Source organism: Trichosurus vulpecula, chromosome 1 (assembly GCF_011100635.1).
Source record: "Trichosurus vulpecula isolate mTriVul1 chromosome 1, mTriVul1.pri, whole genome shotgun sequence".
NCBI classification, from domain to species: Eukaryota; Metazoa; Chordata; class Mammalia; order Diprotodontia; family Phalangeridae; genus Trichosurus; species Trichosurus vulpecula.
The window spans coordinates 455,104,271-455,176,359 of record NC_050573.1 but is presented as its reverse complement, the minus strand read 5'-3'; positions in this window follow the sequence as shown (position 1 = coordinate 455,176,359).

The following is a 72,089-nucleotide window of genomic DNA, read 5'->3' as shown; positions in this document are numbered from 1 at the left end:
ACACCATTTGTCCCGGTTTTGAATGTTTCCGTCTGCTGAAAGAGAGCCACATACAACAGTATTTCGGCAAACATTTATCTGTCATTTTACTACAGATAACCCTGATGCAGAAAGATTGATTGACTGTGTCAGAAGTGTCTGTTCACAGACCCTGACGTTCCTGACCAAGTCAGATCAGGAAAAGAAAAAAAATTAATGACTACACTAGAAGTGTCATTGCCTGTAATGTGATTTCATTTTTGGGATGTAGGTTTGGCTTATGATGATTTTGCACTAGGAGACCCATTTTTTTTTTTTTTCATTTAGAGATTTTTATTTTGAATTCCAGATTTTCTCCCCACCCCTGCCTCCCTCCCCAAGACGGCATAGAATCTGATATATCTTCTACATAGAACTTCACATTGAAATTATTTACACACTAGTCAAGTTTTGAAGAATTATGACCAATGGAATGAATCACCATAAAGAAGAAATAGAACCAAAAAAAACCCCAAAAACAAAGAGAGAAAAAAAAGGCAAGCATAAAGTGTGCCTCAATCTGCATTCATACTTCATTGTTCTTTCTCTGGATCTAGATAGCGTTCTCCATGGTCAGTCCTTTGGAGTTGTCCTTGTACCTTGTGTTGCTAAGAAGAGCAAAGTCTATCAGGGTTAGTCATCACAGAATCCATATATCTGTGGTTGTGTATAATGTTCTCCTGATTCTGCTCTGCTCACTCAGCATTATATCATGTAGGTGTTTCCAGGTTATTACGAAGTCCCTATCATCCCCATTTATTATAGCACAATAGTATTCCATGACCTTCATATACCACAGCTTGTCCAGCCACTCACCAATTAATAGGCATCCCTTTGATTTCCAATTCTTAGCTACTACAAAAAGAGCCACTACAAACATTTTTGTATATATGGGTCCTTTTCCCACTTGTGTGATCTCTGTGGGATACAACCCTAGAAGTGGTATTGCTGGATCAAAGCGTATGAACATTTTTATAGCCATTTGGGCATAGTTCCAAATTGCTCTCCAGAATGGCTGGATCAGTTCATAACTCCACCAGCAATATAACAATGGTCCAATTTTCTCACATCCTCTCCAGCATTTATCATTTTCCTGTTGTCATTTTAGCCAATATGACAGGAGAGATGTGGTACCTAAGGATTGTTTTGATTTGCATTTCTCTAATCAGTAGTGATTTAGAGCATTTTTTCATATAGATGTCTTTAATTTCTTCCTCTGAAAACTGCCTGTTCATATACTTTGACTATTTCTCAATTGGGGAATACTTGTATTCCTATAAATTTGGCTTAGTTCCCTGTATATTTTAGAGATGAGGCCTTTATCAGAGACACTAGTTGTAAAACCTTTCTCCCAGTTTTCTGCTTACCTCCTAATCTTTGTTGCATTGCCTTTTTTATACAAAAACTTTTCAATTTAACATAATCAAAATTATCCATTTTGCATTTTGTAGTGCTTTCTATCTCTTGTTGTGTCATGAATTCTTTGCTTTTTCCTATTTATTTGATATCTTTTTGGTTTATGCTTTCTCACTCTGGAACATGCATCTACCCAGTGGCTCATTCCTTTGAATAGCCAGTTCTCACAACTTTGATTTTAAGAAAGTGTCTTCACATTCCAGCAGGCTTCACTCTTTTGGACTTCTCCATCCTTCCTCAGGGAACTTCATAATCAGAAACTTAGTAATACTTCAAAATCAATGAACCTGTTGCTCACACTTCATCAGTACTGTGAGGCAAGAGCTGCTCCACCAACCTCTATTTAAGGATGGTGCCCAAACCATCCTTCTCTTTTCTTCATTTCCAAACATGCTTTACATCTTTCTATATCTCTTTCATGCCCCCAGGAACATTATCATCAAGAATGTCATCATTCCGAAGGATCGCATCAACCTTGATACTCATACCTCATCAGAAACCCTCTGCCCTAGGAACTCCCTGATTGGAAGGCAGAGCAAAGAGCGCCTTTTGAACAGTATGCTTTCATAAAGCAGAAAGAAGTGGGGAGTAAAACCAGGTTAAAGAAAGTACAGCAAGAAATCATACTAAATAATACCATCTCAGGAGCAATGGTGGATGAAAATAGGAGGAATATATGTAGAAGAAAAATGGACAATATCTGCAGATATTATTTTGATACTTTTCCCCCTTAATCATGGTAGCATGTTTGGTAAAAATTATTTGTGAATCTATCTGGCCCTAGGTTTTTTGTTTGGTTGGTTTTGGTTTTTGTTGTTGTTGTTGTTGTTATTTTTACCTAGGGAGTTCTTTAATGGATTGTTCAACTTCTTTTTCTAAGATGGGGTTATTTAGGCATTCTATTTCCTGATCTGATAATCTAGATAATTAAAATTTTTGGGAATATTCATCCATTTTACTAAGATTGTCAGATTTATTGGGATATAATTGGACAAAATATTTCCTAATGATTCCTTAAATTCCTTCTTCATTGGTGATGATTTCACTCTTTTCATTTTTACTTACTGGATATTTGGTTCTCTTCAGTCCTTTCTTTTTAAAGCAAATTAACCAAAGGCCTGTGTATCTTTTTTCATAAAACCAGCTCCTAGATTTATTTTTTAGCTCAATTTTTTTAATCTTTCTAATCTCACATTTGATTTTCAGGGTTTCCAACTGGGTGCTCAATTGGGCATTTTAAATTTGTTCTTTTTCTAGGTTTTTTTTTCTTTTAGTTGCATGCCCAATCCAGTGATCTGATCTTTTTTCCATTTTGATGATGTAAAAATTTATCAAAATACAATTTGCCCTAAGTACTGCTTTTGCTGCATCCTATAAATTTTGGTGTGTTGTTTTATTGTTGTCATGCCCTGTAATAAGCCACTGGGTAGATTGTGTCTGTAATTTGTTCTTTGACTTACTTATTGTTTAGAATTAGGTTATTTGGTTTCCAGATAATTTTTAATCTAAAGTCCCACTTCCTGTTGTTGAATATATATTTTTATTTCATTATGATATGAAAAGAACACATTTACTATTTTTGCCTTTTTATATTTGATTTTGATACTTTTATGCGCTATCATGTGGTTAATATTTGTGTAAGTGCCATGTGGTGCTAGACATAAAAGGTATATTCCTTTCTGTTCCTATTCAGTTTTCTCCAAAGGTCTGTCATATCTAAGTTTTCTAATATTTTTTATCAGCCTTAGTTTCATTTTTTGTTTATTTTTGGTTGGATTTATTGAGTTCTAAGAAGGAACAGTTGAAGTCTCGCACTGGTATAGTTTTTTTTGTCTATTTCTTCCTGTAAGTCACTTAACTCCTCCTTTAAGAATTTGGATGCTAAATCAAAACATCTCTTAGGTACCACATCACACCTGTCAGATTGGCTAACATAACAAAACAGGAAAATTATAAATGTTGCAGAATATGTGGGAAACTGGAACAGTAATGCATTATTGGTGGAGTTGTAAACTGATCCAAGCATTTTAGGGTACAAAAGTGTGCTTACTCTTAGATCCACCAATACCACTTCTAGGTCTGTATCCAAAAGAGACCATACAAATGAGAAAAGGACCCACATGTTCAAAAATATTTATAGCAGGACTTTTGTGGTGGCCAACAATTGGAAATTGAGGGGATGCCCATCAACTAAGGAATAGCATAACAAGTTGTGGTATGTGAATGCAATGGAATACTACTGTGCTATAAGAAATAATGAGTAGATGGACTTCAGAGAAACCTGGAAAGACTTCTATGAACTGATGCTGACTGAGGGGAGAAGGACCAGGAGAACATTGTACACAATTATAGCCACATTGTGCAATAACTAACTTTGATAGACTTCTCTCTTCCCAGCAATGCAAGGTTCTAAGACAACTTCAAAATCTCATGATGTAAAATGCTAACCACATCCAGAGAAAGAATAATAGTCTGAACACAGATTGAAGCATACAATTTTCTCTCTCCAATTTTTGTTTTCTGTTGTTTTGTTTCATCTTTCTTGTGATTCATTTCTTTGGTTGTAATTCTTTACAACACGACTAATGTGATAATAGCTTTAATATGAATGTATATTTAGAGCCTATATCAGATTGCATGCTGTCTTGGGGAGGGGGAATGGGAGAGAGGAGGAGAAAATTTAAAATTCAAAAGTTTCTGGAACGGAATGTTCTAAACTAAAAAGAAATTAATTAATTAAAATTAATTTTAAAAATTGGATGCCATACCATTTGGTGCATATATGTTTAGTATTGATTTTGCTTCATTTTTTATGGTACCTTAAAAGGTAGTTGTAGTTTCTTTCCTTATCTCTTTTAATTAGATCTATTTTTGATTTTACTCTGATATCAGGATTGGTATCTCTGCTTTTTTTTCTCTCCAACTGAAGCATAAACCATTATCTTTCCTCTGTTTGTGTTTCTGTACTTCTAGTGTGTTTTTTATAAACAACAGATTGTATGATCCACTCTGCTACCCATTTCCATTTTATGGGAGACTTTATCCCATTCATATTCAGTTATGATTGGTAACTGTATTTTCCTCCATCCTATTCTTCCTCCTGTGTGTCCTCCCTCTACTTTCACCCTTTCCCTCCTCACTAGTGATTTGTTTCTATCCATCACCTCACCTGCTGTTAACTCCCCCTGCCCTTTGCTTGATCTTCTCCTTTCCTACTTCCCTGTCAGGTAACATAGATTTCTACATTCAACTGATTGTGTGTATTATTCCCTCTTTGAGTCAATACTAACTGGAATAAGGTTCAAGCAAGGCTCATCACCCACTCTCCCATTTTCTGCTCCACTGTAACAGGTCCTTAGGACATCATCAGTTGAAATAATTTACCCCATTCTTCCTCTCCCTTCCTTCTGCCCCATTGCACTCTTTCTCAGCCCTTAAGTTTTTTTTTTTTATATCATTCCCTTCAATTCACCTTATACCTGTATCCTCTGTTTATGTAAATTCCTTTCAGCTGTACTATCAGAGATAAACTTTTCAAGGATCAGAAGTCATGTAGGGCTACAAATAGTCCAGCTCCATTTGATTCCATTCAGTTTTCCCCCCATTTACCTTTTTATGCTTCTCTTGGATCTTGATTTTGAAGGTCATATTTTTTATTTATCTCCTTATGAAAGCTTGGGATCTCTCTATTTCATTGAATAACCATTTCCACCCCCCACCTTGATATATTATGTTTAATTTTTCTGGTTAAGTGATTCTTGATTGTAGGCCTAGCTCCTTTGCCTTCTGGAATGTCATGTTCCATGACCTCCAATCTTTTAACGTTGCATCTGGCAAGTTCAGTGTATTCCTGATTGTGACTTCTGGATTGCTTCTTTCTGGTCATTTGTAGCAGTTTTTCCTTGACCTTATCATTCTGAAATTTGGCTATAATATACTTTGGAGTTTTTATTTTGGAATATCTTTCCTGAAGTGATTGGTGACCTCTTTCAATGCATATTTTGCCCTCTGGTTCAAAGACATCAGGACAGTTTTCACTGATAATTTCTTGAAAGGCGATGTCCAGGTCACCCTTTTAAGTATGACTTTCAAGTAGTCCAATGATTCTGATATTATCTTTCCTAGATCTATTTTCCAGGTCAGATGTTTTTCCCATGAAGTAGATTACATTTTCTTCCATTTTTTTCATTCTCTTGATTTTGTTTGATTGACTCTTATTGTCTCATAGATTCATTAGCTTCCACTTGCCAAATTCTAAATTTTACAGTTGGTTTTCCTCGGTTAGCTTTTGTACTTTCTTTTCCATTTATGCAATTGTACTTTTTAAGAAGTTGTTTTCTACAGTGGATTTTTGTATCTCCTTTTCCATTTGGCCAGTTCTACTTTTTAAGTATTTCTTTTCCAAACTGTTAACAATGTTTTTTTTTCATAGTTTTCTTTCACCACTCCCATTTCTTTTCCCTACTTTTCTTCTGCCTCTCTTATATGATTTTTAAACTTTTTCGAGCTCTTCTATGTGTTCATTCTGGGATTGGAAACATTTCACATTTTTCTTTGGCGTTTGGCCCATAGGTGTTTTGACATTGTTGTCCTCTTCTGAGTTTGTGTCTTGGTCTTCCCTGTCACCATAATAACTTTCTCTAGTCAGATTCTTTTTTGTTGTTTTTTGCTCATCTTTTTAGGGGACTTTTTACTCTCTTTTAAATTTGATCTCTGTTCCCAGGGTGGAAGTAGCTCTGTCTCAAGCTTCTCCTGTCAGTGGCTACAGACCCTGGCTGTTCACCTGGTGCTATACTAATGTTGACCTGAGGCCCATGGGAGACCTTCATGCCTGTTGCTGTTTTGAGGGAGTCAGCTGGGGGATAGCTGTTGCTTCTGAAGGTATAGGGGTCTGGCAGCTTACCTGGTGCTAAGCTTGAGTCCTAGTGGTCATGTGTCATGTGTACTGAGGCCCAGCAGTGTTTTTCTGGTTTTCCCAGGCTACATTGAAGCCTGTGAAGGCCTGGCCACCAGAGGAAGCCTGTTTTCCCTGAGCTATGCTAAAGCACATGTAGGTTTGGCCTAGTTTCTCTGCACTGGAGGATGCTTGTTGGCCTAGGGCTATGCTGAAGCACATGATGGCTCTCTAAATTGGAGTCTGTGGGTTTCCTGGGCTATGTTGAGTAAGTGGGGGGGGGGTCCTGGTGCCAATATTTGTCTGCTTCGCTGCATTGGGGCTCAGGATCTCCTGCTGATTTGCTGAGGTGGGGCTTACTGGGCTGCTTCTTTTCCTGGAATATGCTTCCATTTTTAAATGAGTGAGATGTACCTTTCTCACTGATCCTCCAAGTCTCCCAAATTAAAACCCTGCTTTACCTTATCTTTCTGCTGGCTCTACCAATTCAGGATTTGTTATGGGATGCTGTTTCAACAATCTGGCTAGCAGCTGCTGTGAGGGTATAAAGCAACAACAACCAGCTCACAGAATGCTGCAAGCCCCACTCCTTTTCATCTGCTTTACTAAGGAAAGCAATGTTAAGGGGTTAACAACCTTACTCTAATCCAGCATACAAATATCTTTTACCTAGTTCAGGGCAAAAAAAGAACCAGCACCCTGAATTACAGACCAAATACAATTCATAGTTATCAACATCTGAGTCTTCAGCCGGGGAGCTCATTACAACAGTGGGCCTAGAGTCACATGCTACTCTTGCTGTGGCACAGAGCTCCACGAGAAAATGTCAACCTCTGTGCTTATATATCTTATTCAGGGCCACTGAGGGCCCTGACCTCACCAGGGCTGGACATGGAAAAGTTCTCCACGCCCAATATCACATCAGATACAAATCAATGACTCCCAATTGTCTCAGTGCTGAGAAATACACAAACATCCCACTTTATCTGCCCCATTCAAAGACCAGAATCATTAAAAGTCAGCAACAAAAGGTTCCACCTTAATTACCATTGCAAGTGGAATCATATGGTTATTTGGAGATGGATATGGGAGAGCTAGAGAGATTTACTGTTTCCTGAGGCATCTTGCTTCCTGGAAGATCCCTCCTCTATAAACATATTAGTAGGGGGAATTTTATAAAAAAAACAGGTTGTCATAAACCATCTTCTAAAATGGAATGCTTTTTAAAACATCTTTATCAACTCAAAATTAAATGAAGGATGATAAAGAATGCCTGATCCCATTGTGCTGATTGTTTATTGATTTTAAAAAAGGGTTTGATTAAACAGAGCAAAATGCAATTCTCTTATCTCTTTTACAAGCAAGTATCTCCCATCTCTATGCTGAGATCACATAGAATTCCCTGAAAGATTTTAAAACAAAATTAGCCCTATTCAAAGATAATAAATATAAACAAATTGTATTTTTTTTTTTTTTTTGCTTTAAAAGACTTATTTTTTTCCTTCATTTTACTTCCGCTCCAATTGGGAAAATATTTTAAAAATAAACATACTTTTTACTAAGACTGTATCCCAAAGAAACTTCCAAAAAATTAAAGTAAAAGGGCCTATTTGTACAAAGATATTTATAGCAGCTCTTTTTGTTGTGGCTGGGGACTTAACAAGTCACTGAACAAGTAATAGATTATTGTGCTATTAGAAAGACCAGCAGGATGCTTTCAGCAAAAGCTTCAGCTAACATGATTTCCAAAGACTCACATGAACTGATGCAAAGTTAAACAAGTAGAACCAGGAAAACATTGTACATTATAACAGCAATATTGTACTAAGGTAAACTGTGAACGACTTATGTATTCTCATCAGTACATTGATTCAAGATCATCTCAAAAGACTCATGTTGCTATCTACCTCCAGAAAAAGGAACTGATGTAGTCTGAATACATATTGAAGCATACTGTTTTTCACTTTCTCACTTTTATGTTTGTTTTTGTTCTGTTTTCTTACATAACATGAATAATATGGAAGTGTTTTGCAAGATTACACTGGTAAAACCAATATCAAATTTTATGCCATCTCAAGGAACAGGGGGAGATAGGGAGGAAGAATATTTTGAACTCAAAATTTAAAAGAATCTTACAAATTTTTTTTTACATGTAATAGGGAAAATAATATATTGTTAAAATATGCATAGTAAAGCCAAACAGATTCCCACATTGGCCATATCCAAAAATGTATATATCATTCTTTGTCTTGAATCCATTTTCTTTCTGTCAGGAGGTAAATAACAATCTTTGTCATCTTTGTTTTTCTGGTGTTGTGGCTGATCATTCCATTGATTGAAATTCTTTAGTCTTTCACAGTATTTTTGATTTAGAATGTTTATTGTAATTTTGTCTCAGTTCTCAGTTTACTATATAAGAACTCATTCAAATCTTTTGAATTTTATCTGCAAGTCTCTCTTTAATAATTACATTTTGCACAACAATATTCTAGTGCATCCATATGTCACAATTTGTTCAGTCATTCCCAATGACTAAGGCATCTTCTTAGTTTCCAGTTATCACTACAGAAAGAGCTAATATATGTCCTTCTATGTCTTTGATCTCTTTAGAATATAGGCCTAGTAGAGATGGTTTCACTGAATCAAAAGGTATGCACAGGTTAGTAATTTTCAGGACATAGTTCCAAAATGCTTACCAGAATAGCTTTACAAATTTTAAAAAGGTGTAATAATATCCTTTTATCTGTAGCCCTTCCAGAACTTTTCATTTCCTATTTTTTTTGCTCTATATTGCCACTTGGGTGAGTGTGAGTTAGAGCTTCAGAAATGCTTTAATTTTTATTTCTAGATTTGTTATTTGAGTGTTATTTTATATGTCTATTGATAGTGTGGATAGAAAACTACTTGTTCATAATTTTTTTAACTATTTTATAGGAATCGGTCAACATTAAAAAATGACAACTATGTTCCAAACACTGTGGTAGGTGCTGGGGATAAAATGAAAAGGATGAAAATGTCTCCGCTCATAAGGATCTTAACAAAGGCAGTTGAGTCTCATAGCAGATGGAGTACTGAGCCTAAAGTTAAGGAGAACTGAGTCCAAATCCAGCCTCAGACACTTACTATCTGTGTGACCGTAAGCAAGTGACTTTCTACAATTTCTTCACTTTTAAATGGGAACAATAATGAATTATACTACTCAGTGTTCTTGTGAGAATCAACTATAAGTAAAGTTCTTACTACCATGCCTGGTATATTGTAAGTGCTATATAAATGTGAGCTACTACTGCTATTATTATAATGGGAGAGACACCAGTACATATATAAGATTATTAAACATAAAATGGATTAATATCAGTGAGTACAAAGTAGTTAAATACATGGCAGGAGGATTATTTTCTTCTTTTTCTGATTTCTTTGGGGTATAATTATAGCAAAGGTAAGAATATCACTGAAGATCCCCTCTGATTGGTGAGATCCTTTAGATGTTCCTATGTATATATCATATTATCCTGGATTCATCAAGGCTCAGGATATTGTAGAGCTTCTTGGAAGAGATCTATAATCATTAAAGGAATTTGACCATACTTAAAAGATCAAAGGGTTGAAGATAAGAATAAGCCCAGATGTCAGCAACAATTTTATAGAGCTTTTCTAATAGTTCGCATAACCAGTATAGGCCAAACAGATGAATATTGAGTGAGGCCAAGTGTTGAAATGGAGGAAGAAAGCAAGAAATTTACAAATTTACAAAGTTTTTTTTACTGACCTCAAGCTTTAAGCAAAGATCCATCTTTCCAAAACTAATATTTTACTGGCGCTATGTCTGGCAATGAGACATGGAATGCTATTGCTTCTGAAAAATGAAGATGTCCATTGTACATAGTACAATAGAGAAATGCCTCGTGGGTATGAATAGGCCTTGTCACATAATCAATGAGAAATAGGAGTAAAGGATGTTATCAAGTAACTATATAATAGGATGAGAAGATGGGCTGGTCATCTTCCAAGAGCTAGAGAATATAGGGTGATAGTCGTAGTTCTCCACTGGTACCCTTTGAATACTGGCAGAAAGTAAGAAAGTAGCCTCTAGCTTGTTGGCTGGACTTACCTAAGAAAAACTTTGGAGAGAACGTGACAAGAGTCACCCGGGATGAACAGGCATAGACATGTTTTAAATTTTATTTTTGGAAGAATCTAACAAATCAGTAAGATCATACATCCATCTCAGTATGTATACAGTTACATATGTGAGATAAACACACATATATAGATACAGATATATATATATATATACATACACACATATATCTGTATGTATACGCATACATGCATGTATACGTATATATGTATGTATAAAGCATACATGAATATAAAAATAACTAACATTTATAGAGTGTTTACTCTGTGCCAGGTAATATGTTAAGTGCTTTGCAATTACTATTTCATTTGATCCTCACAACAACCCTGGAAAATAGGAGCTATTATTATCCCCATTTTACAAATGAGGAAGCTTAGGCAAACAAAGGTAAAGTGACTTGCCCAGAATCACACAGCTATCTGAGACCAGGCTTGAATTCAAGTCTTTCTGACTCCAGGCCCAGCATTGCATTCTATCCATTCCATCACTTATCTACCCAGTTTAAGGGTTATTTTATGTTACTCTTTCCATTTAAACACATCTTATACCCACTGTATAAACACTCACATATGTAAAATTGTAGATTGAGAAATAATATTGCAAAGTGGACAGCGAGGCAAGCTTAGAAAAAGGAAAACCTAGGTTCAGACCTCAAGTCTTCCTTGTTCTGAGGTAGTCCCTGTCCTTTGCATTACTTTGCTTCTCTTTGTGTTAGAAAATTTTAGTAAGTGACCAATAACTATATTTTTTTAAATGAAAGCAAGATAATGGATGAAGGAACTTCATGATTCTCTTTTTTTCTATATTTTTGAATTTTAACCCTTATAAATATCTGCAATATCGATGGTAAGAAGAGTGGAGAAGTATATGATGGCTTATTATATTTCCTCTTTGGACTCCAGAAGAAAAAAATAAAATACTATTTTAGTACTGATCTGATGCTGTGTTAATAAATCCAAGCAGGGAACAGGTTCAATTAATGAATTGAAAAGAAAAATTGCACTTCTATGAGATGATGACAAAGTCCAAACACAGATAGATGATCAAAGAAGAGATTAAAGTTATCAAATTTCAAACAGTTCTTAAAAGAACAACCAAAAGTTGTCATGGAATCACCAAATTCCCTACTAAATTATCTAAGAGACTTGAGGGCCTAATAAATGATAAGTAATAAAGCAGATATCAAAACTTACCAAGAACAAGATATCCCAGTTTGAAAAAAATGCATAATAGGGATGAGTGGCCACATTAATGCATAATGAATGTGTGCTACGAAGCAAGACAAAACAATTAACTAAACTGATCAGCTTGTGATCATTTCTTGTTACGTTTACATAATCAACCAAAGTCGGTATCTTTAGAAATGACTCCAAGAAAATATTTGATTTTTATTTACATGTATGTTGAATAATAATACTCTCACATTTCATGTGTGTATACCTACATACATATACAAACATATACATATATATACATACATATATTACATACATACATTCTCTTACCTCAGGTTGACAATTGTAGAGTGAGGAAGGGAAAAAAAGCGTAACAAGGAAATTCTTGAGAAATAAATACAGGAGATGCAGGAATTTCCACCACAAAGATAATGAGAAGAGACGCTAGTGCAAATCACTCCAAAAAGAGCTGAGAACAAAATAGAGAACACTGAAGCTCTATCTTTAGAGAAGAAAATAATCTGTCCTTAGCAAATAGAAAAGGCTCATAATATGGGTAGAATGGTAGATTTGGAGTTAGAAAGGCCTGAGTTCAAATACCCCCTCTATCACTTCCTAGCTGCATCACCATGTTTTAAGTCACTTACCATCAATATGCCTCCATCTTTGAGTTATAGGAATAGAAACACCAACAGTACCTTCTACCCAAGATTGTTTCAAGGCTCAAAATGAAAACAACAACAACTATTCTTGTGTCCTTAGGTTCCTTACAAAAGCCAGAATTAAGGAAAAGCATATAAGCAAATAAAGGGAAGCGGAAAACTCAAAAACATACCTAAGAGAATTTTATGTATGGGATGAGTGGTCAATGGCCAAAATATTCTACTGGTACTCTCACAATGTTATAATAAAGAAAGGAAGGCCTCCAGAATATGCTGTAAACCACTTATGACAAACGTTATGAATAATTTGGAAAGAAACAGATGGGATGGGTAGTAATGGATAGAGTGTGCAAACTTCATCTTACTGGAACTTCCTTAATTTTTGATGTATGCAACTAGATCCATGTGTGTCTACATACCTATGTCTGTAGACAAAGATTCAAAAATATGTAATAATTGCATGTATATCTAAACACAAACATACACACACAGCACATGCACAGAAACTTCCTTTTGGTCCTATCACAATTTCTACCTAAATCATGTCACATGCCTTTGGGGACATACTAAAATTCAATTCAAAAAAAGGTTATTAAGTGCTCGAGGCAAAATGGGAAAAAGAAAATGAATAAAACATAATCACTACTCTCCAGGAGCTCTAAGTTACATATAGGAAATAGCACATGTACAAAAATAAGAATGCTTTCAGTCAGAATGTGACAAGTGCCACAAGAAAACTACAACCCAAGTGCTATGAGAGCAAAGGGAGAGAAAGTATTTCTAACTGTAGTGATTAGGTAAGGCATAGGTAGGCTTTCTTTTATTTCTTTTTTATTAAGTATTTTATTTTTTCCAAGTTACATGTAAAAACAATTTTTAGCATTCACTTTTTTAAAAAAAATAGAGTTAAAAATTCTCTCCCTTCCTCCCTCCTCCCCCTCCTATTTTGAAGACAAGCAAGTTAATATAGGTTATACATGTGTAGTCCTCCAACACACTTCCAAAATATTCATGTTGTGAAAGAAACCATGAACCAAATAAACTCAAGAAAAACAAGGTAAAAAAAAGTACTTCAATCTGCTTTCAGACACCACTGGTTCTTTGTCGGGGGGGTCAATAGCACTTTTTATTATAAGACCTTTAGAGCTGTCTTGGATCATCGTATTGTTGAGAATAACCAAGACATTCAGAGCTGATCATCCTACAATATTGCTGTTACTTCATACGCAGTACATTTCACTTTACATAAGCTCATATATGTCCAGGTTTTTTTTTTCTGACAGTGGCCTGTTCATCATTTCCTATAGTACAATAGTATTCTATCATTATCACAAACCATAAATTGGTCAGCTATTCCTGAATTGATGGACATCCCCTCAGTTTCTAATTATTTGCCCCTAGAAATGAGCTGCTATAAATAGTTTCTATACACATAGGTCCTTTTCCTTTTAGTTTTTTTTGCCTCATTTGTCATACAGACCTAGTTGTGGTATTGCTAGCTCAAAGGGTATGCATAGTTTTATACTGCATTGGGCATAGTTCCAAATTGCTCTACAGAACGGCTCAATCAGTTCACAACTCCACCAAAAATGCATTAATGTCTCACATTTTCCCTCATTCTCTCCAACATTTGTCATTTACCTTTGCTGTTGTATTAGCCAATCTCATAGGTATGAGGTAGTACCTCAGATTGGTTTTGATTTGCATTTTTCTAATCACTAGTGAGTTAGAATATTTTTCATACGGCTATAGATAGTTTTGATTACTTCATCTGAAAACTGATCACAACTTTTGATCATTTATCAGTTAGGGCATGGCCCTTATTTTTATAAATTTTACTCAGTTCTCTATATGTTTGGAAAATGAGGCCTGTATCATGGAAAGTTGCTTCAAAATTATTATCACACTTACTATTGCTATTACTTCTACCCTATTCCTGCTTCTGTTTATTCTATTCTCTCCCTCTCCTTTCATCCAGTCCTTCTTCAAAAGTGTTTTGCTTTTTACCACCCCTTCCTCCAATCTCCTTTCTCTTCTATCATCCCCTTCTCTAATAATAAATTGAAGGAATATAATTAGGTAACAAGGAAACAAAATTATCACTCTTTGTAAATGATATGATGATATGCTTAGAGAACACAAGACAAACAACTAAAAACCTAATTGAAACAATGAACAACTTTAGCAAGTTATAGGATATCAAAGTAACCCTTATAAAGCATCAGTATTTCTACATACTATGAGCAAAACCCAACAGGAAGAGATAGAAAGAGAAATTCCATTTAAAATAAATATAGACAATATAAAATAGTTGGGAGTCTACCAGCCAAGACAAATTAACAAAAAAACTGCATGATCACAATTACAAACTATTTTCCCATGAATAAAGGAAGATCAAAACAAGTGGAGATACACTAATCTCTTATGTGTAGGTTGAGCCAATATAATAAAAATAACAATTCTACCTATGTAATTTACTCATTCAGTGCTATACCAAACAAACTACCAAAAATTATTTTATAGAATTAAGAAGAATAACAACAAAATTCACCTGGAAGAATGAAAGGTGAAGAATATCAAAGGAATCAATAAAAAAGTGAGGGACGTCTACTTTGTCATATCAGACCTCAAAGTGTATTGCAAGTGTGTAATCGTCAAAATGACCTCCTCCTGACTAAGAAATCGAGTGATGGATCAGTGAAATGTATTAGACATAAAACACACACTAATCAATGAGCATAGTAATCTAGTGTGCAATAAACCCAAAGATCCATGTGTTTGGGGTAAGAACTCAGCATTTGACAAAAATTGTGGAGAAAACTGAAAAGCAGTTTGGCATAAATTAGGCATAGGCCAACATTAACACTACATACCAAGATAAAGTTAACATGGATAAATGATTTAGACATAAAGATTAATATCATAAGTAAGTTATGGAAGCAACAAACCTGTTTTCTCCACTCTGCTCTTTATCTCATCTCACCATCTTAGCTTTATGATCCAATTCTTTTTTTTTAATTATTATATGTTTATTTAATATTTTTGGTTTTCAGCATTGATTTCCACAAGAGTTTGAATTACAAATTTTCTCCCTATTTCTACCCTCCCCCACCCCAAGATGGCATATATTCTGATTGCCCCATTCCCCAGTCAGCCATACCTTCTGTCACCCCACTCTCCCCCAAACCCATATCCCTTACTTTCTTGTGGGGCAAGATAGATTTCTGTGCCCTATTGCCTGTATATCTTATTTCCTAGTTGCATGTAAAAACTTTTTTTGGAACATGTGCTTTTAAAACTTTGAGTTCCAAGTTCTCTCCCCTCTGAACCCCCACCCACCTTTCTTATGAAGGCAAGTAATTCAATATAGGCAACATGCGTATTATTAGGCAAAACCCATCCACAATACCCATGTTGTGAGAGATTAACTATATTTTACTACTTTCTATCCTATACCCCTTTCTTCATTTTTCTCCCTTGACATTGTCCCTTTTTGAAAGTGTTTGATTTTGATTACATCCTCCCCCTATCTGCCCTCACTTCTATTGTCTCCCCTTTTTATCTCCTTCCTCCTTCTTTCCTGTGCAGTAACATACCAATTGAGTATATATGTTATTCCCTCCTTAGGTCAAATCGGATGAGAGCAAGATGTACTCATTCCCCCTCACCTGCCCCCTCTCCCCTTCCTACAGAACTGCTTTTTCTTGCCACTTTTATACGATATAATTTACCCCATTCTATCTGTCTCTTTCTCCCTCCCTCAATATATTCTTCTGTCATCCTATATTTAATTTTATTTTTTTAGATGTCATCCCTTCATATTCAACTCACCCTGTGCCCTCTGTCTATATATATACACATACATATATATACGTATATATATATATGTATATATGTATATGTGTATATATATATATATATATATATATATATATATATATATATATGTGTATTCCCTTCAGCTACCTTAATACTGAGGTCTCATGAATGTGGGAATGTAAAAAAAAACAGTTCAACTTTAGTAAGTCCCTTATGATTTCTCTTTCTTGTTTACCTTTTCATGCTTCTCTTGATTCTCATGTTTGAAAGTCAAATTTTCTATTCAGCTCAGGCCTTTTCACTGAGAAAGCTTAAAAGTCCTCTATTTTATTTATTTAAAATCAACATTTTGCCTTGGAGCATTATACTCAATTTTTCTGGGTAGGTGATTCTTGGTTTTAATCCTAGCTCTACTGACCTCCAGAATATCATATTCCAAGCCCTTTGAACCTTTAACATATTTTACCTTCTGGCTCTAGAATATCAGGGCAGTTCTCCTTGATAATTTCTTGAAAGATGATATGTAGTTTCTTTTTTGATCATGGATTTGAGGTAGTCCAATAATTTTTAACTTATCTCTCCTGGATCTATTTTCTAGGTCAATGGTTTTTCCAATAAAATATTTAACATTGTCTTCCATATTTTCATTCCATTGTTTCTGTTTTATAATATCTTGATTTCTCATAAAGTTGCTAGCTTCCACTTGCTCCAATCTAATTTTTAAGGTATTATTTTCTTCAGTGGTCTTTTGGACCTCCTTTTCCATTTGGCTAATTCTGCCTTTCAAGGCATTCTTCTCCTCACTGGCTTTTTGGAGTTCTTTTGCCATTTGAGTTATTCTGTTTTTTAAGGTGTTATTTTCTTCAGTGTCTTTTCAAGTCTCCTTTAGCAAGTTATTGACTTGTTTTTCATAATTTTCTTGCATCACTCGCATTTCTCTTCCCAATTTTTCCTCTACTTCTCTAACTTGCCTTTCCAAATCCTTTTTGAGCTCTTCCATGGCCTGAGACCAGTTCATGTTTTCCTTGGAGGTTTTTGATGTAGGCTCTTTGACTTTGTCGACTTCTTCTGGCTGTATGTTTTGGTCTTCTTTGTCACCAAAGAAAGATTCCAAAGTCTGAGTCTGAATCTGAGACCATTTTCACTGCCTGTTCATGTTCCCAGCCAACTACTTGACCCTTGAGCTTTTCATCGGGGTATGACTGCTTGTAGAGTAGAGAGTACTTTGTCCCAAGCTTGAGGGCCTGTGCCATTTCTACAGAACAACTTTGCCACACCCACACTGCTCCTCACCCAAGAACCACCAACCCAGACCACTACTCAGATCTAAGCAGGCTCTGCACTACTGCTCTGATCCCCCATTTAATTCCTCCCACCATGTGGGCCTGGGGCCCAAAGCAACTGCAGCTGTAGCACTAGAAGCAGCCTCAGAGCTGCACCACCTCTGCCACCCCTGGGGCAGTGGCTGACCATGAACTCCTTTTATTCTGTCCCTGAAGTTTTTTTTTTTCCCACTAATCTTCTCCATTGTCTTTGGTGTTTGCAGGTGGAGAAGTCTGATAACTGCCACAGCTCACTGATTCAGGGCATTACAGCCTCTTCCACCCAGCTCCCAATCTGGTTGGTCCAGGCACGGTCCATGCTGGGCTCTGTTCTATGCTGTTCCCTGCTCTGTGTGATAGATCTTACCTGGGGACCATCCAGGCTATGCTGGGCTGGATCCCTGCTTCCCTCTCCTATTTTGTTGGTTCTGTAGTTATAAAATTTGTTCAGAGCCATTTTTTATAGGTGCTTGGAGGATCCTGGGGGAAAACTTTAGGCAAGTCCCTTCTTTCCAGCCACCATCTTGGCTCCGCCCCTCCCCCCAATCCTATTCTTTTTTTCCCCTTTGCTACTTTGGTTTTGAACTTGAAATCTTGCACCTTCCATCTCTCCCATTTCAATGGATTCTTCTTTACCTCTAATAATGCTCTCCACTACCTTTAAAAAATCCTTTCATTGATTCTCTTATTCCTTTGAGCTCCTGTCTTTTCAAGTCTTTCACAACCAAATTTCTCAAGATTAGTGTATACCTTCTGTTTCTAGTTCTTCTTCTTTCTCTTACTCCTCAGCTCCTTATATTCTTCATTTTACCTCCACTAATAAGGCAATCCTCATCTTCAAGTTCATCAATGACTTCATAATTATCAAATTAAAAGACATTTTCTTAATACTCATCCTTTTTTTGATTGCTCTGCAGCATTGGACACTACTGGCCATCTTGTTCTTATTAGAATTTATTTCTATATCAGTATCTGTGATACTGTATTTCTCTAGTTCTCCATCTACTTCAGATACCATTAAAATAGTTGAAATTAGCTAGTGTTTGCAAAGTGTTTTAAGGATTGAAAAGCACTTTACACATATCAAACTCTACTCTTGACTCTTCAGATTTCTTCCACCATTTCACAGTAGCCTTCTCACCCTGGAAGTACACTTTTCCCTTTTTCACCCTCTTTCTCCATCCTGCTTTTCAGTTTCCTTTTATATGTTGCTTCTATTGCCTTTCCCTATTAGAATTCAAGTTTCTTGAAGTCACTATTTTTCTTCCTGTTGCATTTGTATTCCCAGAACCTATTGTGCCTAGAATAAATTAAGTTTTATCCCATCTGATCCTCACAATAACACTGTGTGACATGTACTACTAGTGTCCCCTTTTTGTAGAAGAAGAAACTGAAACAGAAAAGTTAAGCAATCTTCTCAGGGATCACACAACTAAAGAGTGCCTGAGAAAAAATTTGAAGGCAGGTCTTTCTGACACCAGGTCTTGTGCACTGTACATTATACCATCTATCTATCGTTGTCTACTTCACTGATGCTACTTTTGTCCTCTGCCCTCTAAATGCAGGAATATATTCCTTCATTTTTATCACTATGTATTTTTCAAACCTTGATTTTATTCATTCTTATAATATTGACAATAATAATATTTATAATATCTGGCATTTGTATTCTGCTTCAAAGTTTTTTGAAGCATTTTACATATCTCATTTGACCTTTACATTAGTTCTGTGACATAGGTACTATAGGCATTATATAATTCCATTTCATAAAAGAGAGAACTGAAGTTCAAATTATCAAGTTTTACCTATGGTTCACATAACAGATGGGTACTGGAAATGGGATTTGATTTCAAATCTTCTTGCCGCCAAGTTTAGCACTCTACACACTATACCATCCTCTTTTCATAGGACTTACCTCTTTGCAAAAATGATTATGTCTGTGCAATAGGATCATTCTCAACTTTATTTCTGTAGTTTGACCTCTTTTTTAAAATCTTGGTTCACATTTTCAAATGTCTGTTGGATAATTCCACCTAGACTTCCCATTGACACCTTAGTCTAAAATTGAACTAATTATCTTTCCCCCAAAACCTATTCTGTCACCTATTCTTTTTGTTAATGGCATCTTGCCACCTAATTATTTTCAACTCATTTCTGTCTCTCATCACACCACATCCAGCCAGTTGCCAAGTAATGTCTACTCTATTTCCAAAAAATCTTTCATTTGCCTTTCTGTTCCATTACCATGGTTACCACCCTAATTCAGGCCCTTACTATCTCTTAACTGGAGTATTGTGAAGGCATCCTAAACTTGTCTCCTTCATTTGATCTCACCTCATTCAAAACTGTACTAAGCACTATTACTAAAGCATAGATCTGGGAATGTCATACTTCTACTCAAAACTTTTCAAGGGTGGTCCAATTACCTACAAGGTAACATCAGAAGCCCTCTATTTGGCCAAGATCATTGAGTCTCTGATTCTATGTTAATTTTTCATCCTTACCTTCCTCTAATCCCATTTATACATCTTATAATCTAGCCACAGTAGACAATGTGACTTGCACTTTATCACTGTTTTCCTTGTATGGTTACTTTTACCTGGGATACTCTTTGACCATATCTATTTGTTAAAAATCTACTCTTTTTTGAGGAGGCAGAGCCAAGATAGCAAAATAAAAGCAGGGATTCACATGAGCTCTCCCCCAAACCCATCCAAATACCTTTAAAAATGACTCTAAAGAAGTTCTAGAGCAGTGGAGCCTACAAAAAGATGGAGTGAAACAAATTTCCAGTCCAAGACAACTTGGAAGGTAAGCAGGAAAGGTCTTTTGCCCTAGGGTGAGAGATGTATGGAGTCCAGCACAGGTCACAGCAACACAGATCAGGTCCCAGTAAACTAGGAGCAGGCTTTGGGTGACTGAATCACTGGCAGTGGTGGCAGTTTCCAGACCTCTCAGCCCACAGACATCAAAGAAAACTTAGAATGTCAGCAGGAAATCACTGTCTCCCCTGAGGGACAGTTCAGCACAGTCAACATAAGGTGGCACCAGCACAGCCCCAGCCACATCAGACCAGGAGTAGGCCTTTGGAGTGATTGTCTGGGCAGTTGGCAGTGGCTACTTTCAGAGTTCTCAGCCTACAGACAGTAAGGGGGTTGGAAAACTGGTCAGAAGGAGATGACAAAGGTTTTATGCTAGCACTGTGGCAAGATACTGATGCTTTTCCCATATTTGGATCTGGGTGGCAGTCCTGGGTGGCCATCCCAGGTCAAAGAGGAGCATTAGGACAACAGAGCTTGCAGTCACAAGGGAGGGGGGACACTCCTAATAGTTCCATGGAAGAAAGACCAGACCAGAAGCCAAGTGGATAGAAAACACCTCTTCTTAGACCATACAATTTTGGATAGAAGAACTATCTCTGAAAACACCTTCACCAAACCCCTGGAGTTTGGAACAGTTTGCCCTCCACCTTGGAAGCAGAACCATGCCTTAACAAAGAGTTAAAGAAGTCAAGTAATAGGCTGGGAAAATGAGCAAACAACAGAAAAAAGTGACCACAGAAAGTTACTATGGTTACAAAGAACATCAAAACGCACACTTCGAAGAAGACAACAAAGTAAAAGCTCCTACATCCAAAGAAACCAAGAAAAATATGATTGGGTCTCAGGCCATGGAACAGATCAAAAAGGATTTTAAAAATCAATAAGAGAAGTAGAGGAAAAACTGGGAAGAGAAATGAGAGTTATGGAAGAAAATCATGAAAAATATGTTGTGTTTGGTAAAAGAGGTACCAAAAGATACTGAAGAAAATTACATCCTAAAAATAGACTAGGCCAAATGATAAAAGGGGACCAAAAAGTCAATGAGGAGAAGAATGCCTTAAAAAGCAGAACTGGCCAAATTAGAAAGGACACTCAAAAGCTGAAGAAAAATATTTCCTTAAAAACTTGAATGGAGACAATGGAAGCTAATGACTTTATGAGAAATCAATAAACAATAAAAAAGTCAAAAGAATGAAAATATAGATGACAATGTGAAATATCTCATTGGGAAAACAGCTTATCTAGAAAATAGATACAGGAGAGATAATTTAAAAATTATTAGACTACCTGAAAACCATGATCACAAATTACTTAGAAATCATCTTTCAAGAAATTATCAAGGGAAACTGTCCTCATATTCTAGAACCAGAGGGTAAAATAGAAATGGAAAGAATCCACTGATCACCTCCTGAAAGAGGTATCAAAATGAAAACTGGCAAGAATATTATAGCCAAATTCTAGGGTTCCAAGGTCAAGGAAAACATATTGCAAATAGCCAGAAAGAAATAATTCAAGCACCATGGACCCACAATAAGGATAACACAAGATTTAGCAGCTTCTATATTAAAGAATCAAAGAGTTTGGAACATGATATTCCAGAGGGCAAAAGAGCTAGCATTACCACCAAGAATCACCTACTTAGCAAAATTGCATAAAATACTTCAGGGGGAAATGGAAATTCAATTATATAGAGGAATGTTAAGCATTCTTGAGAAAAAAAAACTAGAGTTGAATAGAAATTTTAACTTACAAATACAAAACAAGTAATATCAATACTAAGCATAGGTGCACTGAGTACTATGGCATCTACACTTTTAGAAAAGAAGTCAAGTGAGTTAGAGGAATAAATAGAGAGCAAAACTATAATAGAGGTGGGCCTCAACCTCCCCCTCTCAGAACTAGATACATCTAACTACAAAAACAAAAAAAAAAAGAAGTTAAGGAAAGGAATAAGACTCTAGAAAAGTTAGATATGATAAACCATTAGAGAAAACTTAATAGGGATATAAAAGAATATAATTTTTTCTCAGAGATGCATGGGCATGTACACAAAAACTGACCAACATATTAGCACATAAAAACCTCACAAACAAATGCAGAAAGGCCGAGATACTGGATTTGCTTGATTTGCAAGTGCTTGGATCTGTGTCACGGTACAGAATGGTAGTCCTGAGGTGAGGAGGATTGCTGGCCTGGTGGAGCTTGCAGCTGCAGTGGAGAGGGAATGCTTTTTACAATTCCAGGGCAGAAAAGAGTGCTTGTTGTCATTCACAGGCCAGAGCACAGACCAGGAGGGGAGTAAACCCTCTCCTTTGACCATACAACCTTGGAAGAACTGAAAATTTACAAGTCCCTAGAAATTTCTCTGAAAACAGCTGCACAAAAGCCCTGAAGCTTGGAAGAATATACCCTCCACTCTGTAAGTAGAGACAAGTAATTGGCTAGGAAAATGAGCAAACAGCATAAAAACACTCAGACTACAGAATCTTGGTTTGGAGACAAAGAAGATCAAAACACACAATCAGAAGACAATAAAGTGCAGACTCCTCCATCTAAAGTCTCCAAGAAAAATATGAATTGGTCTCAGGCTATGGAAGAACTCAAAAAGGATTTGGAAAATCAAGTAAGAGAAGTAGAGGAAAGAATAGGAAGATAAATTTGATATAAGAAAATCATGAAAAATGAGTCAATAGCTTGCTAAAGGAGATCCCCAAAAATACTGAAGGAAATGGCACCTTAAAAATAGACTAACCCAAATGGCAAAAGATGGCCAAAAAGCTAATGAGGTGAAGAATGCTTTAAAAAGTCGAATTGGTCAAATGGAAAGGGAATTCCAAAAGATCACTGAAGAAAATAATTCCTTAAAAATTATAGTGGAGCAAATGGAAGCTAATGACTTTGTGAAAAAAAACAGAAATTCTAAAACAAAATCAAAAGAATGAAAAAAATGGTAGAGAATGTGAAATATCTTATTGGAAAAACAACTTACCTGGAAAATACATCCGGCTGAGATATTTTAAAAATTATTGGACTACCTGAAAGCCATGATCAAAAAGAAAGCTTAGAAATCATCTTTCAAGAAATTATCATGGAAAAATACCCTGATATTCTAGAACCAGAGGGTAAAATAGAACTTGAAAGAATCCACCGATGACCTCCTGAAAGAGATCCCAAAAGAAAAAATCTCGGGAATATTGTAGCCAAGTTCCAGAGTTTCCATGTCAAGGAGAAAATATTCCAAGCAGCCAGAAAGAAACATTTCAAGTATTGTGTAAACACAATGAGGATAACACAATATGCAGAAGCTCCCATGTTAAGGAACTAGAGGGTTTGGAATAGGATATTCAGAGGTCAAAGGAGCTAGGATTAAAACCAAGAATCACCTACGCAGCAAAACGGAGTATATTACTTCTGGGGAGGGGAGTGGGGGAATGGGCATTTGATGAAAAAGAGGACTTTCAAGCATTCTTGATGAAAAGAAGAGAGCTGAATAGAAAATTTAACTTTCAAATACAAGACTCAGGAGAAGCATGAAAAGGTAAACAGGAAACAGAAATCATAAGGGACCTATTAGGGTGAAATTCTTACATTCCTACATGGAAAAATGGTATTTGTAACTCATGAGACCTTTCTCAGTATTAGGGTAGTTGGAGGAAATTTATCTGTAGATAGATAGACATAGACATAGTCATAGACATAGACATAGACATAGACATAGACATACACATAGACATAGATATGAATATAGATATACACAGAGGTCACAGAGTGAGTTGAATATGATGGGATGATATCAAAAAATAAAATTAAGGGGTGAGAAAATAATGTACTGGGAGAAGGAGAGGTAGTATGGGATACATTATCTCACATAAAAGAAGCAAGAAAAAGTTTTTACAATGGAGGGGAAGAGAGGGTGAAAAGGTAAAAATAAGACAGGATATTTATCAGTGTTCTGAGGTCTCTTCTGAGATTTTTTCATTTATGTTAATGTTAACACAAAAAATGATTTCATTTTGTATTGAGGTGGTTCATAGAAATCTTCTTAAGGGATGTTTCCTCGAAATTCTTCTAGTTATCATCTCTTAGGGAGCATTATTGTTTCATTATATTCAAACGCCATGATTTATTGAAGCATTTCCCAATTGACAAATGCTCACTTTTCTTGTAGTTTTATTGTTATAAAAGTTTTACTTTAAAATACAGACTCACACATATGTGCATGTAATTATGAATGTGTATATGCTCCAAATTACTAATCATTAGGCAGCATTTCAAATTTTTGATGTCATTACATTGAAATGTGCTCTATCATCTTTTATGAATATTAGGTGAATTGAGTTTTGAAAATAAACTTTGAATGTAGTACATTTTTATCAATTTTAATCTGGTATGTTTAATAAGATAACTAAAATTAATAGAGCAATGGGTATTAGAAAGGAGATGTTAGATTTACTTTTGAGAGGCAAGATGGTGCAAAAAGCAGTAAGTCACTATCACTCACTTTTTTAGTGCTAAATTTAGATTTCTTTTATTATTAAGATCTTTTTTTCATTTTTAGTTTACAATACTCAATTCCACATGATTTTGAGTTCCAGATTTTCTTCTTCCCCTTCTCCCCAAGACAGCATGGAATCCGATATGTCTTCTACACATAAATTCACATTAAACTTATTTACACAATATTCAAGTTGTAAAGAAGAATTATGATCAATGGAATGAATCATGAGAAAAAAGAAGGAAAAACAAACAAAAAAACCCAAAAGAATAAGAGAAAAAAAAGCAAAAAAAAAAAGGAGAGTAAATAGTTTGCCTCAATCTGCATTCAGATTCCATAGTTCTTTCTCCAGATGTAGATAGCTTTTACATCATGAGTCCACTGGAGCTGTCTTTCAACCTTGAATTGCTGAGAAGAGCCAAGTCTATCAAGGTTAATCATCACAGAATCAATTTATCAGTGATTGCATATAATGTTCTCCCAGTTCTGCTCTGCTCACTCAGCATTATATCATGTAGGTTTTTCCAGGTTATTATGAAGGCCGTTTTATCCCCATTTCTTACATCACAATAGTATTCCATTACATTCATATACCACAACTCGTTCAGACATTCCCCAATTGATGGGCATCCCCTTGATTTCCAATTCTTATCTGCCACAAAAAGAACTGCTATAAATATTTTTGTGCATATGGGTCCCTTTTCCACTTGTATGACCTCTTTGGGATACAACCCTAGAAGTGGTATTACTGGGTCAAAGTGCATGCACATTTTTATAGCCCTTTAGGCATACTTCTAAATTGCTCTCCATAATGACTGGATCAGTTCCTAACTCCACCAGCAATGTAAGAGTGTTCCAATTTTCCCATATCCTCTCCAGCATTTATCATTTTCCTGTTTTATCTGACAAGAGAGGTGTGGAACCTAAGAATGGTTTTGATTTGCATTTCTCTAATCAATAGTTATAAAGAGCATTTTTTCATATGCCTACAAATATCTTTAATTTCTTCCTCTGAAAACTGCCGGTTGATATCCTTTGACCATTTCTCAATTGGGGAATGACTTGTATTCCTATAAATTTGGCTCAATTCCCCATATATTTTAGATACAAGGCCTTTATCAGAGACAATGTTTGCAAAGATTTTATCCCAATTTTCTGCTTTCCTCCTAATCTTTGTTGCATTGGATTTGTTTATAGAAAAATTTTTTCAATTTAACATAATCAAATATATCCATTTTGTATTTTGTAGTGCTCTGTATCTCTTGTTGTGTCATGAATTATTTGGTTTTCCATAAATCTGATAGGTAAACTATTTCCCAGCAGTTTTTTGTGAAATAGTGAATTCTTAGCCCAGAAGCTGGATTTTTGGGGTTTATAAAAGAGTAGATTGCTATAGTCCTTGACTACTGTTTCTTAGCCAGTACCAGGTAGTTTTGATGACTGCTGCTTTATAGTACAGTTTAATATCTGGTTCGGCGAGGCTACCTTCCCTAGAATTTCTTTTCATTAATTTCCTAGCTATTCTGGACCTCTTGTTCTTACAGAAGAATTTTGTTATTATTTTATCCAGCTCTGCAAAATAATTTTTTGGTAGTTTGATTGGTATGGCACTGAATAAGTAAATTAATTTAAGTAAAATTGTCATTTTTATTATATTAGCTCAGTCTAACCATGAGCAACTTATGTTTTTCCATTTATTTAGATCTGACTTTATTTGTGGGAAAAGTGTTTCATAATTATGTTCATATAGGCCCTGGTTCAGTCTTGGCAGGTAGACTCCCAAATATTTTCTATTGTCTAACTTTAAATGGAATTTCTCTTTGTACTTGCTGTTGGGCTTTGTTAGTAATGTATAGGAATGTTGAGGATCTATGTGGGTTTATTTTATATCCTGCAAACTTTGCTAAAATTGTTTATTATAATAAATAGTTTTTTATTTGATTCTCTAGGATTCTCTAAGTGAATCATCATATCATCCGCAAAAAGTGATAATTTAGTTTCTTCTTTGCCTATTCTAGTTCCTTCAATTTCTTTTTCTTCTGTTATGGCTACAGCTGAGATTTCTAGTACCAAATTGAATAAAAGGGGTGATAATGGACATCCTTTTTTCAGCCCTTATCTTATTGGGAACACATCTAGCTTATCCCCACTACAAATAATGCTTTTTGATGGTTTGAGGTAGATGCCATTTATAATTTTAAGGAAGGCTCCATTTATTCCTATGCTTTCTAGTGTTTTTAATAGGAATGGGTTTTGTATTTTGTCAAAGGCTTCTTCTACATCTATTGAGATGATCATATGATTTATGCTACTTTTGTTGTTGATATGATCAATTATGCTGATAGTTTTCCTAATATTGAACCAGCCTTGCATTCCTGTAATAAATCCTACTTGGTCATAGAGTATTAATCTCCTGATAAGTTGCTGCAATCATTTTGCTAATATTTAATTTAAATTTTTTGCATCAATATTCATTAGGGAAATTGGTCTGTAATTTTCTTTCTCTGTTTTGACTCTTCCTGGTTTTGGATATTAGTAGCATATTTGTGTCATAAAAAGAATTTGGTAGAACTCCTTCTCCACCTGTATTACCAAACAGTCTATGAAATACAGAATTAATTGATTTTTAAATGTTTGATAAAATTAACATGTAAAACCATCTGGCCACGGAGTTTTTTTCCTAGGGAGTTCATTGATGGCTTGCTCCATTTCTTTTTCTGAGACAGTGTTATTTAGATATTTTACTTCTTTTGTTAACCTGGGGTATTTATATTTTTGTAAATATTAATCCATTTTCCTATGGTTGTCAAATTTATGGGCATATAGTTGGGCAAAATAATTCCTAATTATTGTTTTAATTTCCTCTTCCTTGGAGGTGAATTCACCCTTTTCATTTTTGATACTGGTAATTTGGTTTTCTTCTTTCTTCTTTTTAATCAAATTAACCCAAGGTTTATCAATTTTATTTTTTTTTCATTAAACCAGCTCTTGGTTTTACTTATTAGTTTAGTAGTTTTCTTGATTTAAATTTTATTAATCTTTCCTTTGATTTTCAGTATTTCTAATTTGGTATTTAATTGGGAATTTTCAATTTGTTCTTTTCCTGGCTTTTTCAGTTGCATGCCCAATTCATTGATCTCCTTTTTCTCTATTTTATTCATATAAGGATTTAGAGATAAAGCTTCCCCCAAGAACTGCTTCTGCTGCATCCAATAAGTTTTGGTATGTTGTCTCATTGTAGTCATTCTCTTGAATGAAGTTATTAATGGTTTCTATGATTTGTTCTTTGGCCTACTCATGGTTTAGAATTAGATTATTTAGTTTCCAATTAATTTTTAGCTTATTTTCCCATGGCTCTTTATTACAAATAATTTTTATTGCATCGTGATCTGAAATGGATGCTTTGACTACTTCTGCCTTTTTGCACGGGATTGTGAGGTTTTTATGCCCTAGTACATGGTTAGTTTTGGAGTATGCGCCATGTGTTGATGAGAAAAATGTATATTCCTTTTTATCCCCATTCAGTTTTCTCCAGAGGTCTACTATATCTGCCTTCTCTAAAATACCATTCATCTCCTTAATTTCTTTCTTGTTTATTTGGAAGTTAGATTTATCACATTCAGAGAGGGGAAGGTTAAGGTGCCCCACTATTATTGTTTTGCTCTCTATTTCTTCCTGTGACTCCCTTAATTTCTCCTCTAAGAATTTGCATGCTATACCACTTGGTGTATATATGTTAAATAATGATATTACTTCATTGTTTATGGTGCCTTTTAGCAGGATAAAGTGTCTTTCTTTATCTCTTTTAATTAGATCTATCTTTGCTTGTGCTTTGACTGAGATTAGGATTGCTACCCCTGTTTTTTTTTTTTATTTTGTGTTGTTTTTTTTTACTTTAGCTGAAGCACAATATATTCTACTCCATCCTTTTACCTTTACTCTGTGTATATCCCCCTGTTTCAAATGTGTTTCTTGTAAACACATGCTGTAGGATTATGGTTTTTTTCTTAAAGGTGTTTTATTTATTTTTAGTTTACCACACACGGTTCTACATAGTTTTGAGTTCCAGTTTTTCTCCCCTCCCTCCCCCCTCCCTCCCCAAGACGGCATGAAGTCTCATATAACTGTCATGTATAACTTCGCATTGAATTAATTTATGCTCTAGTCAAGTCGTGGAGAAGAATTTTGACCAATGGAATGAATCACGAGAAAGAAGAAACAGAACCAAAAAAAAAAAAAAAAACACAAACAAGAAAAAAAAAACCCCAAAAACAAAAACAAAAGAGAAGCAGAAAAGGCGAGCATGTAGTGTGCCTCAGTCTGTATTCAAACTTCGCAGTTCTTTCTCTGAATGAAGATAGCATTCTCCATCGTGAGTCCCCTGGAATTGTCCTTGCCCCTTTAGGTTGCTGAAAGAAGCGCAGTATGTCAGGGTTGGTCCTCACAGAATCCACATATCTGTGGCTGTGCACAACGTTCTCCTGGCTCTGCTCCGCTCACTCAGCATTATGTCGTGTAGGTTTTTCCAGGTTGTTATGAAGTCTGCATCATCCCCATTTCTTATGGCACAATAGTATTCCATCACCTTCATATACCACAGCTTGTTCAGCCATTCCCCAATTGATGGGCATCCCTTTGATTTCCAATTCTTGGCTACCACAAAGAGAGCTGCTATAAATATTCTTGTACATATGTTTCCTTTTCCCGCTTGCGTGATTTCTTTGGGATACAACCCTAGAAGTGGTATTACTGGGTCAAAGGGTATGAACATTTCTATAGCCCTTTGGGCATAGTTCCACACCGCCCTCCAAAATGGCTGGATCAGCTCACAACTCCACCAGCAATGCAACAATGTTCCAATTTCCCCACATCCTTTCCAGCATTTATCATTCTCCAGCAATAGGATTATGGTTTTTAATCCATTATGATACCTGCTTCTGTTTTATGGGAGAGTTCATCCAATTCACAATCACAGTTATGATTACTGCCTGTGTCTTTTTCCTCATCCTATTTCTCCCCTGTTTATGCTTTTATTTTTCCTTTTTCCCTTTCTCTCCTCAACAGAGTTTTGCTTTTGACCACCACCTTCCTCAGTTAACCCACCCTCTTGATTCCCCTCCCTTATCATATCTTTTTCATCTTGCTACTTCTTCCCTCCCTTCTGACCATGCCCTCTATTCTCTTTCCCCTTTCCCCTCCTACTGCCTGTAGGACAAGTTTGATTTCTTTTTTTTAATTTAAATTTATTTATTTAACATATTTAGTTTTCAGCATTGATTTTCACAACAGTTTGAATTACAAATTTTCTCCCCATTTCTACCATCCCCCCCACTCCAAGATAGCATATATTCTGGTTGCCCTGTTCGCCAGTCAGCCCTCCCCTCTATCACCGCCCTCCCCTCTCATCCCCTATTCCCTTCATTCCTTGTAGGGCAAGATAAATGTCTGAGTCCCATTGCCTGTGTATCTTATTTTTTAGTTGCATGCAAAAACTTTTTTTTTTGTTTTTGAACATCTGTTTTTAAAACTTTTAGTTCCAAATTCTCTCCCCTCTTCCCTTCCCACCCACCCTCTCTAAGAAGTCGAGCAATTCAACCTAGGCCACATGTGTATCATTATGTATCACCCTTCCACACTACTCATGTTGTGAAAGACTAACTTCATTGTGCTCCTTCCCAACCCAACCAGCTTTATTGAATTTTCTCCCTTGACCCTATCCCCTTTCCAAAGAATTTGTTTTGATAACCTCCACCCCCATCTGCCCTCCCCTCCATCATCCCCCCCTTTTACTTTTTTTTTTATTTTCCTCCCTCTTCTTTCCAGTGGGGTAAGATACCCAACAGAGTATGTATGGTATTCCCTCCTCAGGCCAAATCTGATGAGAGCAAGGTTCACTCATTCCCCCCTCACCTGCCCTCTCCCCTCCTCCCACAGAACTACTTCCTCTTTCCACCTTTAGGCGAGATAATCCATCCCATTCTATCTCTCCCTATCTCCCTCTCTCAGTATGTTGCTCTCTCATCCCTTAATTTCATTTTATTTCTTTTAGATATCTTCCCTTCATCTTCAACTCACCCTGTGTCTGCTCTCTCTCTTTTACATATATATATACATACATATATATATATATATATATATACACACACACATACATACACACATATATACATACATACATACACACATAGATACATACGTACATACACATTCACAAATATATATATATATATATATATATATATATACCTAACCATATATATATGCATATTCCCTTCAGCTACCCTAATACTGAGGACTCATGAATCATACATGTCATCTTTCCATGTAGGAATGTAAACAAAACAGTTCAACTTTAGTAAGTCCCTTGCAATTTCTGTTTCTTGATTACCTTTTCATGCTTCTCTTGATTCTTGTGTTTGAAAGTCAAATTTTTTATTCAGTTCTGGTCTTTTCACTGAGAAAGCTTGAAAGTCCTCTATTTTATTGAAAATCCATATTTTGCCTTGGAGCATGATACTCAGTTTTGCTGGGTAGGTGATTCTAGGTTTTAATCCTAGCTCCACTGACCTCCGGAATATCGCATTCCAAGCCCTTCGATCTCTTAATGTAGAAGCTGCCAGATCTTGGGTTATTCTGATTGGGTTTCCACATTAGTCAAATTCTTTCTTTCGGGCTGCCTGCAGTATTTTCTCCTTGATCTGGGAGCTCTGGAATTTGGCGACAATATTCCTAGGAGATTTCTTTTTGGGATCTATTTGAGGAGGCGATCAATGTATTCTTTCAATTTCTATTTTGCCCTGTGGCTCTAGAATATCAGGGCAGTTCTCCTTGATAATTTCTTGAAAGATGGTATCTAGGCTCTTTTTTTGATCATGGCTTTCAGGTAGTCCAATAATTCTTAAATTATCTCTCCTGGATCTATTTTCCAGGTCAGTGGTTTTTCCAATGAGATATTTCACATTGTTTTCCATTTTTTCATTCCTTTGGTTCTGTTTTATAATATCCTGATTTCTCATAAAGTCACTAGCTTCCACTTGCTCCAATCTCATTTTTAAAGTAGTATTTTCTTCAGTGGTCTTTTGAACCTCCTTTTCCATTTGGCTAATTCTGCCTTTCAAGGCATTCTTCTCCTCATTGGCTTTTTGGACCTCTTTTGCCATTTGAGTTAGTCTATTTTTTAAAGTGTTGTTTTCTTCAGTGTATTTTTCAGTATTTTTTTGGGTCTCCTTTAGCAAGTCATTGACTTGTTTTTCATGGTTTTCTCGCATCCTTCTCATTTCTCTTCCCAATTTTTCCTCTACTTCTCTAACTTGCTTTTCCAAATCCTTTTTGAGCTCTTCCATGGCCTGGGACCAGTTCATGTTTTTCTTGGAGGCTTTTGTTGTAGGCTCTATGACTTTGTTGTCTTCTTTAGGCTGTATGTTTTGGTCTTCTTTGTCACCAAAGAAAGAATCCAGTCTGAGACTGAATGTGGGTGTGCTTTCGCTGCCTGGCCATATTTCCAACCAACTAACTTGACCCTTGAGTTTTTCAGTGGGGTATGACTGCTTGTAGACTAACGAGTTCTATTTTTAACGTTTGGGGGGGAGGTGCCAGCTCTGTCACCCCAGCACTCCTCCTTCCCCAAGAACACCCAGCCTGCGCTGGGCTTAGATCTTTAGCAGGCTGTGCACTCCTGCTCTGATCCGCCACTTAATTCCTCCCACCAAGTGGGCCTGGGGCCGGAAGCAGCAGCAACTGTAGGTGCCCCACCTCCGCTGCCCCCGGGGCTATAAGCCAAACCACGAACTCCTTCCACTTCCGCAGCTTTTCCCACTAACCTTCTCTGCATTCTTTGGTGTTTGTGGGTTGAGGAGTCTCGTAACTGCCGCAGCTCACATAATCAGGGCGCTAGGGGCCCCATCCGCCTGACTCCAAATTTAGTTGTTCCGCGCCACTCAGGCTGGGCTTTGCTCCACTCGTTCCCAGCTCCCAGCTCCGTGTGGGATAGACCTCACCCAGAGACCATCCAGGCTGTCCTGGGCTGGAGCCCTGCTTCCCTCTGCTGTTCTGTGGGTTCTGCCGTTCTAGAATTGGTGCAGAGCCATTTTTTATAGGTTTTTGGAGGGACTCAGTACGGAGCTCACAGTAGTCCCTGCTTACCAGCCGCCATCTTGGCTCCGCCCCCACAATTTTGATTTCTATACTTATCAGGGCATGTTATTCCCTTCTTGAACCAAATGCAGTGAGAGTAAACGTAAAATACTGCTCTTCTCCCTCCCTTCTTTCCCTGTACTATAATATGTTTTTATACCTCTTCATGTGATGTAATTTAGCCTTTTCTACTACCTCCTTACCTCTTCTCCCAGTACCATCCCTTTATATCTGTCAATTACATTTTTATCATTATAACAGTTATTTTATACTGACCCCTGCAGTCTATGTAGTCTATGTATACCCCTTTCAATTGTCATAACTGTACTATTCTCAAGATTGACATATATATATATATATATATATATATATATATATATATATATATATATATATATATATATATACATATATATATATAAACATATAAACAAAATAATCCTATACAAGGATGTAACTATTTTTGCTCATTGATTAACTAGGCTTTTTTCATCGTTTACTTTTTTTGTCTCTCCTGAGTTTTGTATTTGGAGATCAAATATTCCATTGAGCTCTGGACTTTTCATCAAGACGGTCTGGAATTCACCTTTTTCATTGATTGTCCATCTCCTTGCCTGAAAAATTATGCTCACTTTTCCTGGGTATTTGATCCTTGGTTGTAGCCCAAGCTCTTTTGCCTTTAGGAATATCATATTCCAATTGCCCCTGTCCTTTAATGCAGAAGCTGAAAGATCCTGTGTGATCCTGACTGTAGTTCTATGGAATTTGAATTGTTGCTTTCTGGCTGCTTGCAGTATTGTCTCCTTGACCGGGTTGTTCAGGAATTGGCTATAATATTTCCTTGAGTTTTCAATATGGGATCTCTTTCAATGGGTGATTGGTGGATTCTTCTGATGACAATTCTACCCTCTGGTTCTAGGACCTCAGGGAAGTTTTCCTTAAGGATAACTTGGAAGATACTATTGAGGCTCTTTTTTTTTTAATCATTGCTTTCAGGTAGACCAATAATTCCTAGATTGTTTCTCCTGGATCTATTTTCCAGGTCAGTTGTTTTTCCTATCAGATATTTCACATTTTCTCCTATTTTTCCATTCTTTAGATTTTTTTGACCTACTCTTGATGTCTCATGGAGTCATTAGCTTCTACTTTCCAAGTCTAATTTTAAATGTATTGTTTTCTTCCTTTAGCTTCTCTATCTCCTTTTCCATTTGGTTGATTTTACTTTTCAACGAGACATTTTCTCCACTTATATTCTGGATCTCCTTAACCATTTAGCCGATTTTACTTTTTGAATGTTCATTTTCATCAGTAAATTTTTTTCCTACTTTTTCCATTTTTTTCCCTTTACCTCCCTAATTTGGTTTTTATAGTCCTCCTTGAGTTGTTCCCGGAATGCTTTTTGGTCTGGAAACCAGTTCACTTTCCTTTTTGATGTTTCAAATGGAGGTATAGTGTCCATGCTCTCTTCTTCTGAATTGGTATTTTGATCTTCCCTTTCTCCATAATAGGAATCAATGGTTTTTGAAAGCTTCTTAGTGTGCTCTTTTGTGGTGTTTTTTTCCCCCTGGCTTCTAAAGTGGATCTCTGTTTCTGGGGATTAGGGGGCTCTGTCCCAATTTTCTTGTGTTGGGATCTGTGGGCCTGCTCAATGGTTTTATGTGCTATGGCCGCTGGTTTTGTGAGGTGTGGGGGAGGGGTGGTCTGGCTGCTGGGAGTCTCCTCTTCCACAGGACTGCTCTACAGCATGGGTGGTCTCAGCTGTTGCCTATGCTGCTGTCTTACATTTCCCCTGGCTATGCAAATCCACATCTGGGTTCCTGGCATTGACATTTGTTAGCTCCACCACCCTGGGGCCCAGTTACTCTGGTTGTTCTGTTGAGGTGAGGGCTACTGGGACACCTCTCGTCCTTCATTAGTCTCCTTCTGCCACCACAAGAAGGGCCCTCTCTCTCACTTCTCTCTCTTCTGAAGCCCCATTTCTGCCTCCTCTGTTTCTCCTGAGGTAGTATTCTCTGGGTTTATTCAAGGAAGGGATGAGAGCCATTTTACCTGGCCATCATGGCTCCCAGAAGTTCAAGAAGACAAGTTTCAAACCTTTACACTGTGCATTGGAGGCCTCTGGGCTAGCTGCTCCCTCAGCCACAGGCTCTATGCTCCAAAAGACTCCCATCCTAGGTTGAGAGGATTGAGCCTTGATTGTGGCCATAGCCAGTACTCCTGCCCTGGGCCCATTCCTGCTCCAGTGTTTTGCTTGCTCAGCACTCTCCCAAACCAACACCCTGGCTGGATTCCTCTGTTGTTCCCTGTTGGTTTGGTCTGATACCTTTCCATGTGCCTGGAACTCTTGCCCCTCTCAGTCTCTTAGTGGCTTCTAACTCTCTCAAATCTGTTCAGATTCACTTTTTTAGACATATCTGACAGAATTTGTGAGAGAGTTCCAGTAGTTCCTTCCTTTCACAGCCACATTTTGTCTGCCTATGACTCACTTTTTGATCTCTTAAAAAAACAGAAAAAAGCACCCCAGGAAAAATACTGGAATGATGGAGCCAACAGAAAGACATGATGGAGCTGTCTCTTAGCCCAGGAATTTTAGAGTATCAACAAGAAAGGTCTAACTCACTAAATAAAAACAGAGCATCTTCCAGGACAGGAAGTGTTCAAGCAAGCTGGATAGCCAACCCCAAGTCAAAAATCCAATGGGAGATCCTGAGCCTCACAGTGGTGTAGCAATCAAATGCCAACACTAGGACATGCCACATGCCATAGCATAGCTAGGAGAAAGTATCAGACTTCAGCTCAGAGAACAGCCATACACACTGGCCCAGCCCTGGGAGGGCAGCATCCCCCAGCAATGGACTTGCAAGTGTTTCAATGCAATCTTTTGTGGGTAGGTGTCTTCCAATGCCCAGACCTCCCCCTGCTTCAGTGTGAGCCCAGGCAAGTAGGCATTCTCCAGCACCTCAATCTCCTTGTGCTTCATTGATGCCCTGGGAAAATGTACAAAAATGCCACCTGATCTTATGACATTCCAGACACCACCATTAGGACCCTAGCTCAGCACGAGGTAAGCTTCCAGATCCTTCCAGCATCTAGCTGCCAGTCCCTGAGGCCCCAGCACAGAAAGCCAGTGATTAGTCTCCTGGTCTCCAGCACAACAAGCCTGGGATAGTGCCCCCTGTGCTCCAGCAGGAGAGCTCAACTTTAAAAGCCAGGAAATAGGCAAACATGAACAAGAATCAGAAAAGGACACTGACTATAGAGAATTATTATAGTGATAAGGATGATCAAAACACAAACTCAGATGAGGACAACACTGTTAATATACCTACATCACAAACCCCAAAGGGATAAATGAATTTATTTCTAGCCCAAAATGTCCTTGGAAGACCTCAAGAAGGATTTTTAAATTAATTAATTTATTTTTAGCTTTCAACATTCGCTTCCATAATCTTTTGAGTTTAAATTTTCTCCTGATCCCTCCTCCCCTTCCTCCCCAAAACAATGTGCAATCTAATATAGGTTCTACGTACACATTCATATTTAATTTCTTTCCACATTCACCATGTTGTATAGAAGAATTAGAAACAATGGGAGTAACCACAAGACAGAAGAAGCAAAACAAAACAACAAAAAAGCAAGCAAACGGTAGGCTTCAATCTGCATTCAGAATCCATAGTTCTTTCTCTGGATGTGGACAGCATTTTCCATCATGAGTCTTTTGGAGTTGTCTTAGATTGTTGAAATACTGAGAAGAGTGTAGTATATGAAAGTCAGTCATTGAACAATGGTGCTGTTGATGTGTACAATATTCTCTTGGTTCTGCTTAACTAACTCAGCATCAGTTCTCATAAGTCTTTCCAGGCTTTTCTGAAGTCTGTCTGCTCATCATATCTTGCATCACAATAGTACTCCATGACATTCATATACCACAAATTGTTCAGCCATTCCCCATTGGATGGGCATCTCCTCAATGCCCAATTCTTGGCCAGCACAAAAAGCTGCTATAATTATTTTTTGTACAGGTGGGTCCTTTTCCCTCATTTTTATGATCTCTTTTGGATACAGACCTAGAAGTGGTATTGCTGGGTATGCACAGTTTCATAGTCCTTTGGACATAATTCCAAATTGCTCTCCAGAACGTCTGGATCAGTTAACAACTCCACCAACCATGTACTAGTGTTCCAATTTTCCCACATCTTCTCCAGCATTCATAATTTTCCTGTTTTGTCATGTTAGCCAATCTGATAGGTGTGATGTGGTACCTCAGAGTTGTACTGATTTGCATCTCTCTAATCAATAGTGATTTAGAGCATTTTTTCATATGACTATAGGTAGCTTTAATTTCTTCACCTTAAACGACCCTATTCACATCCTTGGACAATTTAGCAATGGGGGAATAACTTGTAGTCTTATAAATCATACTCAGTTCTCTATATGCTTTAGAAATGAGGCCTTTAAAAGAAACACTGGCTGTAAAAAATTGTTTCCCAGATTTCTGCTTCCCTTCTAATCTTGGTTGCATTAGCTTTGTTGGTGCAAAAACTTTTCAATTTAATATAAAAAAATCATGCATTTTACATTTAGTAATGTTCTTTATCTCTTTTTGGTCACAAATTCTCTCCTTCTCCATAGATCTGGCAAATCCACACTCCATATTTATTCTATGTACATTAATTACTGATGACACGTTTTACAATATTTCATGCTTCATTTATTGACTCCTGCTATACCTATTCATGAACCTGTTCAGTTTCTAGTAACCAAAAGAAAGAATAATCTTGAATTTTCCCCAATTATGTACCACAACTATTTTGGCTTTAAAGTTCTTTTCCCTCTACTTTGTAGAATTATAAAAAAAATTAAAAGACATTTTACTGTTAATATAAATGGACATATTGTACTATTTCCTATTATTTGCTCCTCTCTTGCTCTCTCTTCTCTATGCTTTTTGATCAAACCATCTGTCATGTATGAAATGGCATCCTCTGCCTTATATTTGCTGTTGAAGACTCTCTTCTTTCATGGTTCAACTCAAGTACTTCACATCTTTCACTGATTCACCCAGATGAACGTGAACTCTCCTTCAAACTCCTCATATCATTTTAGTGTGCCCTCACTCTTGTTCTTTTCACGATATCCTTGCATCATGGTTGCCAGTGTTCACATGGCTTTCCCAGTCACATAATTTTATTGAGGGTAGTCCCTTTTTATCTAATATCAAAAATTCACTTATTTAGAACTGGAAGTTCCCTCTGATAAGTAATGTAATCCAAATATGTGGTTTTTTGTGAGAGAAGAAACTGGCAAAAAAAAAGATCACACCCAAAATTAACTGGCAGAGACAACTTTGACCTCAGTTTTCTTGACTTTAAATCTATTCTTTGTAATACATCATCATATATTTTTATTCCCTGCACCTGGCCCAGGGCTTTTCATATTGTATTTGTTTATTGAGTAATTGTTAGCTGAAAATGCAATGAATAAATCCAATATCTATCTAAATTATACCTGAGTGTCCTTATGATGATTGTCAGTGTGAGAAGTTAACAGAGTTATTTTTTTCATTGTTCTATTGATGCTACTTTTAGTAGAAAAGTGGTCAGAACCATGATTAGGGTTAGCAGTTGGCTTGTTCAACTGAAGACTACAAGATTGAGTAGAACTGAAGCAGTTATACTTTATTACACCACCATCACATATCTTGCCAACATAGGTTCCCTGGGAAAGTAGCATGGCTATCATTAGATTTGAAAGGTACAGCAACTTATGCCTTTAGACAGTTGGGCTTCCTTTAAAGTAAGACAATATGAGACCTAGAAAAATCTAGATACTTGAACATAGGTGTAGCTGTATTTGGGGGGGGAGGGGTGGTACTTGACAAGAAATTTATCTGAAGTTGATATGGTTCTACCTCTTCTTGGGGGCATAACCCAGAATGGAGCCAAACTGAGGGAAGAATATGTCTGTTCATTTCTTCTCTGTGCATCTGGTATCATGTGGAAGCTGTTGGTGCCATTCATGGATCTCACGGGCTCAGTCCTCTGTCCAGGCTTACATTTCAGATGTGAGGCGTATACTGAAACACCGCCACACTCAGAAATGTAGTTGAGGATGTGTCTGAAGCTTTAACATGCCCTACCAGCATGCTTAAAAATTGGATCATTATAGGTGTACTGACACCAAAATGGCAATCAATTCAACACTAAATTTGAGATTAACCGTATCTCAGTGCAGTGAATTCTTTCATGAAGGGCTCCTAACTTATCTTCCCAGTACCTTTAACAGCCCCATCAAGTTCCAGGTCACTTGTCATCACCATGATTAACAGGAAGGATACTGAATCCTATTATTAAAAGGCTGAAAGTTTGATGAGTTGCATTTAAATTGAGGTCAAATGGGATAATATATGTAAAATGCTTTGCATATCTTAAAGCACTGCACTTTAGTTGATGTTGTTGCTTTTGTTTCTTGTTGTTGTTGTGGTTGCTATTAGCACCCTAAGGCTCAGTGGTTGTTATGCTTCTGAAACATTTATTTACCACAGAAATTAAATTAGCAACAATTATATCATATCTTCTTGGAAGTCATAGGGACAATGAAACAAAGTGTGTGCTTCCCTGGCTTTGATTTAATATTATCTGAATGGGCAAAAAGGGATAATAAACAAAGCACAATCATGGCATCTTTTGAGAAAATGATAATTTTTTTACATATTCAGGATATGCCTCAGTGATAGCAGTTTTCAAGTTGATTAAGTTAGATTAAGGAAGAAATAACTACTAATTAGAAATTCTTATTTTTTAAATCATTTTCCCCCTTTGAGGAGATGTTCTGTGCTACATGAGAGTCTTCATTAGAGGGAGAAGAATAGAATGGATATCTATAAAGTCTGGATTCTCATCCTTGCTGTATTACCCACTTGCCATGAGACTACTTTAGGTAGAGTGCCGCTCAGTCTTTTCATCTAAAAATTAAGGTAACTTTTTTCTTGTAATATATCATGTGGTTTTGAGCTGATATATACGATCCAATATAAAGTATGTATGCACTCCAATTTGTTTTAGAATTTCTTCCATAAAAAGTATATCATGTTTATTTTTTATATTTGGTATTTTGCTTTTAAAGCTCCTTAAATAAAGAAATTGGTTGTGGAGTTAGAGTTCATAGAACTTGATCTTGTCAGTGTAACTTTTGGCAAGTCACTTCACCTCATCTACAAATCAATCAATTAAGCAATATAGATTTATTAACTGTCTGCCATTTGCCACTCACTATACCTAGTGTTCACAATACAAAGAAAAATAAAATATGACCTTGACCTAAAGAAACAGATAATAATGGTTATCTTTTATATCCTGCTTTATTACACATATTTTAAAGATATTATCTCATTTGGTCAACTTTATAACTTTTTGAGATAAGTACTATTTTATCTCCATTATACAAATGAACAAACTGAGGATAAGAGAGGTTAAAAAAATTGTTCAGGGTCCTAAAATTAATATGAAAGCATTGTACTAGATGGGTTTCGAGGTCCTTTCCAGGTCTATATCCGTTTTCCTATTAACATCACATTTTCCTATTTCATCTTCTACCACAAACTTTTTTTCTTCTAGAATGACCCCTGAGCCATGATAATTACTGGGAACTAACTTATGTGCTCCAATATGTCTCCAATCCAAAAGTGGATTAATGGAAAATAATCAAACCAAAAAAAAAAAAGCTCTTTGTAAGAATGAATTCATTTTTTAAAATAACTTTCAAAATGAGCCTCAATACTGTTACCTCTGTAAATACTCATTAGATGAATGCATTCCTTAACTTCTTATTTCATATGCTCTCTTTCAGAAACCACTTACGGATATCTAAAAAATGTGTAAGGCATTGGACTAGTTCAGAAAAACACTGAGAAGCACAAATGATTATTCAAACCTTACCTGAATTATTCACACCACTACTGCAGTGTTAAGTTGGAATGCTTCCAGAGTTTTCTGTCCAAGTCTTTTAAGCAGGTTTTTTTTTTTCCTGAAAGGGCTAGAAATATTGGAATCCACTTTAGCTACATTGTGATTCAGAGTTTTCATTTCTGGCCTGAAATCAAGAAGTCCAAAAATTCATTAAAAAGTTAAAATCTTTGATACTTGAAGAACTGTGTTTAAGGTTGAAAGGGACCTGAGAATCTTTGTGCTTTTGATCTTCCCATCAAGTTCAAATCAGGTTGCAGTTCTAAAACTGAAGAGTGGGATTTGGGGGTGAGGGGTGCTTCATGAGAACATTTCAATGACTAAAGTCGAGGTACGAGGAGCTGAAATTAGAGAGAAATTTGAAACATAGTAGAAGATGTAAAACAAGATGGAATAAAAGAGGTCATAGGTAATTACTGAGAGACTATTGAGCAAACAAAATCAGAGACAAAATAGTATAATTAGGATATAGTGATTGGAAAAGATTTTAAATAAAATTCAAGGGTTTTTATCAATCTTCCATTCAATCTAGGCAAGCTATTAGATGTCTAGGAGATTTTCTTTATGGAATAAAAAGACTGTTTACCTGCCTCTAAATCTAATAATTCTGAAAGAAAATTATTTTTAAAAAGAATCAATTACTTAACATCCAAAATGTATGCATTAATAACAATAATATAAATATAAAATAATAGTAACTAGTAATCATGCTGGGGTTTGTGGGTTTGTAAGTTGCTTTAAAAATAGCATTTCTTATTACTGTCAAAAACCCTTGGCAAGTAGGTGGTACTATTATTATTCTCATTTTACAGATGAAGAAATGGAGGCAGAGATAAAGTGACTTCCAAGGTCATGCAACTAATATGTTTCTGAGGATGAATTTGAACCAAGGATATAAATCAATACAATGTAATTTGTGTTAATACTTACGCTTTGGACATGATTCAGATGAAGATGGTTACTTTAGAAGTACATCATGTTGTAGAAAAGAAATATAAAGTTAGAAGGCTAGTGTTAAATCCCAGTTGTATTACTTCTTAGAATTGAAACATCAAGCAAAGTATTTTCATTTGTTTAGTATTACTTTGATGGGAAGTGGTAAACTAAATTATATATAAGATACAGTTACCTTTTACCCTTTAATCCAATAATCCTTTAAATTGAAGTAGGAGGAGGACACACAACCTGTAACTTAATTTGCCTTTATATTGGTTGTTCCTCAGACCTGGAAGTCTCTCATTCCCAATGTATGACTCTTACATCCCCTGGCTTCTTTCAAGACTTGGCCAAAGTACCTACTCTTCCATGTATTTTTTTCCTGATTCCCCTGGCTTCTAGTGCATTCCACTCAAGTTACCTTCCATCCACCTTCCATTTATCTTGTCTATTCTCATTTGTATATGGTGTCTCCCTCATTAGAATGTAAGCTACTTAAGGGAAAGAGCTGTATTTGCTTTTTTGTTTGTTTTGTTTTGTTTTGTTTTTGTACTGCTAATGCTTTGAACATACAAAGTTTTATCTGGTTGATGACTGATTGATTGTTAAATGGTAGTGATTTGCTCATACAAAATAGATCTCTAAGACAACTGAAGAAAATCAATAGAAAATGAAAAAATATGGGAAGATAAGTATTTGTTCAAAATGAGTAATTATTTGAATATATGGGTGTATGTATGTATATATGTATGTATGTATATGTATCTATATATGTATGCGTACACATATACACACTATGATCTCTGTATATCATAGTGTATATGTGTATAACCTTGAAAGAGGGAAAGTATTAAGTATTATGGCAGCAAGATCAGACTTAAGATACAAGGATCTTATACATAGCCTTGCCTAATCCCTTCTCTTACTCAATAGCCAAGGAAACTAAAGCACCAAGGTCACATTGGAAATAAGTATTAGAGAATAATTTTCCTAAAAGGTTTTTGAGAGTCTCTTGTTAAAGGGAAAGAGTTGAATGAAGAGAAGAGAGGGGAAAAAGTATTTTCTAAGGGGAAAATATTGTCTCAATAATCAAATTATCAACATTATGAAAAATAGATCTTGATTTAATATCTAGTGTATGCAGTAAGGGGAAAATATGTATTAGAATCAAAAGCTTGCTGTAGTGTTCCCCTTGCCTGAGAATTTTGGTGATTTATGATCATCTGGTTTCTCAAATCCAAACCATCGGTTACTGTGGCAGTTATGTGGCTCAGTGGAAAGAGTATAGGACTTGGAGTCATGAAGATCTGAGTTTAAATCCTACCTCAGACACCTATAAACAATGTGACCTTGTCAAGTCACTTAACTTCATTGTGCCTCAGTATTCTCATCTGTAAAACAGATATAATAATAGTAGCACCTACTTTACAGAGTTGTTCTGAGAAACAAATGAGTTAATATATGGAAAGTGTTTTACCAACATTAAAGTACTATATAAATGCTAGCTATGTTTTCATATTCCTATACCCAGTAGCCCATCATTTATATGCTTACTTTATTTCACACAATCTGTTCCCCCACTTTCTTATCATTATTCACCAATAAATAATAAAAAGAAAATCTCACTCAAAATTCTCATTAGTAACCCTCCCTTAATAAATCACCAATTACTTTCTTTTGAATTGTTACCTTTTTACCTTAAAGGACTATATTCTCTCACTCCTACTTTCCTTTCTTATAAAAATGAAAAAGAACGTCAAAACCCTCGTGATAAATATGCATAGTCAATCAAAAGAAATTCCCTTGTTAGCCACATCCAAAACATGTAGATCCCAGTCCATCATCATCTCTCCATCAGGAGGTTGGTAGCATATTTCATCATCAATTTTCTAGAATCCTTGTTGGTCATTGTATTGATCAGATTTCTTAAGTCATTCAAAATTATGAAAGCATTTTGCCTTACAATGTTTTGTTATTATATAGATGATTCTTCTGGTTCTCCTCATTTAGCTACTCATACTCTGTATGTATGCCCAGATTTCTCTGAACCACCTTTCTCATCATCTTTCACAGTGTAATACCATTCCATTATATTCATTTACTATAATCTATTCAGCCATTCCCCAATTGCTGGGCAACCTGTACCTTATTTTCCAGATCTTTGCTAGTACTAAGAAAAAAAAGTTGCTCTAAATACTTTTGTATGTAATGATCCTTTTCTCCTCTTTCTTTGATCTCTTTGGGATAAAGGATATATACAGCTTAACAACTTTCGGGGCACAGTCTCAAATACTTTCCAAATTAGCTATGCGAATTCACAACTCCAACAAAAGTGCATTATTGTACCTGGTTTTCCGCAGCAACTCCAACATATGTTATTTTCCTTTTTTGTTATTTTTGCCAATGTGATAGGACTGAACTGAAATCTCAGAGTTGCTTTAATTTACATTTCAACAATTATTACTTATTTGGAGGAAAAAGTGTATATGGCTATTGATAACTCATATTTCTACTTTAGAAAGCTCCCTTTGACTATTTCTCAGTTTGGGAAAGATCCTTAATATAAATTTAAATCAGCCTCATATATTTGGCAATGAGATCATTACCAGAGAAACTTGCAGAAAAGATTGCTTGCAGTTAATTATTTCCATTTCAATTTTATCATGTCATCATGTATTGTATTTATTTGTGAAAAAATACATTTTATATAACAAAATTATTCATTTTAACTTCTGTGATCCTGTGATTCATTGTTCATGTGATACTTCTAATTATTTCCTTTGCTTCATATGCCCTCCCTCAGCACTTTTGTACTATTTGACCCATTTTCACTCATCTGCATGTTCTCTATTAACTATTTCCATGTGTTTATATTGCATATTGCTCCCTAAATTATAGACTCCTTGAAAAAAGAGAATATGTCTCTTGGTTCCTTTATATTCCCCTGGAGCACTTAGCAAAGAGCTCAACACACAGTGGGAGTTCAATAAGTGTTATTGCTTGACTAAAGAAAATAAACCAATGGCAAAGAAAAACAGAGCAAAGTCTGGAAGGTTAAGGACTCATTTGTAAGTGAAAGCTGGTAGAAGAAAAGAAGCTCTAACAGAAGAAATGACTGATACCCCACCATTTAAGGGATTGTATTATGTTTTTGTAATTTGTGTCTCCAGGTTTCTCTCTAAAGGCAGTATTAGCCATGTGCTGAATTTGCTGGCTTATTATGGGGGAAGTGATTAAAAAATAAAATCTGCTGAACTTGGAGGCAGTTATCTGGGGATAGAAAAAGCTAGAGATTAGAAAACATTACTAGGGGATTATAAATACCTAATAATACTGAACTAGTCTGTAATTACCTCTATGGGAGTTAAAGAATAAAATTGCAGAATTAGTAAAGATAAAATAAACAAGAGACCTTACTACACTAACATCTTCTCATGAATAAACTGTTGCTGCTGCTGAAAATAAATCCTTTGGCAATTTTTTTTCTTTTTTAATAACGTCTCTGTAATAAGTTGTCTCTTCTGTTTCTATAGCTAGTTTTCTAGCTCAAATATTGTTGAATGAGTTAATAATATCTTTTATATACTTGGTCAGCTATAAACTCTAAGGAAATACCTCCATTTGGTGTTTTGACATTCTGGTCCCCCTCCACCTTTATACAGACTCTGACTTATCATTTCCTGGAATATGTACTTCGCTAAAACCATACATGAACAGCATCAGCATTGTGATAATTGATATGTTCTTGTAGCTTGACCAAGCGTTCATAGAGTACGGCCTGGGTACTCCAATGGCATTTATGTGTATATGTATATGTGAGTGTGTATGTATGTATATATATTGAGAGAGAGATAGAGAGAGAGAGAGAGAGAGAGAGAGAGAGAGAGAGAGAGAGAGAGAGAGAGAGAGAGGGCACAGGGTGAGTTGAAGATGAAGGGAAGATATCTAAAAGAAATAAAATCAAATTAAGGGATGAGAGAGGAATATATTGAGAGAGGGAGATAGAGATAGAATGGGGTAAATTATCTCACATAAAAGTAGCAAGAAAAAGCAGTTGTGTAGGAAGAGAAGAGAAAGCAGGTAAGGGGGAATGAGTGAATCTTGCTCTCATCAGATTTGACCTGAAGAGGGAATACCATACATACTCCATTGGGTATCTTACCCCACAGGAAAGAAGGAGGAAGAAGATAAAAAAGGGGGGGATGATAGAAGGGAGGGCAGATGGGGGTGGAGGTAATCAAAAACAAAAACTTTCGAAAAGGGACACGGTCAAAGGAGAAAGTTCAGTAAAGGGGGATAGGTTAGGAAGAAGCAAAATATAGTTAGTCTTTCACAACAGAAGTATTGTGGAAGGGTTATACATAATGATATGCATGTGGCCCATGTTGAATTTCTTGACTTCTTAGGGAGGGTGGGTGGGAAGGGAAGAGGGGAGAGAATTTGGAACTCAAAGTTTTAAAAGCAGATGTTCAAAAACAAAAACAACAAAAAAGTTTTTGCATGCAACTAGAAAATAAGATACACAGGCAATGGGGCATAGAAATTTATCTTGCCCTACAAGAAAGGAAGGGAAAATGGGATGGGAGGGGGGGAGGGTGGTGACAGAAGGGAGGGCCAACTGGGGGGCAGGGCAACTAGAATATATGCCATCTTGGAGTGGGGGGGAGGGTAGAAATGAGGAGAAAATTTGTAATTCAAACTCTCGTGAAAATCAATGCTGAAAACTAAGTATATTAAATAAAAAAAAAACTAAATAAAAGAACCAGAAGAAAGGCTCCAATGAGTGTAATGTATCTTTTATAAAGAATCAAGAGAAATATATGGAAGAGATATGAATGCTAGAAGAAAAGGGCTGAAAAAATTTATATTGTCTCAAGTGGAAAGAATGCCTGCATTGAGGAGATCATCAATCTATTGAAGCTCCAAAGAGAATATCTGCTTTGCAGGGAAACTCTTACAAAATAAAACTGAGGACAGTTCTTCTTTTGTTTGTTTATTAATGGTTTGGACTACTATTTAGTTGGCACAGGGAACTCCAAATTAGAAAGCCTGCTGTGCCAATATACATTGGTTTATGTTCTGCAATTTGTACATTTAGAGAACAGCTTGTTACACTGAAAAGTCACATGCCTTTTACAAGGTCACTCAGGTAATATGGGTCAGAAGTCACACAGGGAGATCCAATGGTCCCTGACTCTAATGTCAGCACTCTATTATGCCACTTTGGTCCTTTTTGCCCTCCTAAGTATATTTTGAATTGACTGACACTGAACTGATGAGGTTGTTTTGCTTGGGTATGTTCTGCCTTCCTGTAAAGGCAATCAGTGAATGGGAAGATTTTCCTGCCCATTTGAGTAGGCTTTGGGGGTGGGGCTCTGAGTGTCCTGGGGTGTGGGTGGCTAGGACTGGAGCCAATGGTAAGCACATAAGTTCTGGTCCACATGATGACATGAAGCCTTGTGGTGGGAGGAGCTTGCTGAACAGTTGGAGCAGAACTGAGAGGCAGTTGGTGAGGCAGTCATTGAGAGGAGTTAAGAGCTGAAGGAGAGAGGAAGCAGTCAGCTAGCTGGAACACAGCTTATAGATTGTGGCGGAAGCAGCGGCGAAGGTGGCAGGCACTACAAAAAAGCAAGACTGACCCTCATGGAAACTGGAGAGTGCTGATCAGGGACTTGAGGCCAGTAGGTGGTCTTCTTTCTGGAGGGCCCTGGCATTGGGTGTAGGGAAGCACCAGTATGGCTTGGTTTGGTGCCATAATGTTTTTTCTGTGACCTCCTGGTCACTATTGTGAGATGGGCATACTGGTTTTGGAAGGTTCTTGACAGGATGTTGAATTGGGGACACTGGTCTGTGGGTCTGCTACTTTTGAGTTTCAATAAATGCTTTAACTTCTCTACCTTCTACTAAGAGAATTTCTTCTATCCTGCGATTCTGGACAATTCAGGCATATTCATGGTTATCTTTGAAGTCATGAATTCTGCCTTAATGATATAATTTCACATAAAAGTATGCCACATTTTACAGGTTTTTTAATTACCAAGAATTTAAGAACAAAAAAATCTGTCCCTAACTCTTACCTTCATAAAGCTAAAATAGAAATAAACAAAACACAAACAAAAAACATAAAGCCCTCAGTATGTAGCTACATAGCTTGGCAAAAAAAAGTATCCCCATATTAATCATGTCATAAAATGATATCTCTTTCTGTAATGCTGCATTTTCAGTTCTTGCAATCACAGATTAAGAAGCAATCTCAGAATCCACCTAATTCAACCTGTACCTGACTCATAATTTCCTCTGCAGTATTCCCAGGAGGGGGTCAATCAGTTTTCACTCGCAACACATACAAGCAAAAAAAAAAAGTAATGACTAACAACAAATGATCTTGCCATCTTGATCTTGCAATCACCTATAAAATGTACCAGCTATATGTTGAAGAACTCCAAACCCCATATGTGACATTAATCTATTGGTGTTCCACTTCTCCTTTTGCCTTCCTTTACAAAACCTATTCTCTGTCTGCACTGTGACTTCCAACCTTTGACTCCTATATTCTCTCACAGGCCATCTCACCTTCACTAGCCACTCTACTCTCTCCCCTTTACCTTATTTTGACCCCCTTGGTGAACAAATTCAACTCTATATTGTCCTCCCTTGAATCCCAAGTTTCCTTACCATATTTCCAATTATGCCCACCTAAGCCTTAGTTTTGGACTACTCCCATTATTTATCACCTTTACTCCTACAGACAGGCTGCTAAATGAAGATGGGGAGAAATCAAACATCCACTCTAACTGGATCCATTATAAATGTATATTATACTACCTCAATTGAGCCCCCATTGCCACTAAGCAATCCCACTATACCTCATTATCAACTCACTATCCCACTCTCCACAGTGGTTCTTCCAGAACCTTTTCATTGCTCCTCAGAATTCCCATGGTCCCTGCTCCCCTCATTCTCCCATCCAACAACTGTGCCTCACATTTCACAGAAAAAAATGAGGCCATTAACCATGAACTCTCTCTTTTCCCCTTTTCCTCATCTCACCTTTTACCTCTTTCTCCTCTTTCACCCTGATCTCATATAAAGGAAGTGGCCTTAATCCTTACTAAGGCAAATACCTCTCCCTATACAAATGATCCCATTTGCCTTTGATAATATACCATAATATTATTTTTGGAAAGTCACCTAAAATATGCCAATGGATTTGTGATGGCACTAATGTGGATATTCCTTACAATGATGAAGAACAGAATTCATCTATTCCTATTCAATATATGTGACTTATTGTCTTGGTAAACCACAATGTCACATGCAAGCACAGGGTTGGCCTAATATAGAGGGTAAATGGTTACCAGTGTAAAATGATTTGAGAGGTTCCAGGAATGTTCTTCTACATCAAAATTTCTTATTCACTTTGGATAATCACTGTCGCACTTCCTATAATTCCAAAATAAGTGTTTCATTTGGGTTATCAGGTAAACAGGTGCTATTTTTTGGTTTAATTTTGTTTTCTTTTTTAATTTATATGCCTAGGTTTAATGAGAATTACTTTAGGATAAATAAAGTTTGGCATTCTCCAAATACCCAACCAAAAGTAATTACATTAAGAGAATGGGAGTTTTATGGACCCTAATGGGAAGAATCTTTAAGGAATTTTACTCTTCGGTGTGTATATGATGGGAGGGTGAGGAGGGGATGCAATATAACTTTATAGCACAAGGCACCATGGAAAGGTAAAAAGCAGTCTTTAATGTAGCTTTAAATTAGGAATTCAGACAGCCTGGAAACAATGAGAAAGTTGGGATCAGGGCAAAGGGGACAGAATAGATGAGGGTTTCAGGCAGGACATGATCAGGGAGAAAGAGAAAGAAGAAAAAGACAAAATTTACCTATTACAAAATTTTACCTTGGGTAAGATATGTATATTCAGCAAGGGTGAACTAGATCAGAATGAAGAATCTCAAGCCCTTAGACCTCGAGTCAAACTCTTGATTAGGGTGAATAAGTATAGCTAACTTCATTTCCCAATTTTATGAACATTTTTGCTTTGGGCCTCCTAGGTGGAATTGAAAGAAAAATCTAGATAGATGTACAGGTCTTTAAAAATATATTTTTCAGTCTAGCTAGAAGCAGAAAGATATATTAAAAGTTAAATTAAAATGACACCCAGAAGCCTATTCTATCAAGGTTTCTTTCTCAACTTTTAAGGGCCCAGAAAGTTTGGGTCTTTTTTTTAACAGAAATTGTCTACAACAGCTCAAATTTAAAGCAATTGTTATGAAGTATTAACTCGACCAAGTTCACTTCCAATTTTGACGTAGCCAATGGGCATATTATTCTGTTGCTTTTAGGACCTGATATTTTCGCTATGGGTGGGGGTCAATTCACTCCTGAATTGGGTCTTGGTCATTCCTCAGGGCTCTGCTGATGCACCAGAGTCTTAAAACTTTGGCATGGGAAAATGGCGGAGTATAAGAAGTAACTCAACTGAACTGTTGCAATATTCCCCTCCAAAGAATATTAAAATAGCTCCTCAAATTGGATTTTGGAATAGCAGTGGAAACAAAAGGTCAGAATGAGACATTTTCCAGCCTAAAACACAGGAGGGCAAGCAAGAGAGGTCTGTGACACCAGAATGGGGGCCAGCCTGGAGTACATATGCCTCAGGCAGCACCACCAGTAACTGTGGCATTACTGGTGAATGCAACATGGGAAGCAGCAGCTTTGGGGTAGTCTCAGCCTAGAGACAATGGTAAAAAGAGGTTGGACAACTGTTCAGGAGCAAATTACAATGGCCTCTTTGCTCACATTGGGTGCAGCTGGTGCTGATTGGTGATCCTATTTCTTATAAGCATTTCAGTGTTGCAGTTCCAGAGCAGAGAGGAGCTTGTGGTCATTCACAAGGGAGAAGGGTTCCTGGTTGTAGTTGCAAGGCAGAGAGGAGTGCTAGTGCTTGTGGCAACAGGGGAGCAGGGGGCTTTCATGGTGAAATACCAGAGCACAGACCAGGAGAGATGTGACCCCACCTCTCCCATCACATCACCTTGGAAGCACCAAAAACTTACAGACTCTCAGAACTAGCTTTGAAAACAGCCACATGAAAAAGTCTGAAGTTTGGGACAGCACCTCCCTAACTCAGGTGAACAAAGTCCAACTTTAAAATAAATTTCATAATCAAGAAATAGTACAGAAAAATAAGCAAACAGGAGAAGAAGAAGTTGTTAAGCATAAAAGCTACTGCAATGGCAGGGAAGACCAAGGAATGAACATAGAAAAAGACAACAATGTGAACACAACCACAACCAAAGTCTTAAAGAAAAAAAAACTAATTGGACCCAAGGCCAATAAAAATTCTTAGAAGAGTTAAAGAGAGAGATTAGAGTGGCAGAAGAAAAAATTTGGAAAAAAAAATGGGAATGATGCAAAGAAATTTTAAAAAGAAAGTAACAGCTCAGTAAAAGAGGCACAAAAATACTGAAGAAAATAACACCTTAAAAACCAGAATTAACTAACGAGTAAAGGAGGCACAAAACACTACTGAAGAAAAGAACTCCTTAAAAAGCAGAATAAGCCAAATGGTAAAAGGGGTACAATAGCTCACTGGAAAACATAATTCCTAAAAATTATAACTAGGCAAGTGAAAGCTAAGGGCACAATGAACAATACAGAAACAACACAATGAAATCAAAAGAATCAAAAAGAATACAAGAAAATGTAAACTATCCCACAGGAAAAAAATGACATGGAAAATATATCAATAAAAGATAATTTAAGAATTAATGGACTACCTGAAAGCCATGATCAAAAAAAAGAGCCTAAATATCATATTTCAAGAAATTTAAAAGGAAAACTACCCTAATATACTAGATCCAGGAAGTATAATAGAAATTGAAAGAATCAACCAATCACTTTCTAAGAGGGACCTCAAAACAAAAACTTCCAGTAATACTCTAGCTAAATTCCAGAGCTCTCAAGTCAATGAGAAAATGTTTCAAGCAAAAATGAAGAAACAAGTCAAATATTGTGGAGTCATAGTCAAGATTACAAAAGATTTATCATCTTCCACCTGAAGTGGAGGGCTTGGAATATGATATACTGAAAGGCAGAGGAATTAAGATTACAAACAAAAATAGCTGTATGAAAAGCAAATCCCAAACCATATTCAAATGCTTTCTGTTTTTCATAGTCTAATTTTAGAGCAGTTGACTCAGTTTCTCATCATAATGATGATCAGAGATAACATGGAACAATTAACATATAATATCCTAATTTTACTTAAAAGCTTCAACCCACTTATCTAACAAACCTTTTTACCCCTGCTGCTAACATAACAAGTAGAAGGGAAAACTATTGGCTGTGAGTTCTCTGACTGCAGTTCTGGGTTGTTATAAGTAAGATATATCTATCTATCTATCTATCTATCTATCTATATCTATATCTATATCTATCTATATATATATATATATATGAAGTTTTAAATACACACACACACAAACACACACACACACACAGCTTTATTATCTCACAGAATTTCAGAGTTAAGGAGAACCTCAGTTCATATATTCTAATTTGTACCTGAACAAGATTCCTGTTTGCTCCATACATGAAAATTACTCATCTAGCTTTTGTTTAAAAATTTCCATTGAGAGAGAACTCAAGGAATGCCATGATGCTTTTTGATAGCTCTAACTGATAGAAAAAGATTATCTTATTTGAGCCAAATTATCCTTCTCACAAGGGTCAACTGTGGTTCCTATTTCTGCTTTGTGGGATCAAGTAGGGCAAAGCTAATTAATCCTTTCTCCCCATGACAGCCATCCTTTTAAATACTTGAAGAGAACTAACTTGTTTTTCCATACCTCCCACTTGCCTTCTTCAGGCTAAACAGGCTCAGTTTCTTTTGGTGATCCTCTTAGTCCATGAAAGGCAGAGGGGTACAACAGACAGAGAAGCATGTTTGGACTTAGGAAGATCAGAGTTTGAATATTCAGACCATCTATATGACTGGGCAAGTCACAATCTTTTGGAGTCTTAGTGTCCTCATCCATCAACTGAGGTAGTTGGATTGAATGACCTTTAAAGTCTTTCCCACCTTTAGATTTATCATTCTTTTGCCGTAAGGACATTTTTACTCAATGGCTGTCCTAGTTACACCTTTAAATATTCTCCAACTTTTCAATAGTCTTCCTAAAACGGGGTATCTGGAATGGTACACAGAAATAGAGATGTGTTCTGATGTACAGCTAACAAATTTCTAGATCTGGACACTAGCCCATGTAAGTTGCTATTGCATACTATTTTCTTACCTTGAGTTTGTCAGTCCAATAAAAGCCTCAGATCTTTTTCAAATAAATTTACCCTCAAATACTTTGGGTTCTCAAAGCATCAATCTCAATTTCTATGATTTGCAACTTTACTCCACCTCATCCATACACAAAAATAGAAATACTCTTGATCTCCACTTTGACTCCATGTGTACTACCTTTGTGATGCAGAGCTATAAAATTACTCTGTGAAATATAAATCCCAACTTTCCACCTCTCCTTGTGTCTTACCCCTCCTAAAGCTAAATCTTTGTACTCCCTACAACCTTAAAGCACTTCAGCTTTCACTCCTTTCTCACTCCATCAACTCTACTCTAGCCTCAGCTCAGTCTCATTTCTCTACCCTCAAATCACTTCCCATCTTATTCTAAAATGTTTCACCTATTTTTCAAATCTTCACTTAAGAGTAACACGCCAGGGCAGAGCCAAGATGGTGGAGTAAAAGCAGGGACTTGGTTGAGGTCTCCCCTAAATCCCTTCAAACACCTGTAAAAATGACTCAAAACAAATTCTAGAGCTACAGAACCAATGAAACGAAATAGTGAAACACGTCTGCAGGCAAAGACAGCTTCAATGGTCACCTGGAATGTTCTTTCACACCATGCTGGGAGTGGAGTACCTCCCAGCATGGGCCACACCAGCACAGACCAGGCTGGAGCAGACCAGGAGGAGCAGGCCTCAGGGCACTGAATCACTGAGCTGTGGCTGTTTCCAGACTTCTCAACACACAAAAGGCAAAAACAACAGTTGAAAAACTCTATTGCACCTGTGTAAGAGAAGGGGGTGTTCCAGCCCCAAGCCCCCCAGGGCAGCAGAGGTGGCTAAAGCAGTGGCCACAGCAGCAGTAGTGGCAGTGGCAGCTTCCAGAGCTCCTGGCCCACAGAAAGTGAGGGGACTCAAGCAACTGATCAGAGCAGGAGTGCAGAGATCTCTTTGCTGGCATTGAGGCAAGATTCTTTTTTGCCCTGCTTGGATTTGGGTTGAAGTCCTGGTTGGTGGTCCCAGGATGAGAAGGAGCACTGGTGTGGCAGAACTTGTGGTGGCTGTGGAAAGGGAGTCCTCCTGGTAATTACATGGCAGAAAGGAGTACTTGCACTCAAAAACCATACCACAGGCCAGAAGAGGAGTAAACACTTCTCCTTGGATCATACTATCTCAGAAGAACGGAAAATTTACACGTGCCTACAACTACCTTGGAAACCAGCAGTGCAAAACCCCTGAAGCTTGGAATGGAGTACTCTCTACACTAAAGCAGTCATACCCTGACAAAGAGCTTAAAGATCAGGCAATTGGCTAGGAAAATGAGCAGACATTGTAAAAAAACCTCGGACTCTAGAATCTTACTTTGGTGACAAAGAAGATAAAAGTATACAGCCAGCAGAAGACAACAAAGTCTAAGATCCTACATCAAAAGCCTTCAAGAAAATATGAATTGGTCCTAGGCCATGGAAGAGCTCCAAAGGATTTGGAAAATCAAGTAAAAGAAGTTGAGGGAAAGTAAATGGCAAAGGAATGAGAGAGATGCAAAAGAAAAACGATGAAAAATGAATCAACAGCTTGTGAAAGGAGACCCAAAAATTACAGAAGAAAATAACACCTTAAAAAACAGACTAACCCAAATTGCAAAAGAAGTCTAAAAAGCCAATGAGGAGAAGAATGCCTTAAAAAATATAAATGGTCAAATAGAAAAGGAGGTTCAAAAGCTCACTGAAGAAAATAATTCCTTAAAAATTGGAATGGAAGAAGTAGAAAGTAATGACTTTATGAGAAATTAAGAGATTATTAAACAGAACCAAAAGAATGGAAAAAATAGAAGACAATGTGAAATATCTCATTGGAAAAACAACTGAACTGGAAAATAGATCCAGGAGAGATAATTTTAAAATTATTGGACTACCTGAAAGCCATGATCAAAAAAGAGCCTAGACATCATCTTTCAAGAAATTATCAAGAAAAACTTCCCTGATATTCTAGAACAAGAGGGTAAAGTAGAAATTGAAAAAACACATCAATCACCTCCTCAATGAGATCCCAAAAAGAAAACTCCTAGGAATATTGTAGCCAAATTCCAGAGTTCCCAGATCAAGGAGAAAATACTGCAAGCAGCTGGAAGGGAACAATTTGAGTACTGTGGAAATATAATCAGGATAACACAAGATCTAGCAGCTTCTACATTAAGGTATCAAAGGGCTTGGAATATGATATTCCAGAGGTCAGAGGACCTAAGAAATAAACCAAGAATCACCTACCCAGCGAAACTGAGTATAATAGTCCAAGGAAAAAGTGGATTTTCAATAAAATAGAGGACTTCAAGCTTTCTTGAAGAAATGACCAGAGCTGAATAGAAAATTTGACTTTCAAAAACAACAATCAAGAGATGCATGAAAAGGTAAATAGGAAAGAGAAATCATAATGGATTTATTCAAGTTGAATTGCTTGCATTCCTACATGGAAAGATAATATTTGTAACTCATGAGACCTTCTTCAGTGTTAGAGTAGCTGAAGGGAATATGTGTGTTTATGTGTGCGTGTGTATATATATATATATATACATATATATATATACACATATATATATATATATATATATATATATATATATATATATATAAAATGTGTGTGCTTGTATATACATATATATACACATCCATATATATATATACATATATAATATATACACACATATGTGTGTATGTATAATATATATGTATGTATTTGTACATATAAAATATATGTGTATGTACATATGTATCTTTATATTTTTATCTATATATAGACAGAGGGCATAGAGTGAGTTGAATATGAAGTGATGATATCTAAAAAATAAAATTAAGGGATGAGAAAGGAATATATTGAGAGGAGAAAGGGAGAGATAAAATAGAGTAACATCTCATACAAAAGAGGCAAGAAAAAAAGCTGATATAACAGAAAGGAAGAGTGGGGAGGTTAAAGGGAATGAGTGAACCTTGCTCTCATCAGATTTGGCTTAAGGAGGAAGTAACCTACACACTCAATTGAATATCTTGCCCTACAGGAAAGTGGTGGAAGGGTGATAAGAGGTAAGGGGATGATAGAAGGCAGTGCAGACTGGGGGAGGGAGTAGTAAGAAGCAAATACTTTTGCAAAGGGACAAAGTCAAAGCAGAAAATATAATATATGGGGGGCAGGATGGGATGGAGCGAAATATAGTTAGTGTTTCACAACATGACTATCATAGAAGTGTTTTGCATAATGACACATGTATATCCTACATTGAATTGCTTGCTTTCTCAAACAGAGTGGGTGGGCAGGGAAGTAGGGAGAGAATTTGGAACACAAAGTTCTAAAAAAAAATGTGAAAATGGTTTTTACATACAAGTGAGAAATAAGATATAAAGGCAATAGAGTATAGAAATCTATATTCCCATACAAGAAAGTAAGGGGAAAGGGAATAATGGGTGGGGAAGTGGGATGATAGAAGGGAGGGCAGACTGGAGAAATGGGCAATAAGAATACATATCATCTTGGGATGGGTGGAGAGGAGAGAGATGGGGAGAAATTTTGGAGCTCAAAATCTTGAGGAAACGAATGTTGAAAACTAGAAATAAATAACTTTTTCTTAAATCCAAAAATAAAATAATGCAGCCAATTTCAGACATGGCCAATTAAAAAAAAGAGTAACATACCACATTTCTTCCTTCCCTCCCCCTTTTTACCCTCCTCTCCTCCTGTACCGACAGGTTCTGGTCCTTCATATACTGGCAAAGAGTGAGAGGGCAAATGTATGAATACAAGGACAGCAGGAAGAGCTCCATGTAATAGATTAAAAACCTCAAGTTTAAAGAGAGATCAGGGTGGAATGGAAACAAGCTTTCTTTGTCCAGGGCTCTTTGCTACCCCTTTATCTACACCTGATCAACTAAGAACAAGAATTTGGAGGACTATCCCATTGGCGAGATAACATAGAAAATATATTAAAAATGAGCTTGAATTTGTACTGACTCTTGAGTCCATAACTGTGCTAGGAGAAGAACCAGATTCAGAGTTTTTAAGTCTTAAATTTTGAAAAGAGCATCCGGAATACAATAGGTGTATGAAATAATGAAAAGTAAAGTAAGCAGATCTATCAAAACAATATACACAATGCCAACTGCTTAATTTTGATCATTTACATGATAAGTCATGACACTGCAAGAAGAAAATTAAATATATATTGTCAACAATTATGAAGGCTTGAACAAGAACCTCAAGACAGAGGCACAAGTAGTATTTTTCCTCACTGGTGTCACTTGAAGGAATACATGTAGAATGGAAAAAATTGATTGAGGAAGTGAATATCTGGCCAGTAAGATGTTGTTTGAGACTGGAATTTTTATTTCTAGACCCTTGGTGTACAATATAGGGATAGGAGATTCCCAGTTAGAAACAGAGTACATTGTGTTTTGTCTTTATTTTTTTAAATATTATTAGACTTAGCATGGTGCTTTGCACATAGTAATCATATAATGAATGTTTTTTATATTTTTCATCATGTATTTTTATCCTCTTGCCACAACACCTATAGAAAATAAATTAAACTTTTTTTCTTCATTTGTTACATAATAATATTTTATTATAGTCACACAAAACAAATTGTCAGCCTTTCATTAATTGATATATACCCCTTAGTTTTCAATTATTTATCACCAAAAATAGCTGCTATAAATAGTTTTGTGCATTTAGTCACTAGGTAAGTAAATATTTTTTTTAAAATTTTTATTATTTGTTTAATATTTTTAGTTTTCAAATTGATTTCCACAAGATTTTGAGTTACAAATTCCCTCCCCATTTTGACCCACCCCCACACCAAGATGGCATATATTCTGATTGCCCCTTTCCCCAGTCCACCCTCCCTTCTGTCACCCAACTCCCCCCTCCTCATCCCAGTCCCCCTTACTTTCTTGTAGGGCAAGATAGATTTCTATACCCATTGCCTGTATATCTTATTTCCCAGTTGCGTGTAAAAATAACTTTTTTGAGCATTTGTTTTTAGAACTTTGAGCTCCAAATTCTCTCCCTTATTCCCTCCCTACTCACCCTCCTTGAGAGGGCAAGCAATTCAACATAGGCCACACATGTATCATTATGCAAAACACTTCCACAATACTCATGTTGTGAAAGACTAACTATAATTATTTCTATCCCATGCTGTCCCCCTTTATTGAGCTTTCTCCATTGACCCTGTCCCTTTTCAAAAGTGTTTGCTTTTGATTACCTCCTCCCCCAATCTGCCCTCCCTTCTATCATCCCTCCTCTATCATCCCCTTCCCCTCTATTTTCCTGTGGGGTAAGGTACCCAATTGAGTGTGTATGTTATTCCCTCCTTAAGCCAATTCTGATGAGAGCAAGTAAGCAAGATTTACTCATTCCCTTTCACCTGCCTGCTCTTCCTTTCCAATAGAACTGTTTTTTTTGACACTTTTATGTGAGATAATTTATCCCATTCTATCTGTCCCTTTCTCCTTCTACCAATATATTTCTCTCTCATCCTTTTATTTTATTTTTAAGGTATCATCTTTTCATATTCCACTCACCTCTGTCTATATATATATATACATATACATGCATATATATGTATATATATGTATGTATGCATGTATATGTATATATACATATGTGCATATATATGTATATATACATATATGTGTGTATATGCATATGTGTGTATATGTGTGTGTGTGTGTGCGCGCGCGCATGTGTGTATGTACATTCCCTTCAACTAACCTAATACTGAGAAAGGTTTCATGAGTAACAAATATCATTTTCCACATAGGAATGCAAACAGTTCAACTTAAGTAAGTCCCTTATGATTTCACTTTCTTTTTTAACTTTTCATACTTCTCTTGATTCTACTATTGATTCTAGTCAAATTTTCTATTCAACTCTAGTCATTTCATCAAGAAAGTTTGAAATCAATTTTTTCTGGGTAGGTTATGCTTTGTTTTAATCCTAGCTCCTTTGACCTCTGGAATATCGTATTGCAAGCCCTTCAAACCCTTATTGTAGAAGCTCCTAGATGTTGTGTTATCCTGACTGTGTTTCCACAATACTCAAATTGCTTCTTTTTGGCTAGTTGCAATATTTTCTCCTTGACCTGGGTACTCTGTAGTTTGGCGACAATATTTCTAGGCTTTTCTTTTCAGGATCTTTTTCAAGAGGCAATTGGTGGATTCTTTCAATTTTTGTTTTGTCCTCTTGTTCTAGAATATCAGGGAAGTTTTCCTTGGTAATTTCTTGAAAGATGATGTGTAGGCTCTTTTTTTGATGATGGTTTTCAGGTAGTTCAATAATTTTTAAATTATCTCTCCTGGATCTATTCTCTAGGTCAGTGGTTTTTCCAAAGAGATACTCCACATTGTCTTCCATTTTTTCATACATTTGGTTCTGTTTTACAATTTCTTGGTTTCTCGTAAAGTCGCTAGGTTCTACTTACTCCAATCTAACTTTTAAGGTGGCATTTTCTTCAGTGGTCTTTTGGATCTCCTTTACTATTTGGTTAATTCTGTCTTTCAAAGCATCCTTCTCCTCATTGTCTTTTTGGAGCTCTTTTGCCATTTGGGTTAGTGTATTTTTTAAAGTGTTATTTTCTCTGTATTTTTTGGGGTCTCCTTTAGCAAGTCATTGACTTGTTTTTGGTGATTTTTTTTTGCATTACTCTCATTAATCTTCCCAATTTTTCCTCTTCTTCTCTTACTTGTTTTTTCAAATCCTTTTTGAACTCTTCCATGGTCTGAGACCAGTTCATATTTTTCTTGGAGGCTTTGGATACAGGCTCTTTGACTTTGTTGTCTTCTTCTGGCTGTATGTTTTGATTTTCTTTGTCATCAAAAAAAGATTCAATAGTTTTAGTCTGAGTCCTTTTGCACCACCTGTTCATGTTTCCAGCATACTACTTGGCCCTTGAGCTTTTTGTCCTGGTATGACTGCTTTAGAGTAGAGAGTACTTTGTCCCAAGCTTTAGAGTCTGGGCTGTTGTTTTCAGAGCTACTTCTACTCCACACTCACCACAAGCTCAGCCACGCCAGTGTTCCTCCTCCCCCAAGAACCTCCAAGCAGGGCAAAGCAAGAGACCTCTGCCTCTGCACCAGGAAAGCAATCTCTACACTTACACTCTGTTCTGCTGCTTGATTCTGGGGCTGTGGCCCAGGCTGCACACTTCTCTCTCCCTGATCTAGCAGTTTTCCCACTAACCTGCTCCATTGTCTTTGGTGTTTTTGAGTTGAGAAGTCTGGTAACTGCCATAGCTCAGTGACGCATGGCCCTGATGCCTGCCCTTCCTGACTCCTGGTCTTGTCCATCCTGGTGTGGCACATGATGGGCTACGCTCTGCTCCCAGCATGGTGTGATAGACCCTTCCCAGAGACCATCCAGGCCATCTTGCACTGAAGACTTGTTTCCCTCTGTTATTTCATGGTTTCTGTAGCTCTAGAATTTGTTCAGAGCCATTTATTACAGGTGTTTTGAGGGATTTCGGGGAGAGCTTAAGCAACTCCTTGTTTTCCAGCTGCCATCTTGGCTCTGCCTCCAGTCAGTAAACATTTATTAAGTGCATACTACGTGCCAGGCATTTTGTTACAGATACAAAGGAATCAAAAGGCTGTGCCTGTCCTTAAGGAGCTTATTATCAAATGAAAGATGGCAACAAATAAAAAGAAGCTGAAAAAGCAGGCAGGAAAGGGGGCAAGTGGGGGTACGGGGAGGTACCAGTCAGTGATGAAGAATTCCAGAGGAGTGTAGCAAGATAGGAAATGAAGATAGAGCTGGCCTAGGCATTTTCCTTAAATTGAGGATCTGTGAATCTCTTCTTCACCCATCAGTCTCTCCAGTCTAACTGACAAAATCTAGGGTCAATGAGTGCTGATGAAAGTTTTAGTAATCTTGGAGGGTGATGAGACTTCTGGGAACATGATACAAGCAAGAGGAATGAAACCAGGTGGGAAATAAAGGATATTTGATGGGTTTTAACTTTTTCAATGAATAAATTTGTAATTAAAGAAGAAATATAACATAGCTCACCTACTGTATGCATAAAATTATGTCTTTAGGGTAAATCTCCCATTTAAAATTTTATAACACATATTTATTCATTCACTTAATATTTCCCAATTATTTAAGAAAATTTTAACATTCTTTTTTATGATTTTCATTTCTAAATTTTCTCCATCCTTCTTGCCCTCTCTTCTCCATGAGAAGGCAAGTAATTTGATATCAATTATACATGTAAAATCATATAAAATATACTTACATATTAGTCATGTTTTAAAAGAAAATAAAGAGAAAAGAGAAGAATGAAGTGAACTACAGAGTGTATCAATTCTCTTTCAGGAGGAAATAACATTTTTCATCAAGGTTCCTTTGGAAAAGTCTTGGATTATTGTCTTTTCAGAGTTGCTGCCATTCACAATTCATTGTCCTTACAATATTGCTGTTACTGTGTAAAATGTTCTCCTGGTTCTGCTGACTTCACTTTGAATGAGTTCATATAAGTCTTCCCAGGCTCTTCTGAAACCATCCTGCTCACCATTTCTTACAGCACATTAGTGTTCCATTATAATCATATACCACAACTTTTTCAACCATTCCCTTATTGATAGAGATGTCCTTAATCTCCAGTTCTTTGCCACAAGTAAAGGGCTGATATAAATATTTTTGTACCTACAGATCCTATACATTTTTGTTGTTTGTTTGTTTGTTTTATATATTTGGGATACAGACCTAGTAGTGGTAATGTTGTCAAAGGTATTCATGATTTCATAGCTCTTTGGGCATAGTTCCAAATTGCTATATGGAATTTTTGAATGAGTTCACAACTCCACCAACAGTGCCTTTGCATCTAAATTTTCCAAATCCCCTTCAATATTTGTCATTTCCCTTTTCTGTCATATTAACTAATCTGATAGGTATAAGGAAGAACACTAGGATTGTTTTAATTTGCATTTATCTAATCAGTAGTGATTTAAAACATTTTTAATGTAACTATTGATAGTTTTGATTTCTTCTTCTGAAAACTTCCTGTTCATATCCTTTCACCATATTGCAACTATGGAATGGATCTCATTTTCATAAATTTGATTTTTTTCCTACATATTCAACAAATGAGGCCTTTAGTCAAGAAACTTGCTGCAATTATTTCCCAGTTCCCTTTTTTACTTTTAATTTTGATCACATGGGGTTTGATTATTAAAACCTTTTCACTTTGATGTAATCACAGTTATCAGTTTTACTTCCTATGATACTTTCTGTGTCATGTTTGGTCTTACACCTGAATATGCAGCTCATACTTTTGTACATAGATCTGACAGATACCTTTTCCCATTCTCCCCTAATTTACTTATTATATCATTCTTTATGTCTAAAGGATGTGTCCATTTTGAAGTTATCTTGGTATATGGTGTGACTGTTGGTCTATGCCTAGTTTCTGCCAAACTGCTTTCTAGTTTCCCAGAATGTTTTTTCAAATTGTGAGTTCTTACCTCAAAGGTTCAATCTTCAGATTTCTCAAACACTAAATTATTATGGTCATTAACTATATTATGTGTTATGTACCTAAAGTATTCCACTGATATACCAGCAACATGAAAAACTTGAAGCTTGAGAAAGTGTCTCCTCTACTGACAGAGAGGGCCCAAACTTTAATATAAAGGTAAAAGTCAAAAATAGAACCTGGTTATAGAAACTTACTACAATGGCAGGAAGATCAAAACACAAACTTAGAAGAAGGCAATGAAATCAAGGCAGCCACATGCAAAGCATCAAAGAAACATGTAAACTGGTCTCAGGCCCAGAAAATCTTGAAAAGGATTTTAAAAATCAAACAAGAGAGGTAGAGGAAAGATTGGTAAAAGAAATGAGAATGATTAAAGGAAATCATAAAGAAAAAAATGAACAGCTTGTTCATTGAGGGACAAAAAATACTGAAAAAAAAACACTGTAAAAAGAGAAGGGGACAAAATTATAATACTATTTTCATGCAGAATTCATCAGTTCTCTCTCTCCTGGGAGGCTAATAGCATTTTTCATAAAAAAAAAACATTATATTAGGTCAAAGATAATTTGAGAAATTGGGAAAACAGTACAGCTTAAATTAGATTTAGACCACCTAACATATAAAAATCAATTTCAAGTGGATATGTAATCTATATATAAAAGGTGAAATCATAAACAGATTAGAAGAAAAAACAACAATTTTAACCTTTAGTTCTATGAATAGAGCGAAAAGCTCTTAACCAAATAAGAAATAGAGAAGATAACAAAAGATAAAATGGACAGCTTGATTAGGTAAAATTTAAAAGCTTTTTTTCCACAAATAAATCTGAACCAGCTAAGATTAAAAGGGAAACAGGTAACTGTAGGAAAATATATTTTTAGTAGGTTTCAATGATAAAGGACTTGTTTCTAGGGCATATAAGTAACTAATTCAAATTTGAAAAAAAAGATCCATTGCCCAGTTAATAAAGTATTATATATTTATTAATATATCTTAAAAAGTTTCATTGTCAGGAACAGAAAAATATCCCAGGTATCCCTTTATAACTCTTATATCTTATATATTCCAAAAAAGGTACTTGGTCAAAGAACAATCCAGAATCTTACTTTTTAATTTTTTCATATAATTTAGAAATGGATAGTAAGTTTTAGAGAACTCTAAACTTTGTGTTTTTGCACTACAGTTGCCAATCTGCATTGGTAGGAGTTTTCTTGCTAAGAATAACTTTGCTAGTGAAATCACAGTTCTGGATATATATATATATATCATATATCATATATCATATATATATACGTATGTATATATAAAATTTGGTCTGTATATATATATGTGTGTGTGTGTGTATATACACACACACACACCAAATTATGTTAAGAATTGTAATCACAGTGGAACCTGAATTCAAATCTGGCCTCAGATACTTACTAGCTGGGTGATCCTGAGAAAGTAACTTAAAACCAATTGCCTCAAGAAAAAAAAAATTGTGATCATTATAGCTGTAAAAAGTTTATTGAAGAATTTCTTTACGGAATTTTTTGTCGCATGTATGTAGATAAACATTAAGAAAAATATTTAAGCTACTAAAATAATTATGACTCTGGGGAAAAACATATTTTTTCTGAAATGTTATTATATTCAAATTTTAATTAAATAACCTGAATGGCTTTTGAAATAAAGTGTACCAAATTTTAAAATAAGTTTAGATCATAGACAGTATTGTCCTTTTATAATGTCTTTTTTGAAGAATAAAATTTCAGAAAATATTTCTGGGAATAGACAGCAATAAATGCAGTTAATAAAGAACTTTTATTCACCCTTTCATTTCTTTGCAGCTGGTAATTTGACAGTTCAAAAGCATAGGTCATGCTTAAGTGTGAAAATTGTCCTCCATTTGTCAGTGCATAAAATTTTTAAATCTCTCCAAAACTTGCTGTCTACTCCTAATTGCTGTGAAATTGTTTCAGATGCAAAATTTTGATTTATAGTTTTTGATAAAACACATTTTGGCTACATTTAGAAGATAAGGGACAAAAGAATATATCATTGGAAATAGACTGTCTATTAGTTCAGGTACCCCATGCCTTTTTTGTTTTACATTAAAAGTGTTACTGAGATAGATAGCTAATGATATTATATATATATATATATATATATATATATATATATATATATATATATATATATGTGTGTGTGTGTGTGTGTGTGTATACATATATATGTGTATATATACGTATATATGTATATATACGTATATATACACACAAATATTCGTGTACATAAATACACACATATATACACATATAGAAATTATAAACATACACAATACATACACATACATACATACATATGTACACACATACATATTCTGTTGTTACATCTTAAACTTGATCGCTTCTAATATTGCTTTCAACTCTGGAATTCTTTGATTCACTGTAAGCAGGGTATTTGGAGAGTGGGTGAGAATGGGGTTGGCTACAACAGTTATCCCCTTTGTATTCCTATTATTGCATGTTTTTTTTTTTCAGTTTCTATAACTGGATCAAGGGATCACATAGAGAGAAAATAAGAACCAGGGTTCAGATTCAAGTTCTACGACTCCACATTCAGCAGAGCTATTTTTCCCACCATCCAACAGTTGCTAGGATGGGGATTTTGTTCAGAGTAGGTATATAACAATAAAAAGATAGTCATGTGAATTTTAGAATTGAAAGAAAACTCAGACATCATCCAGTCTCATATCCTCATTTGAACAGCATGAAAATTGAGACCAAGAGTGAGCAGAATAAAAAATTAATGCCTTCCCTGAGGTCTCACAGCTAGTTAATTTTAGAGTGGAGGCTAAAATTCTGGTGTTATGTATCTCAGGCTTTTAGTCTTTCAAGGTCTGTACTATAGAGATAATTAGTTAGTTGTTGTCTTTAATTCTCAAAGAGAATGAAAACATACAAACAGAAATAATAAATCTTCCTAACGATGGCCCTATGGAATCTTCTAAATATGTATAGCATATGTATATTTATATATATGCATATTTATAATGCACATATTATATTTAAGATAATTGGTTATTAAAAAGAATATTTTGTTCTCTAAAACACCCATTCTCCAGTCATGTTAAATAATTTTTCCTCCAAGTGTATTGGTTTCTGTGGAATCTACATACAAGAGGTGAAGGGAGTTGTTTTCTGGTCTCCCCAAACTCAAACTATTACCTGCAACACAGATTTAGGTTTTGCTTTAATTATTTCTGGATCCATTAGCAATGAAATAATACTATCAAACATGTGACTGCTTACAGGTATCTCATATTTTCAATTCAGTTTAGCAAATGTTTGTGTCTACTATGTGCAAGCCACATTAGGGTGCTAGGGTTAAACGCACATGGGTATGCATGTTCAGCTGCTTCAGTTGTGTCTGACTCTTTGTGACCCAATTCGGGACTTTCTTGACAGAGATCCTGGAGTACATTACCATTTCCTTCCCCAGCTCATTTTATAGAAGAGGAAACTGGGGCGGAGCCAAGATGGCGGCTGGTAAGCACGGACTAGAGTGAGCTCCGTACCTGAGTCCCTCCAAAAACCTATAAAAATGGCCCTGAACCAATTCTAGAACGGCAGAACCCACAGAACAGCAGAGGGAAGCAGGGCTCCAGCCCAGGACAGCCCGGATGGTCTCTGGGTGAGCTCTATTCCACACGGAGCTGGGAGCTGGGAGCTGGGAACGGAGTGGAGCAGAGCCCAGCCTGAGCGGCGTGGACGATCCAGACCAGAAGCCAGGCGGAGGGGGCCCTAGCGCCCTGAATATGTGAGCTGCGGCAGTTACCAGACCCCTCGACCCACAAACACCAAAGACTGCGGAGAAGGTTAGTGGGAAAAGCTGCGGGAGTGGAAGGAGTTCCTGGTTCAGCTTCCAGCCCTGGGGGCAGCGGAGGTGGGGCAGCTACAGCTGTTGTTACTTCCGGCTCCGGGCCCACCTGGTGGGGGGAATTAAGTGGCGGATCACAGCAGGGGTGCACAGCCTGCCGAAGATCTGAGCCCAGTCTGGACTGGGGGTCCTTGGGGAAGGAGGAGTGCGGCTCTGACAGAGCTGGCACCTCCCCCCCAAACGTAGAACATAGAACTCTGTAATCTACAAGCAGTCATACCCCACTGAAAAACTCAAGGGTCAAGTTAGTTGGTTGGGAATATGGCCAGGACGCGAAAACGCGCCCAGATTCAGTCTCAGACTTTGGATTCTTTCTTTGGTGACAAAGAAGACCAAAACATACAGCCTAAAGAAGACAGCAAAGTCATAAAGCCTACAACCAAAGCCTCCAAGAAAAACATGAACTGGCCCCAGACCATAGAAGAACTCAAAAAGGATTTGGAAAAGCAAGTTAGAGAAGTAGAGGAAAAATTGGGAAGAGAAATAAGAAGGATGCGAGAAAACCATGAAAAACAAGTCAATGACTTGCTAAAGGAGACCCAAAAAAATACTGAAAAATACACTGAAGAAAACAACACCTTAAGAAACAGACTAACTCAAATGGCAAAAGAGCTCCAAAAAGCCAATGAGGAGAAGAATTCCTTGAAAGGCAGAATTAGCCAAATGGAAAAGGAGGTCCAAAAGACCACTGAAGAAAATACTACTTTAAAAATTAGATTGGAGCAAGTGGAAGCTAGTGACTTTATGAGAAATCAGGATATTATAAAACAGAACCAGAGGAATGAAAAAATGGAAGACAATGTGAAATATCTCCTTGGAAAAACCACTGACCTGGAAAATAGATCCAGGAGAGATAATTTAAAAATTATTGGACTACCTGAAAGCCATGATCAAAAAAAGAGCCTAGATACCATCTTTCAGGAAATTATCAAGGAGAACTGCCCTGATATTCTAGAGCCACAGGGCAAAATAGAAATTGAAAGAATCCATCGATCGCCTCCGCAAATAGATCCCAAAAAGAAATCTCCTAGGAATATTGTTGCCAAATTCCAGAGCTCCCAGATCAAGCAGAAAATTCTGCAAGCAGCCAGAAAGAAACAATTTGAATATTGTGGAAACCCAATCAGAATAACCCAAGACCTGGCAGCTTCTACATTAAGAGATCGAAGGGCTTGGAATGCGATATTCCGGAGGTCAATGGAGCTAGGATTAAAACCTAGAATCACCTACCCAGCAAAACTGAGTATCATGTTCCAAGGCAAAATATGGAGTTTCAATAAAATAGAGGACTTTCAAGCTTTCTCAGTGAAAAGACCAGAACTGAATAGAAAATTTGACTTTCAAACACAAGAATCAAGAGAAGCATGAAAAGGTAATCAAGAAACGGAAATTGCAAGGGACTTACTAAAGTTGAACTGTTTTGTTTACATTCCTACATGGAAAGATGATGAGTATGATTCATGAGACCTCAGTATTAGGGTAGTTGAAGGGAATATGCATATATATATATGCATATATATATGTTTATGTATATATATAAGTGAATGTGTATGTATGCATGTATCTATGTGTATATGTATGTATGTGTATGTATGTGTATATATATGTATGTAAAAGAAAGAGAGCAGACACAGGGTGAGTTGAGGATGAAGGGAAGATAGCTAAAAGAAATAAAATGAAATTAAGGGATGAGAGAGTAACTTACTGAGAGAGGGAGATAGGGAGAGATAGAATGGGGTGGATTATCTCCCATAAAGGTGGCAAGAGGAAGCAGTTCTAGGAGAGGAGGGGAGTGGGCAGGTGAGGGGGGAATGAGTGAACCTTGCTGTTATCAGATTTGGCCTGAGGGGGAATACCATACATACTCAGTTGGGTATCTTACCCCACAGGAAAGAAGAGGGAGGAAGATAAAAAAAAAAATAAAAGGCAGGGGGATGATGGAGTGGAGGGCAGATGGGGGTGGAGGTAATCAAAACAAACACTTTGGAAAGGGGACAGGGTCAAGGGAGAAAATTCAATAAAGCGGGATGGGTTGGGAAGGAGCAAAATGTAGTTAGCCTTTCACAACATGAATATTGTGGAAGGGTTATACATAATAATACATGTGTGGCCTGGGTTGAATTGCTCAACTTCTTAGGGAGGGTGGGTGGGAAGGGAAGAGGGAAGGGAATTTGGAACTCAAAGTTTTAAAATCAGATGTTCAAAAACAAAAAAACTTTTTGTATGCAACTAAAAAATAAGATACACAGGCAATGGAGCGTAGAAATTTATCTTGCCCTACAAGAAAGGAAGGGAAAAGGGGATGAGAGGGGAGGGGGGTGATAGAGGGGAGGGCTGACTGGGGAACAGGGCAACCAGAATATACGCCATCTTGGAGTGGGGGGGGAGGGCAGAAATGGGGAGAAAATTTGTAATTCAAACTGTTGTGAAAATCAATGCTGAAAACCAAATATGTTAAATAAATAAATTGCATTAAAAAAAAAATAGAAGAGGAAACTGAGGCAAACTGGGTTAAGTTACTTGTCCAGGGTGTCAGAGACAAGATTTGAATTCAGCTTTTCCTGACTTCAGGCCCAGCACTGTATCCACGATGCCATCTAGCTGGACAAGGGTTAGACACAAAGAAAACACACACACACACACACCATAGAACATTATTTCTGATATAGCTACAATCAGCCTTCCAACCATCCAGGTTTACCAGGTCAAATTCTTCCTTTTCCCTCCTTCCTCATAGACAATGCAGGGCCAAATTTTATTGATTCTACCTTTATATTATGTCTCAGTTTTCTTCTCTCCAAATGCAGGTTGAAGCCCTCAATACCGTTTTCCTAGACTATTGCAACTGACACCAAACTGGACTCCTCCTATACTGTCTGCCCTTTTTAATCCATTATTTACAGTTGCCAAAATAAACTTCTTATAGCACTAATCAGACCACTCTGATTCACTGTTCAAGAACCTTTGACAGTTCCTTATTCATCCTAAGATAAAATACATAGCACTTAGCTTGATATTTAAGGTCAATCACAATATGTCTCCAATCTGCTTTTTTAAGAGTGATGCACATGACCCTCTCAGTCAAATTTCCCTGCTTCCCATTTTCTGACCTCAGCATTACATTTCTCCAGTTTGTCACTCATGTTTACAATGCTGTATCTCTTCACACATGCCGCTCTGGATTCTTAGCTTCCTTTTACATGGAGAACAAGTGAGTTTGTCCTGATACCTCTGTGGAAAATTTTTGGTTTTGTTTTTTTCCCCCAATATCTCTAGTTATTTGGGGCTGATCCCTCCTCAAATCACCATCCATATGTGTATTTGTGATTATATGGCTGACACCACTCCTTCCAACCCATCTCACCCCTGCCAGTAAGATAGAAGGCTCCTTCCAGAGAGAAACTATTTTAAGATATTATGGACATAATGTATGATTAATAAATATAGAATATATAATAAATAACATCAATATATAAATAAGATAATATAATATAAATATAAAATTTTTTAATTTTTTCTTTGCAGCCCAAGTACCTTAAAAAATACCTTGCACCAGGTAGGCAGAGAAAGGTTGAACTACATTGTTTCTAAAATTCATTCTGATCTAGAACAAAGTATTTAAGTATCCACCTTGTGCTTCACATTCTGATAGTTTGAACACATAAAACTTGCTTGATCTGTCAGGTAGCTGGGCAAATCTCTGTGACTTTAAATTGCACATGATTATTAGAATGTACATGCTAGGACAAAACCACACAGATAAAATCACAGATCAATAAGTTATCTGTAACATAGAGTCTCAAAATGTTGCTTCGGAAATAGAGTGATTAATCTTTTTGAACATAGTCATGTGACCACATAACCATTATATACCAGGAAGAAAGTGAACTCAAATCCTCCAAGCTGTAGAACCAGTATTCTATCCAATAGGAAGACCTTTAATCATGCCAATCATAGCATGCTAAGTGCACAGTGGAGAATAAGAAGCCTGAATGAGCCATAGGAAATAACCATAATGCTAGGATTGGCTCAGCATTTTCTAAGAAGGGTATAGCTAATAACCCTGTTGTTTAGTTGGCATTTCTAATAGCTTTGGACCCCATTGCTCCCATACATTCTTTCTTCTGCCAATAGCCTCAAATTGGCAAAAATGAGTGATGTCAAATAGATTTATAAAAACAACAGAATTGATTTACAATGTTAGATCTTAAAGTGTTTGGCTTATTTTAATGTATGATGTTTCATGAGAGAAATCAGTTACTATGGACAGCTTGTCCATTTTGTGGCTTTGGTGTGTACAAAAGTATGATTTCAAAGGTAAAATAGGTTTTTAAAAAGTGGCACTTTCCTCTGCCTTTTTCTTTTTGAAATTTCAGTCCATGCCAGCAGTGATTAACTAAGGAAAAGAAAATGATCTAAACATATTTTCCAAATCTTCATCTGAACAAATGAACATGATGATTAATTTAAGGCCATCTCTTCTGACCTGGTTCTGCAAAGTAAAGTGGAAACTCAGTGGCTTATGAAAACGAACCTGAAGAAATAACTCCCATTCAATTAAAAAAAAACTCCATTAAGCCAGAATCATTTTTATTTAGTAGCTACTGTATCTGTGTTAAATGAGCCATTTCATTTTATCAGCAAGGTGGGATGTATAAATTACTTACATATTAGAAGCATGTTAGCTTTAATTAATATAGGTTCCTTGTTATCTAAAATTTCCCAGTAGGAAATAGAGTAATATGTTTATTTTGAGTAGCATGGTATGATACCTGGCCTTGGGATAAAATTTACAGGTCACATTCACTAATTTCTTTGCTTTATCCACTTCTTAGAGATAAAGTCTTATTTGCTTTTGCATATGACAGAATTGGCACATTAATAATGAGGAAAAATGAATGAAACTGACTATCTTATTTTTTCTATTAAATGAATGACACATTCAATAATTAATATGGAAAAAATGAGGAGTTTTCTTTCTATCTGGGACTAAACAGAAGTTGCTGAAGATAATTCTTGGCAGTTCTGGGCTTCTGTTGTAGTTAACTGATACCTACAGGGTATCGTATTGAGGCCCAGACAGAGATTCTACCCCCAGTTAAATTAATAAGATCAATGCTTGGGAATTACTTCTTTGTATTATTGTTTTTTTTCATCTAGATAGTTAGAGAATCCCTTATAACTTAATTGAATCACAGAGTACTAGACCTTATTGGGATGAAACTTATTTCAAGATGTATCCAACTTCAATAACTACATCATTTTTTGTTGTGAGAAAACTCTAGGCAAATTTCTGATGTGGAGAACATTTGCTTTCTGTCCCTTGAGTTTTCCCTTTCTGCAACTTTTTTGTCCCTTCCATGGTAGCCCTTCATTCCACTTAATAATAGCTTAAAATTATAGAGGACTTTAATATGTATGAAATGCTGCATTGTTCAAATTGTTCTTTTCAATAAGCCTCTTAAGTAGTTACAATAAGTATCATCATCTCCATTTTACAGATATGGAAACTGAGATTCATATAGACTAAGAA